At 43.7% G+C, this 69,967-nt stretch overlaps 7 protein-coding genes across 7 annotated transcripts in view; 6 read left to right on the top strand and 1 right to left on the bottom strand.

The window, feature by feature from the left end:
* slc2a15b (solute carrier family 2 member 15b) overlaps window positions 1-5,596 on the top strand; it is a 9,428-nt gene extending 3,832 nt beyond the window's left edge. The window contains exons 5-12 of the mRNA XM_068750963.1: window positions 278-423; window positions 819-951; window positions 1,144-1,331; window positions 2,297-2,407; window positions 2,697-2,798; window positions 2,978-3,053; window positions 4,258-4,385; window positions 5,369-5,596. Of these exons, the coding sequence (XP_068607064.1) occupies window positions 278-423; window positions 819-951; window positions 1,144-1,331; window positions 2,297-2,407; window positions 2,697-2,798; window positions 2,978-3,053; window positions 4,258-4,385; window positions 5,369-5,596 (1,112 nt within the window). The remainder of the gene's footprint in view (window positions 1-277; window positions 424-818; window positions 952-1,143; window positions 1,332-2,296; window positions 2,408-2,696; window positions 2,799-2,977; window positions 3,054-4,257; window positions 4,386-5,368) is intronic.
* A 19,392-nt stretch (window positions 5,597-24,988) lies between these two features.
* On the top strand, window positions 24,989-28,159 carry fgf8b (fibroblast growth factor 8b). Its single transcript, XM_068750728.1, has 5 exons — window positions 24,989-25,047; window positions 25,135-25,171; window positions 25,727-25,907; window positions 27,486-27,592; window positions 27,866-28,159. The coding sequence occupies exons 1-5, from the start codon at window positions 24,989-24,991 to the stop codon at window positions 28,157-28,159; spliced, it is 678 nt and encodes a 225-aa protein (XP_068606829.1).
* Window positions 28,160-30,349: 2,190 nt separating this feature from the next.
* On the bottom strand, window positions 30,350-32,332 carry dpcd (deleted in primary ciliary dyskinesia homolog (mouse)). The gene is made up of 6 exons (XM_068751251.1): window positions 32,254-32,332; window positions 31,792-31,872; window positions 31,563-31,687; window positions 31,264-31,397; window positions 31,030-31,132; window positions 30,350-30,555 (listed from the first exon to the last, which is right to left on the bottom strand). Exons 1-6 carry the CDS (start codon window positions 32,315-32,317, stop codon window positions 30,451-30,453), a joined length of 612 nt encoding a protein of 203 aa, XP_068607352.1. The 5' UTR covers window positions 32,318-32,332; the 3' UTR covers window positions 30,350-30,450.
* An 828-nt stretch (window positions 32,333-33,160) lies between these two features.
* Window positions 33,161-37,357, top strand: poll (polymerase (DNA directed), lambda). The gene is made up of 8 exons (XM_068751205.1): window positions 33,161-33,278; window positions 33,423-33,720; window positions 33,931-34,048; window positions 34,140-34,478; window positions 34,575-34,748; window positions 35,444-35,572; window positions 36,188-36,356; window positions 36,442-37,357. The coding sequence occupies exons 1-8, from the start codon at window positions 33,161-33,163 to the stop codon at window positions 36,801-36,803; spliced, it is 1,707 nt and encodes a 568-aa protein (XP_068607306.1). The 3' UTR covers window positions 36,804-37,357.
* Window positions 37,358-37,932: 575 nt separating this feature from the next.
* On the top strand, window positions 37,933-44,694 carry wbp1lb (WW domain binding protein 1-like b). Its single transcript, XM_068751404.1, has 4 exons — window positions 37,933-37,992; window positions 40,770-40,872; window positions 42,856-43,017; window positions 43,892-44,694. The coding sequence occupies exons 1-4, from the start codon at window positions 37,933-37,935 to the stop codon at window positions 44,692-44,694; spliced, it is 1,128 nt and encodes a 375-aa protein (XP_068607505.1).
* A 2,310-nt stretch (window positions 44,695-47,004) lies between these two features.
* On the top strand, window positions 47,005-51,629 carry as3mt (arsenite methyltransferase). The gene is made up of 11 exons (XM_068751081.1): window positions 47,005-47,072; window positions 47,240-47,276; window positions 47,837-47,964; window positions 48,060-48,210; window positions 48,660-48,796; window positions 48,882-48,951; window positions 49,083-49,164; window positions 49,242-49,373; window positions 49,961-50,100; window positions 50,174-50,296; window positions 51,038-51,629. The coding sequence occupies exons 1-11, from the start codon at window positions 47,056-47,058 to the stop codon at window positions 51,137-51,139; spliced, it is 1,119 nt and encodes a 372-aa protein (XP_068607182.1). The 5' UTR covers window positions 47,005-47,055; the 3' UTR covers window positions 51,140-51,629.
* Window positions 51,630-52,340: 711 nt separating this feature from the next.
* Window positions 52,341-69,967, top strand: part of cnnm2b (cyclin and CBS domain divalent metal cation transport mediator 2b) — a 21,040-nt gene continuing 3,413 nt past the window's right edge. Inside the window, exons 1-3 of the mRNA XM_068750708.1 lie at window positions 52,341-53,838; window positions 68,529-68,672; window positions 69,887-69,967. The exon at window positions 69,887-69,967 is cut by the window's right edge and continues 57 nt beyond it. Of these exons, the coding sequence (XP_068606809.1) occupies window positions 52,347-53,838; window positions 68,529-68,672; window positions 69,887-69,967 (1,717 nt within the window). The 5' untranslated portion in view covers window positions 52,341-52,346. The remainder of the gene's footprint in view (window positions 53,839-68,528; window positions 68,673-69,886) is intronic.

Raw genomic sequence — 69,967 nt, 5'->3', positions numbered from 1 at the left:
AACTTTCAGTGGGTAAGAAGTTTGGCTCCGAGTGGGATGTGGCCCGAACAATAAATATGAAAATCAGACCGTGTTCCATGACATCATCAGAGCAGGATTCTTAATCATTGAAGATCACATATTATACTCTTTTTATCGCAGACCAAAAATCACCATAATAGTGTAGAAACATGGGAAAAGTGAGTTTTCCATCATATGGGACCTTTAAGAATGGACCGATTGTTTCTGAAAGGTTTAAGCTCTGTTAAATCCATGATCCCAATCTTACTATTCACAGGGATATGTCTAAGTGTGGTGCCGATGTACCTCGGTGAGATCGCCCCCAAGAACCTGCGTGGCTTCCTGGGTCTCGTTCCTAGCGTTCACATTTGTTTGGGAGTCTTCATCGCTCAGGTTCTGGGACTTTCTGAAATGCTGGGAAAGGTACTGGTAATTTGATCAAATCAAATCAAATCAAATTTAGAAAAACATTTAAGTCATTGAGGTAAAACTTTTAAATTGTCTTTTTGCCATCAAGGGTCAAAATGTGTTCTTGGAATGATGGCTTGCGATTTGATTACAATCATTTATACTGTAAAACCTCCTTCTTCATTTCATCTTCCTGTTTCCTGCAGAACTTTCCATCACCCGGTTTGATATACTAGAGGAGGGTTCTTGATGTATGAAACAGCAGCACAGAAAAATGAAGCTAAAAAAAAGGCAGATTTTAAAATACCTCTCTCCATCTCCGAAGTTCTTCCATCCCATTTCTCACACAGGGCATATTTATTCGATGATGAGCTGATTAGTCAAAGCTGATGGATTTTTTCCCCCCACAGGAAGAACACTGGCCTTTGCTCCTTTCCCTCGTGGTGTTTCCTGCCTTGATCCAGCTGATACTGTTGCCATGGTTTCCAGAGAGTCCACGATACCTTTTGATCGAGAAGGGAAATGTTCACGCCACCATTGCAGGTTAGAAAGTGAACATTTCCTTATCTTCCTTCCTATCATGATCATATGAAGCAAACCTGCATCGATCTTTAGGATCATCAGATCATTGTTGGTCCTCATCAGATCGGATGTTAACCGTGTCTCCTGTTCCCTGATAAATTTGAAGTTGATATTTCTGGCTGGCTATTCCAATCTTTCCTTCCTCCCCTTTAGCCCTGAAGTGGTACCGAACTAACGGAAACATCCAGGCTGAGATTATGGAGATGGAGGAGGAACAGCGCTCGCTGTCCTCCATCATCAGCATCTCTGTTTGCAGGCTGCTGAAAGACCCCTGTGTCCGCTGGCAGGTCATCACCATCGCAGTCATCAACATCGGCACGCAGCTCTCTGGTATTGATGCAGTAAGTGCAAAAAACATATTGGGCCTTTGTAGGCAGTTCTTCTCATGTTACAAAACTGTGCATTGAGACCTGATACCATCTGCACTCCCTCCTGTCTGTGCACCACAGCCTCACAGGCAGCCTCTAAGTGCCTAAGCAGGGGGCTACAGGACCATGCCTCATTATCTCCTGGTCCTACCTCACTTGAGAAGGCCCAGCCATCCACACCCAAAGTCAAATACGTCTTTATTCTCCATTTGCTGCATGTGGATGGAAGCTCTACGCATGCTGACTCACATGCTAATAACATTTTGTAACAGGGACGCTCCCTACGGAGTCCTTCTGCTGCTTCAGCGGGGGGAAACGGCAAGGCTGCAAATCATCTGGACAAATGTGTCCAAATTCTTAGATGGTATACCGTACCGATAAAACGCCAGGAACTCTGTTCGTGCACGGAATCTCAATCATCTGTGGCTAAATGGATTTCAGTTCAGAATTGTAGAGTTATTTTGTGTGTGTGTGTGTGTCCAGAACAATATAAGTCATCCTCTGTGTTTAACTTTGTTATTGTTCACGTGTTTCTGATTGGCGGCTACGTGTATGAACGCTTCAGAAGCAGCGATGGCGATGCAAGAGCAAAATGCATATTTACTAAATCAACAAGACAACATTTAACTGCCTCAACGGCGATCCCGTCCGCCCCTCATCAATGATGGATGTTCCATCGGCAAGTGTGATTAATGAGATTACGCAAATTAGTTTCAAAGGGAGCGCTTGTCACACAGCTATACCGATGAAGCGCTGTGTCTCAAATGCGTGAGTGATGATAATGATCGCTTTGATGTTTCATGTGGAAACATCAAAAATAAAAAAAATAAAAAAGCACAGGGGCCTTCAGACAAACTTTGAGTTTCAAAACCATCTGTCTGGGTGTGATCAGTCCATTGATCAGAATGATTAAGATTTCCTGTCACTGTCAATTTCAGATCTGGTTCTACACAAATGACATATTTAAGGCTGCAGGAATCCTAGATCCTTATATTCAGTACACCACAGTCGGGACCGGCGCCGTTGAGGTCATCGCCGGGTTGGTGGGGGTGAGGATGCATTATTAGGATGACACTTTTTCACATGGTGCTTAAACAGCCAACTGATAAGCCGATCCAAGGCAAAGAGTTTTAATCTGTTTTCCATTTTGATGCTAAACATCTTAACAAAAAAGCTATGAAACCAGATCAAGACTGTGATTGTTAGAACATTGACTGAAGAGCATTTTTAGGCGTGGATCTGCATGTAGTCCTGAATGATCCGATACCAATCAGCAAGGACGTTACTGTGCATGCTCTATGTCGCATCTATGCTGTGGCTTCTTTGTCCATCCTGCAGTGTTTCACCATTGAGCGCGTGGGCAGAAGACCTCTGCTGATTGGCGGCTTCATCTTCATGGGGCTTTGCTGCATTGGGATCACGGTGTCTGCCCTCTTCCAGGTACAGCGTCCTCTCACACCTAAACCAAGAAGCTGAACACACTCAGTTGTGGACTGCAACTTTACAAAACCGCATATGACACAAATCAGCACCATGATCAGAATGATTTGAAATTGACAATAAAAAGTTGTGAAGAAGCTGCGAAGTGTTCCGGACTGACGGTGTTGGATTAATCTCAGGTGCAGCTGTTCTTCATGCGCTACATCAGTGTGGGCTGCGTTGTTGGGATAATCGCAGGCTTCTGCATCGGTCCAGGTGAGCATCGTCCTCTCTGCATGCTGCATGGAACCTCCCTTTATTAACTTCCAATAAGACTTTCCAGGCCACATGTGTGTGTGTGTGTGTGTCCTGTCTGTAAGATAACACTGCTCCCTGCTGGAGGGTCGCACCGCAGCAGGCACGGAATCCAAAACGCCGGGAACTCTCCCTCCCCTCCTCTTCCTCTGACTGTGAAGAGATATTGTATTTCATTAGTCTTGTAAATTGGGAAATCATAACTGCCACACTACATCCATTCCCACAGCCGTTTGTACTCTGGATGAGTTGAGTGAAGTGAATTAAGAGGCAATATTTTACAACTTTGGGAGCCACATTGAGTGGACCTGTGAGGATGATGAATTAGAACGAGTCTCGTTTACGCAGCATCATTCGTCAAGCCAGCAAAAATCTGTGCCTCGGCGCACGGACAAGGATTTCTGTTGCTGCAATTACACTTTTAATGGTTCATTGTTCATAAGCTATCCGCGATGAATACGGTTTCCTTCAGACGAAACCTTGCATGCCCCCCCCCCCCCCACCTACCCATACATACCACAGATGTTGACAAATGATGGCATAGTTATTGGTTCGACAATATTAAACCTTCCTCTCTGCAATTATCATGCACAGATAATGAGGGCATCGTTTGGGAAGCTCATCATTAGAGCATATTAATGCATAGCTCTCCTTCATAGCTTTCACGTCTAACAATGAAGAATTATCTGCCTTAAAGCCAAGACAACATCTCATATATCCTGCACATCCAACTAATGAATTCACCTTTCTTAAACTATATTGTCTTTCTTTGGTTTTAAGTTGGACTATTGCCAAAATGACAATCATCCTCCTCGGCTGTCAATCTATGATCACCGACTAATAAAGGGGAATTAGAAACATAATCTAATCAAAGCGGGGCTGTAGGAACATTCAGCATTCATTATATCATATTCTGTTCACTTTGAATAGTCCAGGGTGGGAGTATTGATAAACTAATTGATGAATTAATACGCTGATTTTCACAATGCCCAATAGATCCATAAGGCTGTAGCGAGTGGTTAAATATGATTTGTATCGTGGCAGGTTGATACGAGGCCTGGTCAGATCGGACCAGCTGCATGTGGACTGAGCCACGATGGGACGGGAAGGTTGCTGATGTCTAATTCTGTCCCTTAGAACTCATCTTGTCATGTGTTTTGTGCAGCTGGAGTTCCTTTCTTGATCACTGCAGAGCTGTTTAAGCAGTCTCACCGACCGGCTGCTTACTGCGTGGCTGGCTGCCTTACCTGGCTGTCCAACTTCACCATCGGCTTTGTCTTTCCCTTCTTACAGGTCAGAGCAAAATCAAACTCCTCCTCCTTCTGACTACGGCCGAATCGATTGATTCCAAAAATCTATGTAAAGACACATCTTATAGAAATGGCTTTTGTCATTTTTGCAATCAGAATCGCAGCTTCAGGCCTGTCTTTGTCCTCTTGTATTGAACTCAATTGGAAGCGCTGCCTTAGGAATAGTCAATTCTATTGTTACTGTGATGGTGGGCGAAAAAAGGCTGTATAAAGTCATGGATATATTCTTTTCTGGTGTTTTATTTTGTTAATCCAACTTTTTAAAGTTCCCTCTAGGATTCTATATGTCCTCTTCGAAGCTGCGCTAATCAATATTGTCTTTTTTAACAATGGCTTGCATGTGATTTGAACCAACAGCAGGAACCGGTTTATTAGCAAACACTGCAGGATGGAGCTAAACAACTGATGGTGAACGTAGCCGAGCATTTAGCCTCTTATGAGACAGATAAACGGAGGAAGAATCCAATAGAGCTAAAAGGAGAGTCGAGATCTGACCGGACACGACTCCTAATCCCGACGTTTCTCTGGATACGCTGGATATGTGCATACACAGCAATCCTTGATATCCTCTTTACCGCCTGTTTAATGATCCTACCTTTTAATCAAATCTCATGACTCCTCGCTTTATTCTTGTTTGGATTTAGAAATTGATGGACAACAACTGTTTGGCTCCAAATTATTCTCCGTCTGTTTTCCTTGGGCAATAATAACTGCATTTGTTTTCTTTGATCAAGTGTATTGAAAGTGCTCTGATCAGGATTTAATAATGGCCGTTGCAGGGCCCTTTCTGAAACCTGCTGATTCCAGCGATCCTGGATCAAAATGTTTATTTTTTCCCCCCATTTTATTATCATCTACATTTGGTACTCACTAGAGGACCAAACAGCATGTCTAGTTTGAGTCCAATGAAAAGGCTTCAGGGTGTAGAAGTTGCTTGCTGATTAATCAGACTTAATCCCACCACAGACGGCGATGGGCCCCTTCTGTTACCTGATCTTCTGTGCGATCTGCTGGTTGGTGGCCATCTACACAATCTTCATCATTCCTGAGACGAAGAACAAAACCTTCATGGAGATCAGCCAGATATTCGCCGCCCAAAATAACATCGACAAAGAGGAGCTGACGTCCGATGATCATCTCAAAATGGCTCTGATGAACGGTTACGGCACCCTTAGCAACCACGATGGAAACTAAGGAGAGAGGAGGTCGGCCTGCACAACCAGCGTTTTGTCTTCTCGCTGCACCTCCTAGCTGTAGAAGACACGTGAGGTGGAGCTTCCGTGGACTCAAGGAGATCCGCTTCTTCATGTGAAAACTGCACAAGAAGAGAAACGGGCTTGTTTAGTCCGGCAGACCTTCGGCACACAGTAGTCCCTGTTAAATCCCCGGTCTGAGTGGAACTTCGCGGGCCAAGAGTGACACGGGTATGCATTTCAAATCAACCGCCAGTGGCATTTTAATCCATTTCTCTGCATCGTAGACCATTTTTACTGGGGCTCAGCTGATTCCTTACAGCGCTGTCACAAGATCCGATCTTATTAGCAACACTTTAAAAAAAAAATATCCCATGATGACTAGTGTTGAGGGACTAGATGAGCTACCTATAGTAGCAGCTCTGCGGCGGCGCCTCTGCGGCTGCACTGAAGGCATGTTACTGTTGATGTTCGTTTACAGTGCTCTGATCAATGTGAATAGCTGTTTGTCCTTCTTTCCGTGTTTCATTCAGTTTCATTTCTCGTTTCATATAAGGGAGCAGAATATTGCGATTAGTGCAGATGTCGTTTCGAAGATAAATAGACTTGCATGTAACTTGGTAAGATCACGACAGCATATCGCACACTTTGTTCAGCCATTTTTTTTCCACTGTTGTATATTTTGCCAGTGGCAATGCGAACAATTGAAGACAAAACTTGACACTATTATTATATTCATAATAATATATATTTCATTATAGATGAAAAAGATGTTAAAACCTGCATGTATTCTTCCTGGATCCACTCCAAGATACAGTTTTCTGTCCCACAGACCAAACCTCCCACCAAGTGTCACAAGAATCCAGCCAGGAAATCTTCTTGTAATCAACGATAATTAAAAAGGAGTAAAAAAAAATATTATTCTGCACATTTCCTCTCTAATGATATCGTTTTAAGAAAATGTATAAAGGAAAGCTTTAATCTGTTGATTTGCACCACAATTTGATGAGTGGCTGCTGTTTCAGTGCCCCTCTCCTCTAAATGCTTCATCTCAGGTGTGCATGAGGGAGTCAGAGGGGAAGTAATGCTGATGCCGACTCACTGTTTCCATCTCAGTAAAAAAAAAAATGTATAAAGATGTATTCCAAATGTTTTATTTACTGAGGTTCCTAAATCAAGCTGGGGCCGGACCAAAAACGGAAAAAAATAAGAGTATTGGACTTACACGGCTCGTTGTTTCTTCATGGGTGCATAAATGTCGGATAAGATTATTGGAAGATCTGATCTGAGGCTGATAAATCAGGACCAAAAAACACAACACAACGTTTCATGAGGTCTGAAACGAGCAACAACCAAACCGACACTCAAACGCCTCTTCAGTAAATCGATATGTGATACTTTCATCGTGAACTTGTTTTGCCTTTCTGGCCCCTGCGCTAAAAAAAAAATCTGTTACTGAACACTTGGATTCTGTTCTCAGCGTGTGCCCGAGACATTTTTGGAGTCAAAGCAAAGATAATCGTTGCCGGAAATGCGTGTCTTCTTTGAGGAATCACAGAAGCAGTGTTTTCAGTGTGTAAAATAACCCTGACTCCAACCGTCTGGGAAAGCTGTAGTTTTCCATACCATGTGTGATGCTCTGCCAATTTGAGAGTCATATAGTACGTTGAAGGATGAGAAGCGGCACGCTTCCCTCTTATCTCTTCCCACTGCCTTCGGGGTGTCTGGTCCATCTGTCAGCCTGCACAAGGCCCCTGCAAACCCCCAGCTGAGGTGGGATGGATAAGTGTCGCCGCATCCCTGCTTGTCCCCGACAACACAGAGGAGAGAAAGAAGAGGGTTGACCAGAAACACGAGCAAATCTGTATTGTTCATTACTGCCGCATGGAAAAGCAGAGTGATTGAGAGTCAGCCTTTGGAGCTTTTCTGCTGAATTACAAATGGACGGCAGAGTTTCAGTCTTTTGCGAGGACAAACCGGGGCAGAGACGCGGTTCATATGGAACCACTCCCAAACAAAGGGCTCCTTGTCACCCAGACTACAGTATATTTCTGTGGATAATACCACAGCGTTGTGCACATGCGATAACACCAACACTTACACGCACGCAGGCTCACTCCGCCTCGGGCAGGCAGAGGCTATAAATCAAACAAATAGCATCACAGCCTGGCGAAGGAAGCATTCCAACAGATAAAACGCTCTCCCACACAACAAAGCCACGCTCACTGCGTAATTAATTGCAACAAATTACCTCTTCCTCTCCCTGTCGGCCCCCACCTCGCCTCCTTTACGGCACTGACAAGCGCGCTATACGCGCTCCTGCATGCGCGCGTGTTGGCGGGTGCGCAAGCGCACACTCCAGCGCGCATCGTGGCACCAGCGTATACACACACACACACACGCGCGCGCGCGCACACACACGCGGCCTGCACCCTTCATGAGTGCTTTAATGTGGCTTATTGCAATGTGCGCTCCCCTTAGCCCTGGAAATATTCGCTTGACGGATGTGCTTTGTCGCCGGCACTCCCCGGCGGAGGGCGGCTGTCAGGGAGGAGATGATAACATTAACAGGGAGGCAAGGCGATGACAAATGCCTGTTATCAGCGAACGAGGCCGGTGACAAATCGAACGGCAGAGCCCAGGCAGCCCCGGCGCGGCGTAATAAAAAAGAAGATGGATGGCAAACCCAGGCAGGGCTCGCGTTAATGCGATTTCCACTGCTCTCCCTGACTCCCAATTAAGGCTGGGGGGGGGGGGGGGGGGGCAGGAGTGAGGAGATGGAGACTGTGTGTCTTGAGGATGAGAGTGTGAGCCAAGGATGGCGCAAGTGATAAGGGAGGAAGGGGCAGGAAGGAGAGATGAGGAAGGCCTAAAGATGCAGTGGCACATGAAGAAGATAGACGTCACTGAGGATGAGGTGGGTGACAAGAACAAAGTGAAGGAACCGCAACCCTTTCATCCAGAGGCAGTAATTAGTCGCTCTATACGGATGGTGGTCCTCGATCGGCACCATCAGGTGAGTCACCCAGAGTTGCCCGCGTGCTCGCGTGACTCTCTGCCGGCCACGGATTCAAGGGCCGCTCCCTAAATCAGCTCTTATAAAATCACATAGCTGACAGACATCCCATAGATTATAGACACACAGAGCTAGATGAGCTACGACTCTGACCAGGAAGACTACAATTCCTGTCCAAGGACCCAGATGTTATCTCTTTGCTAAAAGGACCAGCCTGGGATATTGAGAAATTGCCTCAGGAAGGGGGGTTATCTGTGCCCGAACACCCAAGGGCTGCTGTTTTGTCACTCTGACAGTATTTTATAAAAGGCTGAGGAAGCGCAGAAGGCTGCAGAAGTGCGGAGCCATATATCTTCCACTATTACATCCAGGCTAGGAAGAGAGGGTTGAAATGACAATGAAATATCACCCCGGCTCAAAGAGAGAAAAAGAACAGGGTCTAAAGAGGGACAGCTGCTTCCCCTCGGGAGCCTGCAGGGGCTGTGCTCCAAATTGTAGACAGATGCACAGCAGCCCTGAACGCTAACCCTGTGCTATACTGCGAGGTGAAGAGGAGAAGATATGTGGTTATAGAAAGTGAAGTCCTTAAAGAGAACAGCATCTATGTGCCTTTGCTGATATTAGTCTGAAAGAACAAGGAGAAAGTAGAGCCCTGCGGGAGGAAGGGAGCGAGGGGGGCAAACTCAGCAAGGACCCCTGCATCATTAAGTTGTCAAGTGGACGGGAGGCCCCGAAATATGACTTGGAGTTATTGCAGGGGCTGGGGCTGATGATATAAGAATTACAGTACATGGATCATAGCCCGATCGATAGGCAGACAAAGTCATTATGGAGGGGCTAGAGTTCAATGCCTCCCCGAGGCTTCATGTGAGGGACCGAGGGCTTTTATTTATCACTGTGGCAATGTGTAACACACACAACACACAGGTGGGTAGCAGTGTCGTTATATTTTGCTTGTTGCTCTTATTTCTAAAGCTATCTGTTCCAGCTGGATCGATCTTTCATGTCATCTGGGGGTGCAGAAATGGACCCGCGTGTGTGTCTTGACTGGGCATTTATTTGTCTCCACATTTGCACAGCGTGATGGATGTCTGTATGTGCGGGTTCACAAGTATAAGCTAAATATCTTGGCGCATGCACATCACTCAGCAGTGAACATTTGTCCTTCTTTACACTGTCTGTCTCTGCAGCAGAGAGAAGCAGAGGGATTGGGAGCATTAGCAGGGCGGCATCGATCCTCGCCGTGCCAAGAGAAATTAGGCATGAAATTAAAGTTCCCATCAAAGGCCAGGGCCGGAACTGTCACCTGATCCAGCACTATTTATACTCCCTAGAGATGATGATGATGTCTCCATCACACTGATGATAACAGGACGGCGAGAAGAGAGAGATGGAGGCGGAGAGAGTCTCTCTCCTCAATCCACGCTGCCACTGACCTGCCATTATTTATACTGCCAGGGCCCAAGTGCAAGGTTAGCGCCAGCCAGAGCCCCCATAAATCATGGCTCTGCTGGATGGAGAGAGGCCGGGGGTCGACGCCCCTTGCAGCCAAGTTCTGCTGATGAGAGAGTATTTATAGATCAGGAAGGAGAGAGGAAGGAAAGAAGACGAAGAGGAAGAAGCAGCCTGTCAGTCTAAATAGTTTATACATAACTGCATGTGCAGCAAAAAACATGAATTCATTAAGATCCACTTTCCTGATTGTTGTCATTTCAGTTTTGGGCATTCTGTATCAGCGTGAAAAAAAATCGTGCAAATGTGCCCATCTTGCGTGGAGCTCAGGAGTCAGTAGGGGGAGCCAATCACCCATGCAGAAAACCCTGCAGCTTCCTTCGCCCTGGCATCAGAACTGGAGATCTGCTCCTCGTCTTCCCTCCAACACACAGCCAGGAAGGTGGAAACTTTGCATCACCTCAGTGATGCAAAATAACTATCAGAGGCTCAACACATAAAACCAAAATGTCCTGCATATAATCTGTAGCAACATTCTAGTGCATGCAGCCCCCTCTGTTTCCACAAACACTGGCAGGCCCGGATCAATAGGGGTAACTTAGAGGTCAAAAAACAGGCTTCTGATGGGTTCATACCCAAAAGAGGCCCCGAGGGTGGGTGTTAGCGTTTCATGTCCTAAATACTGAAATAGTATATTTTACTTCACATTCTGAAATCGTTTTATCATTAGACTCAAGTTTTTACTGTGCATCACGTTTATTTTTAAAGGACATTAAAATTTTTACTTTTCAGTGCAACAAACAGGATTATTGGTTGATTTTTTTTAAATTAAACATCCATTGATCTATTTTGTTTAGATAAAAGTGTACATTTATTTACATTCATGTTGCACATATTTTTTTTAAACAATGATTTGATTAATTGATGTCTGTTGATTGTCTGAAAACTAATTTGTAATAATTTTGAAAATTATGTTTTAACTTCTCAAATATAAACAGTATTTGTTGTTTTCCTCTTAACTTTGCCAAAGTGATTTGACATGAATAAGATTTCTAAGTTTAGAGATCTTAGATTTTAGAGCATCTTAGAGTCTAAACTCTGTTTCATTATTTGATATCAGCTAAAAATTAAAATAATTATTATTTTCTGAGAGACTTAACACAACTTTGGATTCGTAATGCATCCGGTTTTCATTAAGGAAACATGCATTACATTGTTTCATATCACTTCTTTTTATACTTATTTAAAATTGTTAGTTTTAGTCAATTAATGAACGACACACCCACAACTATATTTATGCCCATTTTTTGTATACCATATGCCCTTATTTTGTAATTTATTTATTTTCACAATCACAAGACACCCCTCCCCACACAGTCACGTCCACCCGCCGTCTCCCATTACAGTCTCCCCTTTCCGACAGCCCTCCTCGGGACATGAAGGTCAGAGTAGCAGATAGGAGGGGTGTTTGATCGATAAGCGCCGCCCTCCTCTCGGCCCACTGACAGCTTCTGTCAAGTATCCAGCAGGGCTTGTATCAAATGGATCAACCGTGTACCCCGCCACCACTTCCCACCCCCCACTTTAAAGGAGCACTGCCATTAACTGCCACTGTCACATACCCATCAGGTGCTTTCAACACGTCGATATCATGCCAAGGAATTTCACCGGGACCGTTATCCCGACTGTAAGTGGGAGAATGTGTGTGTTGGGAGCAGAGCTGTCGAAAGTTGGCCCGTATTACTTGTGGGTGTGCGTGAATCAGCGTGACCTCCCAGCCCCGATTTTACGCTTATCACTTCAAATCAAGATACAAAAATATAGGATTTCACGTAATGATTGATTTTACAGTGTTTTGCATGTTTTCCATGAACAACAGTTGAGACTCTGGGACCAAATCTGCAAGAAATCATCATACGTGGAAAGAAAAGTAACTGGTTGAGATGAGTTATGAGCCTGGAAACCTACACTTGCAGTTTTTCTTTCCCTTACTGGGACTCCTTGTTAAAAGAGACCTGCTTTCTCTGCATTTCACCAGAGGAGAGGAGCTCCTCAGTGACCCACATCACAGATGTTCGAGGTGGAGGAGTACTTTGTGTGAAGTCTGAGAAAACTATAGGTTTGTGTGTCCTACGCCCGCCATAAGGCCCGCATTCTTAGGCACTTAACGCATGGACAACTGTGTCCTGAAGCAGAGACGCGAAGCGGGCTGCAGGCTCGCTGTTGGTGTATTTCGGTGTTTGTGTGTCTTAAAGAGAGGGGGTTAAAAGGGGCGACAAGGAGATAGTGCCGTTGATTGACACGTGAAGAGGGACTAAAAAAATGCTCCCCTTTGGAATGCGACAATCTCCCAGTGTCCCGTGTTGCTCTGCGTCCGACTGTGAATTGTTAAAAGCATTCCTGGTCGTCGTGGTGAGGGTGAAAAGAGGGTGAAAGGAGACGTTCCGGTGCTAAAAGAGGAGTTTGTTTACCCCTAAAGGTGAACCGTATCCGCGCAGGCCTGCAACATAATAACACATGAAAGGTGAAAATGGAGAGCAAAGAAGGGATTGCAGTTTTTTCAGCTCCCAAAAAAAGAAATCAGGTAAGCGCCACATTCAAGCTTTTACTGAGGACATGGGTTCAGAAAAGGCTTGGTGGTCCCTGAGCTCCTATGGTCACATACCCCCCCCCCCACCACCATCTTAAACCCACCCACTGTGGCAGGCGGGACGATGGTGGTCACATTTAAAGTCGAGGTCCTCTTGGAGCAGCAGGTAAAATCGACCACACGACAGTGGCAAAAGGCCCCCGCTTAGAGCTCTAATTGGTTCCACAGGTTGCAGGACTACAGAGGAAAGGGGGGGGGGGGTGAGAGGGGGTTAAAGGGGAGAGAGTAACAGCAGGGAGCAAGAGGGAGGAAAAAAATGGAAGGGCATAAAGGAGAGTGTAGAAAGGAGAGATCAGGCCGAGGCGGAGAGAGGCGTTCTCGCTGGAGAGAAAAAAGATGGCAAAAGAGTGAGAAGCGGGATGAGGTATAGGAGGAAAAGATGGAGAGGTGAAAGAGGACGACAGGGAACGGCGTGGAGGGATCCAGTTTCTACAAAGCAGCCATTGGGTTTTACAGTGACTTTTACTAGACTACTGAGAGAGAGAGGGAGAGAGAGAGAGATGACGGTGGCAGCTCTCAATCCCAGGTGCTTTTCCAAAAGACGAATCACTTCACAGTATCACAGATGGATGTTTGGAACCTGACAAGTGGTGACACATTCAATTGGAAATGCACAGAGAGAGCGCAGACCTCCGCCAAGCAGCTCATTCCCTTCGGGTTTACACCATACACATTATTATATCTAATAATAATTATTTTATCTAATCAGGGAAGTTAATTGAGAATTAATTCTTATTTACAATAGCGACTGATGTTGCATGTTTTTGGTGGTGGTGGGAGGAAGACACGGTGAGAACATGCACAGTCCTCATAGAACAGCACCAAGTCAGATTTTAAACTGTGACCTTCTTGCTGTGCGGCAACAGCACAACCCACTGCACCACCGTGCTGCCCTGGTGATCCGGATAACCATAAAGATGTTATCAATGGTTCTTGGTATCTTTATACCCCAACCATGAAAAGTAACAGTGAATCGGAGTTGATGGTGTTTTTAACTGATTTTTTAATCCATAAATGGAGTTTTCAATGTTAAAACTGAATATATTTTCCTGACCTCATTCTGGATCAGATCCAGAAGACATTCTCCATCACAGTTCATATCGGACCACCTTATGACTGTGATGTTTGGTGAGTGAATTGAACGCATATTCTTTGAAAATAATAAGAAGATAAGAAGATTTTTTTTATCCCGACGGGTATCTGGATCGCTCTCAAAATTTAATGGGATCGAAGTTAGACCCATCTTCAGATTGTATGTCTGCTATCAGACATACAAACAAACAAACAAACATGAGCTCCTTGGCAGAGGTAAATATTCCTGCCTTCCTGAACAAAACCAATGACACAATGACTTCTGATGTTGTTCTGCAAGATCGAGGGTCTACAAGCCATTGATCCACGTTTTGCTCACTGTCAACTTTAAATTGTAAAATGAGCATGGTAACATTTCCAGAATAAAATTGCAGGCTGGCTCATCTTTGCATATAGGTTGGCATGCTAACATTTGCTAATGAGCTAAATAAATAAAAAAGGGAGGAGGTTGTTGTGAGTTTTATAAGAATTTAACCTGATGATGGGTACAAATAAAAAATGTCTCTGGGGTCACACAACTTGTTAGTGCATTGACAGTTTTTACAAAAGTTCATGCAAATAAATGTAGTAAAATAAGTAACCCAACAGGGCAGCTTCTAGTGGTAATGGAAATACAGAAGTTTTGGAGCTTTAACAAACAAAAGGGTGTAAAATGTGGAAGAGATATTTGTTTGTGAATTTAAATTTGAAACCTAATTTTAATAAAGTAAAGTACCAGAAGAGATATTTTAAAAATGATTACATTTGTCTCCAGTAATAAAAAAGAAACAAATTCTATCACACGTCTGTATTTTTCCCTACAACACATGTGGTATGGCGATTACAACGTCAAGAACGGACTGTAACCTGATGCATTAGACATGCATACGACGATTTATTCTGAATCCAATAAATTCATTTGGCTTTAATCCACGAAAGAACAAAGGTGAAGTGTGTGTGTATTCTGTTCTTTTTTCGTTTTGAAAGAAAGTCAGATCAATGGTGAGAAACAGCGCAGCCCAAAGCCTAAAAGCTGCGGTGCCATAAAGAAGTCAAGTCTGGAATGATTCAGCCGCTGAAGGAGAGACTTTGTGAGTCCTCTGAGTATTTATTGCTTTTTATGCCCAATAAGCTTAAGTCAGTATTATTTGTAGTTGTGGAGCAGAAAATAGTATTCCAAAAAAATAAATAAAGGGATGCTGCCACGCTGCAGGAAGTCTTACAAGTCATTAACTCTTGTTAGGGCTGTTAAAATATAACTTTTCTAAGAAATCTGCTATTAGGGTAAAGTAATTTACCATATTACCATTGATAATAGATGCATAAAATACTTAATTATTTCAGAAAATATTCTAAAATAAATACTTTTATGATATTACGGAACAATCATCCTAATTTTCCAGTATATAGCTACTGTCCTTTATTTTATTTTAGTTAAATTGAGATGTGTTACTGAGCTGGGATCAAGCAGAACTACCTGACTTTACTTTTCACATGCTTTAAGAAGAAGATGATTTCCTTATGATTGTGCAAACACCTTCATCATCTTAAATAAGCAGGTACGCTTTTACTGCTCCAGAACATCTGTCCAAGACGGAGACCATGGGAATAACATGTATAAACTGAGTGGCATTCCCATGTGATGTAATGCAATCTGTTCTGTACCTGCCAAGACCGACTGAATAAGATCAGCTTTTCTGTTGTGCAATTGATCTAAATTCAGTGATTAAATTTCTTGTACTTTTGTTGGATTTTGTGACGCTGCACCTGTAAAAATTGAGCAAAAAAGTAATTGTACCATTTAAAGTCGTCATTTCATTATCTCTAAAGATGTGAGAACAAATGCCATGAATAAAGTACCAGAGTCCAGATGCACCAAGAAGCATGTCTGGCAGCTGTGCCGTGAAGCTGTCAGCTATCCAGTAAATGTCTTTTAAATTAAAAAGAACTTGCAATAATGTAAAGTCTGGTCTCTCAACGATGACGCAGGTTATTGGACTCTATCGCCACATTATATTTCATAAACCCGTCTAGTAATTTAACAGCGTACTGAGATCAACACCACAGATAAGATGGCTAGTAACACCGTTCAGGGATACTTATAAAAAAAATTACAGAAACAAAATCTGGCACAGTTTTCAACATTCAGACATTAGATTTGTCTAATTTAACTCACTAATCCAAAAAGTGTTAATTTACTTATGGTGAATTGTTGCCAGCTAGTTAGCTTGTACAAACACAGCATGTCAGTTTAACACATCAGGGTGGGTATGAAAATGAAAATAAAATATAGTGTTTTATATAGTATAATTAGTGGAACCTCCTGCATAAGTATTTGTTCAAAGTTTGGGAACTGTCAGGCGAGCTTCTTCACCCTGTGAGCTTTTACTTCATATTCACTGAAACCAGGTGAGAGTTTTAGCATCAATTCATCTATTCACCCTGTTCCCCTGAATATCTCTGTATCTCCGTGCACGAGTGGTTCACGTCTACATAATGACATCATTACGGACCTGTTTCCAGGGCAATTGTTTTGCACTCTTATCTGAAAAAGATGAACTATTGTACATGGTAATGTCCACAAACAGAAATTTTTACTTCAGTTTAACACTTTTCCCTCTGAATTTTATACGTCAATATGAATTCAACAAATACAACAGATATTTTCATTTTCCTATACTTGTGTTAAACAATGTCAATAAATGTTAATCTAATCAAAATACTAATTAATAACACTAAAAACTAAAATCTTAACTATAAAAAGTAACAAAACCTGTACAAAACCTTATTGAAAAAGGAATCATTTCCTCCCACCCGCCTCTTTGATTTCTTCCTTTCTGTATTATTCTATTTTTGTTTTCCACGTCATGGAGTTTTTGTGTGAACTATTTATTTGTTTGTAAATGCATGTATGTTCTCAATAAATAAAACCGGATCCATCCGTGTGAAGATACTTTTCCTTTGGATATTATATGTGTGCATGTTTGGCAATAGAAGACAGTTTATCACCCAAAAGTGGATGTCAGCGATAAATAAATACATAAATACTAAAGCAAGAATAAAAGTAAATCTTGCTGTCGGAGCTGATCTCATGTCTCATATTCTTACTCTTTTGAATTAAATGCTTAATGAATGCAGCTTTTCAAGGGTTAAGATCTCAGCTGGACAGAGGAGATAGGGGCTGACAGCGAATCCTGCAGTCTGCAGACACAGCATGGTAAAATAATTAAGCTCGCCTTTGAAGGGGACTAAACAAACACAACAGCACTCAACACCAGCCCGGTCCACTCCACACTCATCCCCTCCACTTTCAAGTGGACTTTCCTTCTCTGCTTTCTCACTCTGTTACTCACCACACTTAGCCCCTTGTGTTAACCAGTTGCCCTCCAACCCATATTTCTCATTCCTTCATCCTTTCTCTGTGCTGATTCTCTTGGGGAGAGAGACTGGGGAGGGAGGGAGGGAGGGAGAAAGTCCAGGTGATTCACAGGTCAGTTTTTCACATCTTCTAAAGTTGGCTTTAAACGCAAGGGGAACACAGAGCTGCTGGAGTACTTAACTAGTAATCCATAAGTGTTATGATGCTATAAAAACCTCCTCTGTTAAGTGGCCTTTAAAACACATTTCAATACAGGAATGGAAAACGTGCGATCAGACTCTTTATGGCACAAGTCCAGTGGATGTTTTCACACAACAGAGTGGGGTGGACTTCCCCGTTCCCTGCTGGGACGGTTGCATGAAGGCGCTGAATTTTGCTTATGTATATTAATTCATCTTTTTTTTTTTTTCTAAAATGTTGTTGCCCTAAAATCAACTGCTGGCTTATTTGCATTTAAAGTCAGATTGAAAATGAAGAATGCACAGAAAGTAATAATGCACATTACATTACATCACTACCCTACATACGCAGGAGGCCTGAAATTTAAAATAGCCGTAAGTGCACACTTATAGCAATCTAACACAATCATGAAATCATGTCACTGCACTGATACTTTCCAGCAAGCAAAACACTGTCCAACACAAACACACCAACCAGTGTGCATAGAACGGCATCAAGAGGCGCAAAATGAAGCGGTTATGAAATAGAGAAGTTATTGAGCAGCGTCCACGGGGATGATATGGATAGGGATTGTCACCAATTGCTCTTTATTTAAAAAAAAAAAAAGTTCTATCCCACCTCTGTGTGGAATCTTAAAACCGGGATGGTGATCTCACCACAGAGTGGACCGAGCGTGATCATCCACGAGGGACATTACGTTCGGCTCCAAACCTCCAGATCCTCTTTCTTACTTCTTTAGAAGCTGAAACTACATTTTTAGATTCTACAGTCTACTCAAACTCAGGAGGATTTGTCAGCGGTGCAACAGTAGAAAATGAAATTACAAAGGCAATATTAACCGGCCTGACTCCTGCATCAATGATGTTTTTATTTGATGCTATGCTAAATGATAATCTAACCTCATGCTGTTGGGCTAAGGCAAAGATAAATGTTGCTATCACTCACATCGATATCTACAGGAGGTCCTTGCAGCGTGAAGCTGTGAGTTCTCATTCTGCGACATGAAGAGATGACGGTGGACGAATGGAAGGAACAACACCGGATCGTCAACATCTCATCGCTGTACCTCGGCACATTCAAATTATTGATTGGCCAACGCAGCCACACTTGACTTTTTGTCAGATCACTTTAAAATCAGGGAGGGAGAGCCCTCCCTCCTTGAGTTTTGCCCAGCGGGCCTCCATCAGTCTATCATCTACATTCACAGATGCCCAGGAGCTCACTTTTCATGCAGTTTGAAACTATAACAGCAAGAAAACTTTATGGAGAGAAGAACATGGAAAAATTGGAAAGTCTTTTAGAGATAATGTGCAACGAGAATGACTAAGAAAAAGTGAGACTGATAAAGGCAGAGAGAACGAGGGAAGGAGGCATGGGGAGGAACAGTTCCCGGAGGACCATTGAATTTGGGGCCTTTTTTCTCTGCATATTTCATGGTCCTCTCAATCCCAGGTCTACACAGCTGTTTCAGGCCCGGGGGCTTCTTTCTCTAGAGGCCAGATGAAAGAGCTGCCCTAAGCAGCCCTGCAGGTAGGTCTGTTAAAGCCATTTCTCTGGCTGTCCACTGTGCAGCGCACGAAAAAAAAAAAAAAATTGAGCGGGAGCAAGAGAAGGGAGGACAGAAGGGGGTGAGGAGGGGGAAAGATGATATGAAAACAGGGGTAGAGAAAAACTCAGCCGAGAAAGAGAAGGACCAGAAGAGGCAGATATGACAGACAAGGAGAAAATATGGAGATGGAGGAGCAAGGGAGAAAATCGGAGGGGTAGGGGAGGATACCTGCCCTCAGCCACCCCAGACCTCCCTCTCCTCCTACCCCCCTCTCACCACCTCCTGATACCAGGAATGATGTCTGCTTTTATTGACTTTGTTAAACCGTTTTCAATGCTACTTCCTATGTGTTTACAAGACAGTAAATCAGACTCCATTCAAAGAGGGGGGGGGGGGTTACGAGTTGGAACACTGGGGAAACATCCAGGGAACACTGCGACAGCGCCAACGACAACTTTGCAGCCTTCTGCCTCCTTCTCCACACGCCTTTCCGAGCAGGAAACAGATGTCAATGCCGTAGTTTGTCTTCATTACTTTCATTTTCATCTGATCTGGTGAGACCAAATGAGCAATCTAAGACTCACTCGATGGTTGAATCGTGGGTTCGATGCCTAAAAAACAAGCATCCCAAGTGGAACGGCCAGAAAGAACTGTTATACAGTTCTATATATATATAGCAGTTGTTAAAGGCTTCAGCAGAAAGTCTGAGGATCACCACTCAAGAGTCGTCACGCAAACACTTTTCAGGTCCCCTAATCACTTCTACACACCGGGGTCCTTACCAGACGGTCGTTTTGTCCAGTCAAAGTTATTCGTGCTCCCAGTCCGCTCAAACACCAGTAAGTACCTCAGACGTCATTCAGCGGTGGGAACGCTGACTTGATTTTCCAAATTTTCTCACAGTAACGGTTTTCTCAGGCGCTGGCATCGTGGCTCCATCACATACACACTCACGCACGCAAGCAATGCATTTCCCAAATCATCACTGTGTGATTTAAATGTAGACACAACTGCCCATTTTAATGGCAATTTAATTGCAATTCATGTCTGGTTAGTAAAAATGCAAAATATTAGGATATTGATTTTGTTCCACCCTGATCTGTGGAGATTTGTTATATCTGTCTTCTGTCGAAATCTAAATTAAGAGCTTAATTGGTCCGTACACAATAAACAGTAAATTATTTAAGCTGATTATAAAAGTAAATTTAAAGTATTAATACAGCATGGGAATTCTGGTTTGACTTGACATGTTTTTGGGCAGGTGGAAAGTGACTAAAGTCCTTAATAAATGGTAATAAACACCAAGTCAGCAGTTATTAATGATAATTACTCTTTAATATAGTGAAGAGCCTCTATTGTTCTTATTAACCTGCAGCAAAAGGGAGTGTGTAATCTATAATTGTAAATGGCAATGGGGTTTAAATTAAACTTCAATGCAGTCACACAAGTCTGCAAATGAGATGAGTCAAGAAATTGAATCCAAATCTAAAGTCCATTTCCAGAAGGTTCTATTTATTTTATCGTTTTGAATTGATCACTGCATCACTATCATTCCAATATTTATCTGAATTTAGATACGTCATTAAAGGATTTAAGCGCTGCTGCCCATTACCAGCATTCACACCTGTCCCGTTCTGCAGATCGCGACGACCAGCATTCAGTGATGGTGAATTTGTGAACCAGTTTGAGGTACGCTGCTGGTTTTTTGTGGCGACTGGGAGTGGGAGAGACTCACGACTACCAGATGACACTGACAATCATAACATCCCACATATTCTTTCCATCCAAACACACTCACTCTCCGTCTGTCTTCCTCTCCGGCTCTGCTTTTTCTCTTCCACCATGGTGTATACCTTTCCATTGGCTCCGACTTGTGCGAGATTTTTACGTCTCACATTAGCTCGGAGGAATAATACATCTTGCTGAATAGTAGTCTGCTCAAGGGCTTTTTCAGACATTCAGTCACTGCTTTTCTAAGAATAACCTACGTGCAGATTTGCCAAAAAAGCTCCTCTCTGTGATTTATTTTTCAAAGCGTTTTAGTGATTGCTGTTTTTGTACCTTACTCGCTGATACCAGAACCTTGCTGTAGCTAGCAAACTGTGATCCAAATGAGAAAAGCAGCGTTTGGGAGAAGAAGAGGAAAAGGCAAGAAAAGAATTGGGGTCCGGGGCAAAAACTTGGAACCATGTCAACTCTTCTCAAACTCATTAAGAGGCCAAAAAAAAAAGCAGGTCATGAGAGAATCTCAGGAGTGAGGAAGCAGACAGTGAGGTATGTAAAAAATTAGAATAAAAAATGATCGCTTTTGATCATGTTTCGGAGAAAGCTTTCATGTACAGTCTGGAGAGTTTTAGCCAAAACTGCCTGACAGGTTACTTTAACCAACTGCCATTCACATTTGCAGAGACAGAGTTGCTTCTAAATTGTAAGTGGCTGCTGCAGGCGGAGATGAAATCAAAGAGATGAATGGACTGTACCATTACTGGACCAAATGTTCTCAGTCATGTTTTTTGAGGTAGGAAAGACTGCATAGCAGATACTGTATTCAAGAATCATGCACGCAAGAAGATTTGATGAAAGGATTATAGCTCAGCATTTTTTTGGAAGTGCACTATTTGCCATTCTCCTTGCTCCATCCACCAACCAGTTAGCTCACCTTCGCATGAAGTCTGGAGACCTGAAGTGATGAGTGTGTGGACATTCCTAAAGGTTGAGCTCATCCTCTCCAACTGGGCCATCTTGAGCTTTCGTTCATGACGTTGAAACTAAAGCGACAAAATAGTTTATGTATTTAATAATTAAAATTGTTGTGTTCTCTCAATCAATTTTCTACGACAAGCGTTGTTGACGCGTTGCGGGAGACTTGGAGCTGACGTTTCAGCCGACAGTGGGCAAGACGGACATCTTTTCCAATCTGAACAAGTTCACCACACAAAGCCAACAGAAGCGTTCGTGCTCACGTTTACACCCGCAGGCAGGCAGACTAGCACATTCGCCTGTACGGCATGTGGGAGGAAGCACCCGGAGCAGGGAGACCATTCAGACTCCGACTTTGTGGACTAATTCATGGATGGATTCAGAAAATTCCTCATCAAGTGTCAAACTCAATGCAATAAGGCAAAATAAGTATATTTCACACAGCATCCTGTCTCTTCTTTTAACAACACAGTTCTAGATCCTGCAAAACTCAGTAAAAGTACCATGAACTCAAGATTCCGCTGCATCAGTACAAATGCCACTTCGTCGCTCTAATTCACTCAGTAGTGCAGAAAAATCCAGATAATATCCGCAATCCAGATCCGATCCATGCAGTTACAATTCAGTGGTAAGATGGAGATCCCCATTTTACACGATTGTGTCAAATTCTAGAAACATCAAGAATCAACAAAGATATTGAGGAACACATTTTAAAGCTCAATTGACCGCAATGTTAGTGAAAATTTTAAAGCAATCCTGCAGACTCCAAGATCTCTTTTGGATCATTGCCTAAATTTAAAGATCTGTTCCTGGTAACATTCCCAGCATTTCCTGAACATTTCATAAAGCTCCGTCTGTAACTTTTAGCGTTTTGTTGCTAACAGACAAACAAACCAATGCCGGCGAAAACATAACCTCCTGGGCGGAGGTAATAATAGGCTTATTGCAAAAATGAAATAGTGTCGTAACACTCAGCGGCCTGTTTGATGAAGGAATTGACTGATATCCCAGACCAGTCAGTGAAATACATTCATCCAAGTTGAATGCATGCTATAGAACTGAACTGGAATGACTCTAGAACATTGTGACTTCTGCTACACACATGAAGCTTAGAGTGGGGTTTAAACGCATGGAGGTTTCCTCTTCCTAATCACATTTTCTTTAAATGACTCGTGACAGAATGAATCTGTGGCTTCAGACAGTCGAGACTCTAATCATTGCCTGTGTGGCCTTCATAAAACTCAATCTCTTTACTTATCATGCATGCGGATTTGATATCTGGATGTGTGATCAGTCCTTCGTTGGGGTGAAATGTGAAAGAACAAAGCAGAATTGTTCCAGGTGGCAAAATCACTTGTTGCACGATCCCGCTGGAACTAATAAGGCGGGTCCATTTTCGCCCTCTAAATCCCTGAATTGGCTGAAAATGACTGATTTACAACTTGAACAAACTGACCAAGCTCTCATAATTATACATCATGCTTTTGTACAGCTGTCCTGTGTGACGAGAACAAAAGTTTCCCATAATGTTTAAGGAGAGGGATCACGGGCCCCCATTTAGAAAGTGTTTTGACTCATTAGGTTTTATAATATGGCTTTTGGGGCTTGACATCAGCGGTTCTTCTGATTTATAATCCACCTGTTTTTTTGCAGCTTTTGCAGAAACAGTATTTATTTATTTTTTTAATCAAAACTACTTTTGTTGTTCATTTTATCTGTACGCACAAGAACAATTGGGAATATATGAAGGTTATTGGCGTCATTGCAGTTAAGATAGCAGTTCTTTCATCTCAAAGTCATGATAGAAATGTAAAACATTTCAACAAAATGTGACATCGCTGGGATAAATTCTTATTTCAAAATCTTTTTAGACAGGAGAGTGTGTGGCTTTCGACACAAAACAGTGCCCTCAAATCTCTCTTCACAGTCATTTTCATCTTTGTCGGACAAAGAAAGGAGGCGACGCAATTGATCAAGTTTAAAGTTGGTTCATGACAGGCAGAGTTCAAAGTGCCCCATGTTCATTCCTTCCCTTCCCTATCAGACGACTGCGTAACAGCCACGTCCCCTTGAATGAAACCCTGCGGCGTTGCTGTCACAAAGACGAATTATGATATAATTACATGATGTAGTGTATGAAATCCTGCTGTGAAGGTAGCAGGCAGGGCTGCAGAAAATCAAACCTGGGGTTGTGAATAGTTATGGAAGAATGATTGCAAGCGAGAGAGCATTTGTATCCAAGGCAAAGACTTTAGATGTTTTGTGAAAACCAGTTTGTGTCATGTGTTCACATGGAACACGTATTACTTACATATGTAGGATGAAAAAGTACATTAAGGTCTGTCCTGAGGGACCACCAAACAACCTTTAACCCACAGTCAGGGACTAAGTTAATGTAACTGTAGATTTTCTCAAGTACATGCCAGGGAATTTTTTCCATGCGGACATTCTGCTTATAGAAAATCAAGTATGCCGCAGTTTACAGGGATAAAGATTCATAATATGACAAGTGTGTTAATGAGATCAATGTGTGTGTGAGATCCCGAATAAATACCTGGTTAAAAACATTAAAAAAGACACGCTGATATCAGATATTTTGCATGTTCTTAGAGAGCACATGCCCTAGACCGGTTTTCACTTATCTCCTTACGGTTTGATTGAATTCATCAACTTCTTGTAAGCAAAGAGGAGCAGGCAAAAATGTTTTGATAAGTATTCAGTTTCAAATTGGCTTCAGCCCGAACGCCCCGCCTGCTCCGGTCGAGCGCACTGACCTTCGCGCAAGTTAAAGCATTTAAATGTCGAGGAAGGCAGATGCTGTTCACAAGGCGGACTGGAGGAGAACGCAAGACATGCACGTGTGGGAGGAAGGTTGACGTCGGACTTTGTGCGCATCTTGGGGAGGGAAAGCTGTAGCATCGTTACGCACACAAGTAAATAAGTGTTTCTGCTGGAGGGTTTCATTCAGCTTTTTTATTTTATTTATTTTGTTACATTAGCTAAAACGGGCATCTGGTCGCGTGTGCGTAAAGATCCGTGCGTAAAACGAAAGAGTAACCTCCACTAACCTGTCACAGAAGGTCAAAGATTTTTTTTTTTACCGACTGGAAAGTTTAATCTCGTTCCTCATTGAGGGATTGAGTGCCACTAAAAGGGCGCGATGGGGGTTGATAGGTGACAGCGACGCGTTCTCTGGACTTTGGATCAGAACCGCATCGCCTTTAAAACGTTTTTTTTTTTTTTTTTTTTGCATCATTGGATTCTGTGACTGGACCCTGGCCGTTTTGGATCTCTTAATTGTCACGGCCATCGTCTCATGTGTGCAAACCGGAGCCAATCCCCATCGGGAGGAACTTTATTTCCGAGAGCTTCCAGCGGCGAATCAGTGGAGTATTCATGAAGCAATATTTGAACTATTGTAAGATGAGGCTGAGAACATCGAGGTTAGGTTATCTGTAAGTAAAGATGATATATTTTCCTCCCATTGTAATATTTCAATTCGAGTAGCAATCCATTTGTATTTTTTTTCTCTTTTCCCGCAGGTTAATTCAGTTCACGGCGCTTTGCTTTTACGCACAGGTAACTATAACATTTACGCTTCAATAAAAACATTCATGTTGCTTATGGTTCTGCAAAATTAAGTAAAGAAAACTTAACAAGTATGCAGGTGGCTTAGAGTTCAGTGTCTTTACGTCTGCAATGAGCTGCAATAACAATGAAAACATTTTATTATGAGTGCTATGGCAATTGGCAACAATTCAAACATCTTGAAAAGCGGTAAGACCCGGCCTTAAAAGTAATTGTTAAAGCATATGTGGATGGAGACCGGCTGAAATGAGGAAAAAATGAAGTCAAGGCGAGTTGAAAGATCATCGGTGGTATAAGCAAGAGAGAAATGTAATTCCCGAAGGTCCATGAAAGCATCTCGAAACACACACGCACACACGCGCGCGCACACACGCACACAAATAGGAGCAGAAGAGCAAGGTGATAAAGGTGATGGCAGAATAAACTGTAAACACTGAAAGCCAAAAGTCCTACTTAACATTTGTGATGCTGCAAAGTGAAACCTTCTGAGAAAATTCAAAGAGAGAATTTCATATTTCATGACATGTGTTTCTTATTGTTCGACAGAACACTGTGCAGTCTCCTCCTAATTTTAAGCACCATGTCACCGAGCAGAGCCGCCTGTCGGACCGGATGAGCCGCCGGTTGACCCGAACCTACCAGCTGTACAGCCGCACCAGCGGGAAACACGTCCAGGTCCTGGCCAACAAGAGGGTCAACGCCAACGGCGACGATGGCGCGGTCCACGGTAAGAAACACGGCTGGCAGGGAGGGACGTCATCAATGCGCTGGAACACCACTGCAACACTTAGAAGGCCCAACCGTCTACTTTAGTTCAGACAAGCACAAACTCTACCTCATATCTCATCAACTATAATTTAAGGATACACATTTTAATCTAGTGTACAAATATTTTATATAAATGCACAGAAATATGGCACCCAGTCATCGATACCAACACCCAACATACAACCTTTTAGCCTGATCCATTCTAATGTCTGTCAGCTTAGTGTAAGCTATTTCATTTCAGTTTTTTTTTTTTGCCAAATAGCCGACCCAAACCCTGACCTGGGGAGGCCTGTGCAACCAGAGTCCCACTATGGACCACCCGTAATAGTCTGCCAACGTAGGTCATGGTATTGCTATAGTAGGGTCCCTACATCGCTCTGATAAAAATCAAATCACCTGTTTTCCTCTCCAGAGTCAACCTTTCTGTAAAAGCTCACTGATACGTTTTCAATTATTCTGCTTCCAAACAGAAAGGCAACGAAACAGCACCGGTCCAATCACCGCTGTATTTAAAAAACAACAACACATGGAACAAATGTCCATAAATACAGGTGAAATTAGTCACTGAAATTAAGCAGGTCTATTACCTCTGTGTTATGACTGAATGAAGCGAGACCGCTGACAGATACTGACCATCATTTCTTACATTTCTGACTTTTAAACATAAGGAAAGCAACATCATAGGAAACGCTTGCACTGCCAGTAGGTTTGGTGAAAGCCAGAGCCACACTGGGAACTGTTGAAAAGCAGCAATGTTTCAGTTCTGTTATTTTTGGCGGCGTGCAGGAAAATGTTTTTGCCTGCATGGAGGAGCAGAAGATGGAATGATAACATCATTAGTGGCATCAGTCTTGCCATCTTTTATGGCCTTGAGGATTTATTTCTCTGGTCATCTGGAAATTCCCTGACACCTGTTACGACTGACTTGAGGGAGATTCCTGCCACTAGCGGGTCTTGGCGTTTTGAGCCATCTTTCCACCGCTGCAAGTGCAACCCTCAATGCCTGCTCTCTGCATTTCAGAGACTCATTTTATGAGGAATTTTCATTGCATTACAACTCGATGTATGACTCAATTTATAAGGAGCGGTGAAGTCAGCATCTTTGCTTTATACCTTTTCCTTTCCTTGCCTCTCCTGTGTGCTCTTTTGTCTTTCAAATTTCTCGGCCTACACCCACATTTGCACGCAGAGGGAGAGAGGGAGTCATTCATGCACACACTAGCTGCACATCCTAAGTGGGTGTCAGTCTTGTAACCAGCCCAAGTCTGACCACTGCTCTGTGCTTGTGGCACATTGTCGCTCTCTGGTAGCTGTAGTTTGAACGGCGCAGGATTTACAGACAGCAATCACTCGCTGAAAAAAATCACTGTCATTCAGTGCAATTCTGGAATGCTGGCATGACATTGTTAAGAATAGCTGCTGGATCACAAAGAACGCAAACGCCTGTCTTCTGATGATGCTGGTTCCCCGACGGTGACATCACAACCTTCATGCACCCATGTCATGTCATGATCTGTGATCTGTTTTCTCTGTGCAGCTAAACTGGAGGTGGAGACGGACTCTTTTGGAAGTCGCATTCGTATTAAAGGGGTGAAGACAGGATACTACATATGTATGAACAAGAGGGGGAAACTAATCGGCAAGGTATTCTGCATGTCATTCCAAGATTTGTGGTTGCATGTGACTAAATCAGCATCTTGGAATTTGTGTTTTTCTTGGAGAAGATATTCCAGATTTTCAGTTTGACGGTAACACATAGCTGTGTTAATGCCAGAGCAACATGTCATTTTCAGATTTGTCTGAGCAGCCCACATAAGATTTAAAGAGTATTTTCTTTGCCTAGAAAGAAGATCCGCTTTCTGCTTCCTGGAAGTCGTTCAAAGTATCTGAACTCCCCCCCCTCTTTTTCGTTCCCAGCGGAAAGGACGAGGCAAAGACTGCATCTTCACCGAGATTGTTCTGGAAAACAACTACACGGCACTCCAGAACGCCAAGTATGAGGGCTGGTACATGGCTTTCACACGCAGGGGCCATCCGAGGAAGGCCTCCAAGACCAAGCAACACCAGAGGGAGGCCCACTTCATGAAGCGTCTTCCCAACGGCCACTTGCTGAGCGAGAGGAGATCATTTGATGCGCTGCCTCTCGCCGCCCCAGCGCACTCGAGCAAGCGGACTAAATCTTCCCATCACCAGCGCTCACGTGGCCGTTAAGGGCCGAATTACCCCCCCCCCCCACACACACACACACTGCAAGGGAAAACAAGTGCTCCCAGAGATAAACGTCTGCAGTCAAGTGCCCACACACTTCTTGCCTAATTATGTGGACTGATATAATTCTCTGTACTGGATTATACGTAAACATTGACCGTCTAATCTGCTTGTTATTCCCAATTCAAACAGAGTTCAGGACATTTTACGTAATAAATTAGGGGGGTGGGGGCTATTAAAGACGAGAAGACCTCAATTTTGTCATGAGTGCAACATTTTGGTTAGAAGTTTAGAAACAGAGAAATAGATGAGAGCGATGAAGCAAGATGCGGCAGCTATCTGTGGATGATGTTTCAGCATCTACGTCTCAGTTGACAGACTGTTTTGCCTTTAGGAGGCAATTTCTGAGAAATTTTAACCTTTTTTTTCTACATATATGAATATATTTCTACTGTAAAAATGTAAATGATGTCAAATGATGGGAATATTTATTGTAGAGTGTATATTAAAACCACTAAAGAATCATTTCACAAGCTGGTTGTATTTTCAATAGTGTGGTTGTTTTAGGTTGTAAAGCCAGCTTACATTGTTAGTTGCCCCCCTAAAAAGGTTTTCTTTTTTTCTTCTTCTTCTTCAAGCTGGAGACCCAGATAACTGAGGGGCAATATCTGAGACAGCCTACTGAATTCAATGTGCTCAGCAAGTGAGACTTGGACGTGAATGGGCCGAGCGATGTATTAAAAGCGATGAGGTCAACCCACCATTTTGGCCTAAACAAAGGTTACCACCATGTAGTTGCATTTCTCACGATCGCACACCGTGGCCCTCTGATCAAATGGGCCCTTTGTGAAACCTCATATAAAGGGGCATGTTATACAATAGTGAGTTCGAATAATAACACGAGGAGGGGTCAGTTATCAAAAAGGAGCCAGTCACACAGGGAGGGGTAAGGGGAGAGGGGCTGCAGGGGGGGGGGGGAGCATCAGGGTCTGTGTGGCCAAATGTGGCATTGGCTGAAAGAGGGGGGGGAATGGCTGGGAAGAGGCATCCGGCAATGAAAGGGAGGCAGAAAAGAAACTTTCTTCCCAGAATCAGTTGAGCATGACCGGTAGAGGCCAAACGACAGGGGAGGAAGACGATCCTGAACAGGGGGGCTCGGCCGCTCTCACACTGCATGAGCTGGATGTTCAATTTGTAAGCTGGTGAAGCTGAGGCTCTGCAGATTGTAATGCATTCAAGAAAATAATGAAGCTTCAGACCTCAGGCAAAAACGAACAAATCAAGTACAGTATGTATAAATGGATTTTGATTCAAATTTAAGAAAAACAAAACAATTTCTTTACAACAAACTGGGAAACAGCAGGGATGAGTGGGATTAAAATGTTTTCTTGCATTTCTATTCTTTCCATCTGGAAATAAGAAAGAGTTGTGGTTTTGTCTGTGCTTTTTGCACTTTCTCTCTGGGTTTGGACAAAAAGGGAATAGCATTTAAATCTCTTCCAAACAACCCCTGTCCTCATGTAACCACTGTCTAATATCCATGAGTGGACAGTTTTGACTTGGCTGAGCTTGATGAAGGAAAAGTAGACAAATATTCTAATTCTTTGTCTTCGGTAAATGCAATAAATATTGATGTCAATACTACCAAAGCTTGAAAAAAACAATCTTCATATTTGCTCCTGTTCCATTTGGCAACCCCACGCCTGCAACATTTGAGCACATTTCTCACTTGTGTCGGTCGAGTTTCAGTGGAGGACAAAAGGTCAGAAGAAGCCTGTGTTGTAAAGCACAATCGACAACACTGGATCGCTCCGTGACCAGCGTGTTAGAAATGGCTTCCAGGGTGGCCCAGTGCACGCAAGGAACACGATTGTGCTCAGCGCTCGTAACAGTGACACCGGAACGAACAGGCAGACGAGGCATTGTGTGTTTTGAGTGTTTTACAAGGACATCGGCGCAAGGTTATGTGACCCCAATCAAAATTGCTTCCCATTAGGATTGCAAAAAAATAGATGCCGCTGTGGTACATTCGACAAAGATTTTTCTGTATTGTTCAAGTATTGGTTTATGAAAGAAGAAAATAACTCATGCTACATTTGCAAAGATAAAAATCTGATTGTGAGGCAGTGAAATGTACAATAAAATCACAAAGCATATTTTAACTATTTAAAATCTTTATTCATTGAACCTAATTATTGAAAAGGCACTGACCCAGACATCCTCTAAAAATGAAGACATAAAGATAAGCTCACAAAAGTCTGCTTTAAATGCATGTTTCCTCCAATCGTGAGAATTCACTGAGTTTTGCAGTCGACGTCTCCGTCACTGGTTCCCTTCAGTTCCTTCAGCTCCTTCAGCAGCTCTTGTTCACGAGTCAAGATCTCGGCGGGTTTATTGTACTGGATAAGAGAGAAAATTATTTAGTTTAACCGCATCCTCCTCGTGTGGATCCTTCAGTGTGAAGATGCACATATCAAGAAGCAAAATGTATCAAGACTGAAGAAGTTTATTCACATCTTATAAAACGCAACCTGAGCAATAATAATCTTCCTTACGACCACATAAACAATTTACTCTGGTATAAAGATAGTATACTGTATAATTAGCATTGCACCAAACTGAGTAAACAACAAAAGTAATAAACCTCCCACTGAATAAATATTAATGTTGTGCGAGTTTTTGATTTTCAAAAGAAAAAAAAAGATGATTGAAATGATGTTTTCTGAGCCCTTGCATTAAACACTTTAGGTAAACCCACATATCTGTGAGTCAAACATGAGATTAGTTCAAATTAGAAATTAGATTTAAAGTGTTAGCAACATAAACATCAGATGTATAGAATATATTATCTTTCTGTGACGTGCAGGACTTACGTTGATCATTAAAGTGTTGTTGGCGTGAGTGAAGCTGAGCGCTGAGCGGTCCAGTGGCAGCTGAATACGCTCCAAATCAACAATAGTGAACTTCTTGTAATACCTACAAAGACATTAACAGGATTCCATTGGTTACTCATACAATGTATTGCAGACAGTGCCATCTATAGGGAAGGCACAATGATTACACGCAACATATGTATGAAAAGCACCAGGGTTCTGGAGCACATTTACTTCTTGTTGGAGGTTTTTATAATGATGCATCCCTCAGACGTCTCCACGGAGACACTGTAGACATCTTTGGGATAGGGAAGGTTACGGATTCTCCACTGAAAGCTGTTCTTCGTGTCTTTACGAACAAACACAGGCTGTGGAAACAGAAGTCATTCCAGATGTTAGAAAGGTATTAGATTTACAAATATATTCTCTAAAAGAAAGCAAAATTAAAGAAATAATTTGTACAAGTACGCATTGGAAAATGTTTTGGTGTAATTCTAAAGTCAAAGCCAAGGAGAGCAGTGAAGAAAGCACACATTAGAGACGTTCTCCGTGATCACATCCTTCTCCGCAGACGTGGACGGGACCACAAGCAGCCCCCCAACCTCCACCTGCCATTGACCCTGGCCTCCCAGCGGGCTTTTTGGTCGACACCTTCGGACTGGGAAAAAAAGGTTTTTGTTTTTTTTAGATAAATAATCATAAACAATTGAGAGAGAAAAAAAAAAAAACTATAGCTCCATGCTGGCAGAGTTCAACACTTACCAAGAAGTTCATCTGTTTTCAAGTCATACTCTTCGACCATTTCAAAGCCATCAGTCAAGAGATAGTGGATCTTCCTTTTTCCTGTTGGTGGAATTACAAGACAAAGATTAATCATTCAAACCAGACAAAACAAAAATATTCAATAACAGCTGCGAGCTTTTGTAAGCAGAATCCAGCATGAATGAAACACAAAAATCATGGCATCGTTCCAAGCACATCCAGAGCTAAATTATTGTTCTTATTTGGGACCTTGCCTTTTCAGAAATTGTGTTACGTACATCATCTTTTAATGAATGTGTTTTCTGTTCGTGGCATGTCGCATCTGATCAGTAGAGCCATCTGTTTGTTGTCTACGAGCATTGACGTTAGCTGAAATGCTAGTTAGCTCGCGTCAGAAAACCCGCATTAAATCGGATAAATTCAAACGTTACTATTAGTTTTTCGTATTTGTACGTTTCTCACCATCTTGTATCAACGCAGTTTTCTTTGATGATTTTAGTCTGTCGATCCAGCTTTGTTCAGCCATATTTACAGATTTCAAGCTTTTAAGTCGCGTGCACCATTCACTTCCTTATTAGGAGCCGGTAACCGTAGCAACCGAGGACGATTACGGAAAAAAATCTTTAAAATGAATTTCATATTTGTCCAAATTATCACTGTTCAGTGTATTAAAATCAACATGATTTAATTTAATTAGATTATAATTTATATATAGCATTAACCAAAAATAAGGCAACTCTTTGACCCGGAAGTGTAAATTTGTTGTTGCACCTCGTGATTTCTGTACGAATGGTCGCCTCTGATCCGGGTAAGAGCTAACATTAGCTTTTAAAGAGTTTTATATTCTGAAGGCACAACAATTATTTTTTGGATTGTTTTTATTTATTGTGTTTATTTTATTTTTAAGACGAGATTAAACTATCGATTGAAAATTATTTTTGAATGGATGGATGTTTGCTGTTTCTAACGTTAGCACAAGCTAAATCCGAATAGATGTTATTGTGATAATAAACTAAAGCATCATTTAATGGCTTCTGTGTGAGATAGCTTCATTATGTTGGGCTGTGTTAAGTATCTTTTTTTGCAACAACATTGCCTGCATGTTGATTTAAAAAATATATTGTTTTGTATTCAAGTTTACAATATAGTTAGTGTGAAAATATTATTTTGTTTCAAATTATTGCAGTGTTTAATACTATAAAATTGACAGAGTAATCACTGTTCACATAAAACAGTTTGTGAACATCAGGATTTGTATTTTAAGTTTAATTGTTAATCTGTAGTACACAATTTGCTTTCCAGGTTTGTAGATGGATTTCACTCTGTGCTCCATATCACAAGCTGTTGACAATCCGTTTTCAGGAACAAGATGGAGCCTCGTCATCATGGGATAATGAAAGCCTTTCCAAAAGTTAAAAGAACCAAAGCATTACATGTCAAGAATGAACCCCCTTCAAAGAAGAAACCTGTTGAAAGTGATGTCACAGGTTGTAACTGTGTGTGTGTGTGTGAGAGAGAATGTGACTGTGGAGAAGAATTGTGAAAATAAAAATACAGCTGTGCAAAAGATGTAGATTAAGAGAAAGACTAAAGATGTGCTCATTGTAACGTGTTCTTCCCTTCTGTCCTAGGAAACATGTTTAATGGTTTCACACTGTACATCCTGCCTGCTGGAATTGGGAGTGCCAGATATCAAATTTTCCAAAGACATATTCAGCAGAATGGGGGACAGGCGGCTGCTTCCCTGTCTCCCAGTGTGACTCATGTGGTTGTGGACGACAACATGGCCCTGGACAGGGCTTTGCGGTTACTGAAGGTGGATCGTCTGCCCTCCGGAGTCCAACTGGTGAAATGCACTTGGTTGAGCATGTGCATCAGCGAGACACGACTGCTGGATGCTGCCGGACACAGCCTTCTTTTACCCGAGAGGTTAATGACCTAAAACCACTTTATTACATTACTTATATCTGGAAACTGTCGTCGTCTGGCCTTGAATGTCATGGATTTTCCATTTGATCACATTTAAATACTTAATACTAATACTACTAATTAATTATAATACTTACCGGTAATACTCAAAGGTGTGTTTACATCTCACATATCAAATTAAGTTTCAACAAAACTGGCCTGTCTACTTAGGGGATCCGACAGAGACGATAAAAATGTTTTGGAAGAGTTTCCAAGTATCACGTTTGATCCTGGAAATATTGTGGAGCCAGTGCCTCATCAAACTAAGCAAGCGGAGGCCCTTGACATGGTAGGTTTCCCAACCAGACCTCAAATACAAAACAAATCTGTGTGACTTTTGGATTTTTACTATACTTAATAACACTTGATATTTACTTCAGGTGGTCCCAGACACAAAAGAAGACGTGCATGGAGAAGAAGATGGGGTCTCTCAGAAAGACCTGGAAGCTCTCATCACCGGCCAGCACCCTGAAGAGGAGGCTGCAGGCTCAGGCCTCAACCCTGGTCTGGACTCTTCAGCTCAGGAGGTGGTCTCAGGAAAGTGGGTCTGTGCCCAGTCGTCTCAGTCCAAAACAAATAACTTCAACAAGCACATTACAGACAAGCTAGAAGCACTGGGCAAAGCCTACACCCACCAGGGGGACAGATGGAGGGCACTGAGCTACTCCAAGGCTGTCAATGCACTGAAGAGTTACAACAAGCCTGTCACATCATATCAGGTAACACAAGGCTGATCGATCAATCTGTCAGTCCGTCCGTGCGTCCACTAATATATTGAAATTGTCATTTTGAGTGAGAAGCTGTTTCTGTTTTAGGAGGCTTGTCTGATCCCAGGAATTGGAAAACGAATGGCGGATAAAATAGATGAGATCATGGAGAGTGGTCACCTGAGGAAGTTAGATCACATCGGCGAGGCTGTGCCAGTATTGGAACTGTTTACTAACATCTGGGGGGCAGGAGCTAAAACAGCACAGCTGTGGTACCAACAGGTAGGGTATACACACACACACACACATGCAGACTGAACGTATTATAAGTATCCTTGAAGGCCCAGTGGTTAGCGCTGTTGCCTCACAGCAAGAAGGTCACAGGTTCGAATCTGAATTGCGGCCTTTCTGTGAGGAGTTTGCATGTTCTCCCCGTGTCTGCGTGGGTTCTCTCCGGGTTCTCCTGCTTCCTTCCACCATCAAAAACATGCAAATTATGTGAATTGGTGACACTAAATTGCCCAATGATTGTCTGTCTGTGTTTGGCCCTGTGATGAACTGGCGGCTTGTCCAGGGTGTAACCCCGCCTCTCGCCCGTTGGCTGCTGGGATAGGCTCCAGCACGACCCGCGACACGGTAACGGACAAAGCGGATCGTAAAATGAATGAATGAACAAATTATCCTTGAATTTAATCTGAAACCTTGAAGATAAAAGACACAGAACTTGAACTCTTTTGTACAATTGTGAACAATTTTAATTGGAATTCTCAAGTTAGAGTAATTAAGGAAAATAAAATGTAAAAAAAAAAGAATAATAGTTGTAACTTTTAGTTACTCAAATTGCTTTACATCAGCATGGTTATCGAAAAGAGAAAATAATAACAGAAAATAAATGCAACACCAATTAATAACACTGAGGGGGGGGGAACGTGAGGCAAATTTCTAAATGTAAAAATGTTCTTTTTTTTGTCTATTAGGGATTTCGCACACTGGAGGACATCAGAACCAAAGCCCACCTCAGCAACACCCAGAAAATAGGACTGAAGCACTATGATGACTTTCTAGATCGAATGCCCAGAGAAGAAGCAGCAGCCATAGAGACAGTGGTACCGTAGCTTCATTGATCAAAATGCATCAATCTATGGTGACATCTGAAACACATTTGCATTTTCACTGTAACTGGTTTAGTCAAGTTATCGCTGGAGTGACAAATCTTAGTAAAAGATTCCACATCTAACCCGCAGAAATATGGAAGAAGGACTTGGAAATAGGAAAATATTTTTGTCCACTTTCCTTTGCTATTCGATAATGGGAATACCAGAGTGAGTTCTCACAGAGTGGAGTGTCTCAAAGGGGAAAACTTGCTCTTTCTTGAAAGTTTCTATATATTAAGTTAGCCAGATACCCATTCAATCCAAAGCAGAGTACAATGCTAGTTGTTTTCATATTGTATTACTTAGAATTTCCCCCCAAATGTGCCAGATAGAAAGCGGACTTGAGACAGATGACTAAAGCATGTGTACTCCCTCAGGCTTGTTAAAATGATATGCAGTACTTTCATGAGTCTACCTCCAAGTATTTAGCTGGAAACAGATGAATGGATACTTGTTTCAAAAAAACATACAATATAAAGCTACGTTTTACAATTTTTTGGGAGGTCATAGATTAAAAAAGAAAATAAATACTTGATCACTCTAAGATCAAGCCTTTGTTTTGTGCAGGTGAGAGATGCTGTCAAAGCCATAGACCCACACCTGCTGGCAATGGCATGTGGGTCCTTCCGCCGGGGAAAGCCCACGTGTGGAGATGTGGACGTACTTATATCTCATCCTGACAGGAAATCCCACAAGGGAGTTTTCAGCAAAGTGCTACAGAGCCTCCGCGACAGTGGTAAGCTGCGTCTGTTTGACTGTTGAGGGTTTCTTCATTGGTTTGCTGTCTGTCAGGAAAAATGACATAACTCTTTATGTCTAAGGGTTTCTGACAGATGACCTGGTGAGTCACGAGGAGAATGGACAGCAGAAGAAATACATGGGCGTGTGCCGTTTACCAGGACCTGACCGCCGCCATCGCAGGCTGGACATCATAGTGGTTCCCTACAATGAGTTTGCCTGCGCACTGATGTATTTTACTGGCTCGGCACACTTCAACCGCTCAATGAGAGCACTTGCAAAGACAAAAAATATGAGTTTGTCTGAGCACTCACTGAATGAACATGTGGTGCGTCAGGGAAACGTAAAGTTGTATAGTGGGAATGCACTGGCTACACCGACAGAGAAGGATGTTTTTAAACTTATAGGCATACCATACAGAGATCCTCACGAAAGGGACTGGTGATGATTTACCAATTACAGTGCCTTCTTGGTTTTATAGAAAAATGTTAATCCAGATGATAACTGGGATCTGCAATTGTGCTGAGACATATATTTAAAGATGTTTTACTGCTCCGCAAATCATGGAAGAACGCTATTTTACTCGGATGCTAACTTTGTTCTATATATCCAAATGTTGAGCTCAAATGTTTTAAATGGCATCTGCTGCTAGCTTATGAGATGTTAGCATTTGAAACATCTGCCTGCCAAACAAATACAATATACTTTGAGAATGTTTTTAGGGATTTTATTTCTTTAGTGGATGATGTTTGAGTTAAGCTGAGTAATATTTATTAAAGATATGTATCTGTTTAATGTCTTAACAGTCAGTGTAGCATTCCTTTTTGCAAAGCCATCAACAAGTATCATCTCTCAAATATCTGAATGCAGACTGTAAGGGTAAAATGTATATGATTTTGCAAGTTAGATGAACAAGTTTAAGGATTTTAATACGGTGTATGAGTGGAATGTATTATTTTAAATAAGCAGTATATAAGCAACATGATTAAAACAATGCTAAAGGGAAATAACAACTCTCTCCTCTGTCTTTGTTGTTTTGCTTTGTCAGTAACCTGACTTGTATAACATTAACAAATATCATTTAATTGACATTTGGTACAAAAAACAATGTCATATCTTTGTACCACGTGTCCTCCTGAACGACGACAAACAGGAAAGCGACGAGGGGACCCACTGGAGACGCACCGACCACTGATTGGCTACCAATTTCCCAGTTTACCCTCGCTGGCCAATCACAGCTCGGTCCGCAAAACTGCGACCGCCTATCACGTTTCGCGCATCGTTGCGAACACGCCACGCCCAGCCGCGTCGGTGTCGCTGGAGCGCTTCGTGATCGTATCACAGCTGTATCACCGGCAGCAACCGGTTGCGTTAGGAATGCTGCTGTACTCCCGTGGAGGAGGCGACGCGCGCAGTGGGCTCTCATCATCATCATCATCATCATCATCATCATCATCATCATCATCATCAGGGGTGAAATAAGGATACGCGCACGCTAAACTTCGGTGTTCACATGCGCGTTTTAGCAGGAGCGACCTTTCCAAGGAATTAGCGGCTCATGCTCGGCTCTATAAATGGGACTGTTCCTGCACGCCGTGGACTCGGTCTCCCCCGCCGACCCCGCAGCCGAGAGGGTAAGGTTGAGCAGTCAAAGGCAAGGCTTTCTCTCGCACGGGCCGTTAGCTCGCTAGCTAAGCGCGCAGCAGGCTATCAAACTACACACGAATGCGTTTATGAAAGGGTGAATGTCGCGTCCCTTAAACGAGCACTGTTCTGCCAGGATGGTGTTAGCATGCTTGCTAAGTGTTGCTAGTTGCCGTTGCTAACGTTTCTAGCTTTGTTGACTTAAAGGGGTGGGGGGGGGGGGCTGCTCTTGAATCAGGGCCTTTGGGATTGACATGCTGTCATGAAATGAGTTGGACAACGAAAGCAGGCGTGAGTGCACGTTAGCAGACATAAAACTGATAAAAGATGACACTTTCACACACATTTTGTTATCAACTGTGATAGAAGAGTAGAGAGAAAGTCCTATCTAATGAGCATAATGGCTGCTATTGTATAATAGCTTTAAATGGATGCTTAAAGACAAATCAGATGATATTAGTTCACAGGTAGTGACATTTGGTATTCATAAGTTATATTAATTTGTAGATTATAATACAATTATTAAATCTGAACTGACTGTGCTGAAGTTAAACTACAAACCCGTTTACATTCAAATTAGTTTGGTGACTGTTCTTCTTTAAAAATCTCTGCATGCTTCTTTTGCTTTGTTTACACAGCAGGATCTGTAAGAAATAAAAGACCATAAAAGCAAACCTGTTGCGTTTTGTGTAATAATTTGACCAAGAGCTTGTGAAGCTGAGATAAATACGACACTTGTATGATATCGTGGGGTAAAATAAAGCTAGTCTGTTAGCCAGGGGTCACTGTGACCCTGCATGTTCTCACATGCACGCACACACACACACACACATTGTAGATGCATACATCCTGTGTTTTTGGTTTCTCTCTCTCTCGGGGAAATGATTATCATCACGTCTTAACATCAGGTCTCAGAATTCTGTACAGCTCTTTCTTTCAATGCACATTGGCGCTTATAAACAGTTTAAAAAGCCTAATTTAATCATGGATACCGTCTTAAAGGTGGACAACATTAAAGTTTGCTGAAGTGTGTAGATGAATATAATACCTTTTTGATAAAACTGGTAATTGATGTTTGTTGAACTGACCTTCCTCAGCTGTTAAAGTTAAGGAGACGTTAACTGGAATCGGTATTGTTTTGACCTCGATAACCTTGACGACCTTGGAGGAGCACATTTCTTTGTTGCTGGGTGGAGTAATAAATAAGGGGTTGGAGCCGGCTTGATGTGGATCAGCTAACCTGCCAAGTCACAGACTTGTGTTAAGTGGAACAATTCACTGCAGTCAAGAATAAACTAATAACTAGCCACTCGTCTCTGCCGGGGGGGGGGGGGGGTTTATCTCAATGCATCTGATTGTCTGATCATTTCAACAGCTTCTTATTATTAAGGTCAGTTATTATTATTTTTAATTCGGCATCAGCTCCTGGGCCTGAAACCAAATCTGCCTTTTAATCTTGTGGAATGACATGAGGGAGGTGGATCGTTTCGTTGTTCACCGCTCAGACGAGGAGCAGAGGAATCTAATCTGTCCACAGGATTAACATTTACTCAGGGAAGAGCTTTTTTTTTTTTTTTCTTTACATAATTAGTTTTCCTGTCATGCAGGTCATAAATACAAAGATTAAATAAGGGTTTATAGATTTGCTGCTGTACGTGAGAGGCTATGGTGTCGAACCTGCGGTGAAGAATTCACTTCATTTTCTGACGTTTCACACATCCCTGGCGTGAATCTCACCTCCTTCAGTTTGCTTATTTTAACATTTGCAGGCTGATCTTTGGTTGCTCATGGTCACCCACAATGGCGATTGTGTTCTATCTAGAGTACATCAGCGAAAACTAGGTATCCAGTCACATCTGTGTCCTTGGTCACCAGCTTTCTACTTCTTTCTGAAGGCATGTCTGTGAAATGCGAGCCTCTTTCAGTACTTGGCTGTATTTATGCAGTACAGGTTGGGCGAGATGGTTATCTGTCTCAAGTTGCACCAAGTCCTCTGCCTTAAAACGGCATGGCGGGGCCTTTGATGGAACATCATTTCCAAAGCATGGAAAGCGGCCTTAGTTATCAGATAAGAGAGTCGGAACAGAACAACACGTTTTGGTTGCACAGACAATTAAATCTCCATGTTTTTGTTTTATTTTAGCCCATGTTAAAATCATGAAACCAGGCAAACCATCACTCCGTCATGTTTGAGACCACATTTTAATGTCAGCTGTTTGTTTTTGCTGATATGTGTGTTGTTCAGAATCATTCCTGCGTTCCTGTTCTATCAGGTTTTGTTTTGACACACACACACACACGCACACACTTATTTCTCACAGATCTGCATTCCTTAATGTCGTGTAAAGGTATAGATGGGAGTTATCGCAATGTTGATGCTTGAATATTTCCATAAAGTAATCCTTGTCTTGTGTGTTTGTGTGTGTGTGAGCGCGCGCATGTGGGAGACCATTTTCTACTGCGTTATAAATTCTCCGCCGAGGCGGGGGTTATTTGTCCGTCTGTTGGGAAGACAACTCAAAATGTTCTGGACGTAGCTTAAATAAATATTGTGACTGTTCCATTTTGCCATTGTTTGGTTTTCAACGTCGGTCTAACTCATGAGGACCGGTCGCTGGAACGACGAGGACTGGTTCCGATCCCTTTTGCCCGTTGAGGTTTCCCGGTTAGGATGTTGTTTGTGCTTGATAGTTGAGACGCTCAAACACATTCCTGTGCACACTGTACATGTTTAACTGTTAAAGCGCCTCCTCCTCCTCTCTTGCAGATCCTCCTGCGCTGTGAAGGCATTAAAAACCGAAGCTACATCTGTGAGTCCGGACACTGCTGCGGGGAGTCTCAGTGCTGCAGCTACTACTATGAGCTCTGGTGTAAGCATTTGTCCTCCTTTATTCCCTGACCCTAACCACCCCCACATTTTTGTTCATCTTTTCAAAAGTAAAAGCTGATGAGGATAACCTGTAAAAGAGGCTTCAGACAACAAGCAGTATCATATAGTCCCCCCCCCCCCCCCCCCAGCGTCTCAGAGCTTCTTACATAATTTGAAGTCATCAGTTCCTTTTAGATGCCAGCAGAAACTACAGATGTGACCCATGCAGACGTTGAACTATTGCCTTTTTACCCAGTCAGCCAATCACAGCAGAGGAGGGGCGGGACACATGCTGCAAACATGGGAGCGGTACTCTGTGGTACTCGCTGTGACGCTTCCTCTCTCATATGATTTGAGGAAACCACGGAAACCTGCATGTTTTATTTTGTGACGGTCGAAATGCTACTCCGAAGCACGGATTTCACTGCCGACAGAAATGTTTTTTCAATTTAGCCGCGACGGCGCATCGTCTAGATCAGGCGTGTGGAAGGAGAGTACGCATCACTATGATGATGACAAAAATGGACTCCCACAGAACTAAGAACACAGGCCAGTCATTTTCAACAATGAACACTGTGTGCACGGTCTCACAATCCAACTCTCAGTTCAAGAAGAAGTTATAGTAGCATTCTTTCCTTACTAAGCAACATCCATGCATGTTGCTTAGAGGGTTTTCTGGCATTCCTTGCTCTTAATCCTTTTTAAATCTGGTTTGTATTGATGATGATGATGAATATATTTATTAGATAGAATGTTAGAGTACAAGTACAGTCACACAGTAGCATGTATTACAGTACAAATAAAGTCAAACATCCTGTCTAAGAGGAGCATTTCAAAAAAGCCCTTGCGGGCTTGTTTCCGTTGAAAGTCCTTCGTACATAAATCATCCACAAATAACAATACAAATAAAAATAAAACCAATATTAAATTACGCAATTGATGCAACGTAACATTAGAAAAACAAAAATAAAATGTTATTACACCGCCAGTGCAAACTAACAATTAATCTAAAATAAATTACACCACTATTCAGTTGCTGCCACTCGAAGCAATTCCTTCACGTGTGTGTCAGTCAGAACCGATCGATGGTTTGATTTCATGCGTTTCAGGGTAGAAACGCCGATCCAAACATTCACCGTATCTTAAGCACAGCCGGTTTGACATTCGGGTACTTTTCCAGAATTGAATGGTCCCTTCTCTCAATGCAAGTTGAAGTTGGTCCTCTTCATAAAGATCAATCAACTTCAGCTCCGGTTTTCAAACAGCCTGTCTCCAGATTAAACGGGTCGACAAGGAACCCAAATCTGTGGCCTCTCCAGTTGAAGATCCCGGATGTCTGATGGCATGCCCTTTTAGTTTGTAGTTTTCAGGAGGAAAAAATGTAAACAATGTCACTGAGGCATGATGTGACAAACTCCCCGTGTAAGTTGATGCGAAGCAAGCGTTGCGGACTCTGAATGCTCCGTGAATGTTTGGAGCAACTGCGTTTGCTTTTCGGCCTGACCTTTCAAAGTGACCAACTTGTGCTTGCAAAGTTCAGTCCCCTTTTTAAATTCCTGGTCGACGTTGGCGTGGAGTGAATTGAAGTGAAGCCTTGAACTCAACAAGGACGTATCGTATTATATGGTGTTATTGTTGGCGCCGCTGTTATTGTGGCAGAGACGGTCGGATGGCTTTCCGTTCGCCTCAGAGCAGACTCGACCGGCAACGCCGGAGCAACAGCGGGACTCTTCATACTTTTGAGAAGGATCTGAATAATGTGCTGTTTACATTCTTAGACCGCCTCGTCCTTGAAGTGAAGGTCGGGCATCTTCAAAAACTTCCCGTGCTTGAAGACGTTTTTCTTCCACGCTCCGGTTTAGACTGCATTCTAGGTGATAAAGTTCCGCAAATAATTCCTCTCTGGAAAATCGGAGGACCCGAAGTTTAGCATCGCTCACCATCTCGGCGCCTCACGCGTGTGTCGCCCTTCATCTCACTGCAGGGTTTTGGTTGGTCTGGGGCATCATCTTCATCCTGAGCTGCTGCTGTGTATGTCACCACCGCCGCACCAAACACCGGCTCCAGCACCAGCAGCGGCAGCACGAGATCAACCTCATCGCTTACCGCGAAGCACACAGCTACACCTCTGTGCCCTTCTACTTCAGTAAGACCTCCCGCTCCGTCAGAAAACGCCGTGACGACACTGTCGCTGCCGTTTGTGGGCTCCCAAGCCCCGGACATGACCGGTGCATTCAGTCCGGCTGTTCAGCCACATCGGTATTACCTTTTTAAATAACGAAATGCATTGTTTCCGGCACGTGTCTACTTCTACTTTGCAATGACGGAAGAGAGTACATATTTTTACTCTGCAAAGTAACTCCCAGCCGCCTCCCTGTCAAACACCAGAAGCTGGAATAGCGATGATGATTATTCCTGCGTCGAGTCGGCTTTTACATCATGATGAAGAATCTCAAACTGACAAGTGGAACGGTGGCGATGGAGTCGGAGCCGTTGCTTCGGGCGCAGGTTGAATGTTTGCACTGTCAAGTATCCCTGGTTCCGCACGCCGTCGGGGCCCTTCCTGTTTGCATGCCCCAGTTTGCACCAGAGAGCCAACGTTGCTCTCCTGTGCACCTTGCCCATTGCAGCTCGGCCCCAGTGCTGAATTGACACTATACTTTAGTCACATTTCTACATCTGTTGCTCTTAGAATACTTAAATGTCGGTTTGGCATCTTCCCTAAAGGCACTAAAATGTTCAGGGGTCAGAAAAGTTCGCCTAAAGCCCGATCCCAGTTCCTCTTTCTAACCCTGCCCCTCTTGCTTTTTAACTTGCCCCTCACAGCGGGGTTACAAATGTTTATCGCTCGCCACGTCATCGGTAGATCAGGTTTGTTATCCCGTACATTTTTACAACCGCCAGGTCTCCCTCTCTCCCGCAGCAGTTTGCCAGCAGATTTGGATGCTTTTGATTTGTGCCTTTTCTTCACTAAACGTACATGTTGGTCGTTTCTCCTACTCACAATTGTTTCTCATCAGGGTTTCTGCCAAACTACCTCCTGCCTGACTATGAGGAGGTGGTTAACCGGCCGCCAACTCCCCCTCCTCCCTACAGTGCCTTACACACGGGCCCAACCTCCGTGGTTTCGAGTCCACTGACTCCCGAGCAACAGGAGGGACGCTGTCCGACCAGTCAGCCCACTCCAGAGCCCCCAGTGTCTGACAGTCCCGAAGAAGCACTGCCCCCCACTTTAAACATTATGCCAAATATCGATAGCAAGCTCACACAGACGGTGCCAGATTCCAGCGAGATACGGCTGCCGGATGGGCTCGACAGGGAGGGGCTTACCAGCCAGGAGAAAAAAGGTGGACGCCGGGATGACTTCTGCAAGGATCCGCTGCCAAAGGACCTTTCGGAGGGTGGCGCGTACGACAGAGATCAACTCCCCGACGGAAGGAGGAGGCGATTCACAGGGGACTCTGGGATTGAGGTGTGTGTGTGCGGGAGCAGCGGCTTTAGTGGCGCTGGAGGGAAAAGTGAGGAAGGCAGGGATTATAGGGAGCTGGAGAGGCTGCTGCGGCACGAGGGCCATGATGGCGACGAGGAGGTGGGGGACGTCTGCGATGGCTGCGGTCAGCGAGCCTCCCCCGGCGTTGAGGAGGAGCATGCGCCGGCTCCGGGGGGGCTGGATAGGCGAGCCATACACGGGCTGTCGGGGCCTCCTCAGCCAGCTCACCAGAAAGCCAACGGCTCGCTCGACCCTCCGGCGTGCCTCCTCCTGCACACCATAGACGAGCACGAGGGCCCTCACCACAGCGCCAGCACGGAGCCTCAGGGCTGAAACGCGCCTAGCGTAGCCTCACGCCGCACAAGATCTCACCAAAAGAAAAGGAAAGCTGGAACAGTGGCCCTTACCTGTGTATTTTGGGATACGTTTGGGCGTAGACGCCCTTTTAACAGCCCGTTGCAATTTAGACTCCACTCACAAACACGCATGTGTAGTGTGTGTATGTATATATATATATATATATATATATATGTATATACACATATACGCACACAGACATAGTCCTCTCAGTTGTCCAATGGAAGCTACTGATGCACAGTCAAATACTTGATAGCTGATGCTGGGACAGGACATTCCCTGCCCAGGATGAATCCGGATATTCCCTCCAGGTGCTTGCGATAATTCTGCTGACATGAAACCACAACTAAATAAAAAAGACAGACACGGAGCAGGAACATTTAGTACGAGTACAACGTGGAATCACCACAGTGTGTGCTCATGCAGGCGTACACTTTATGGGGGACACGAGAAGACACGGCGGGACGTCCCATTACAGCCAAGCTTCTTTACCGCTTGCAGCGATTGTAAACCGCTTTGCCTTTATTCTGTTTTATTGCTGCTCTTTATCTACCTGCTTGTGATAGGAGAGTTGAAGTGCATTGAAAAAAAAAGGTCTTGTGAGAAGTTGCAATTTTGCACAGAATATATCTTTTATAAATCAAGCTTTTAAAGTCAAACCCGACTCATTTAGTCTTAAATTGCAGTTTGTGATTAGATCTCTAGAAGTTATTGTGACGTCACCTTTTATACAACGGGTTTTTGTTTTAAAGTGAATATAATGTTTAATGTATGTGCGTTCCAGAAATGAACGGCCAGCTTCAGAGAAAGCAGGAGACTGTATGTAACAAAGCAGCTAACAAAATAATAATAAAAATAATAATAATAAATACTCAAAGTCGCAAAACCAGAGGAAAGAAAGTAATGCTGCAAGACTCCAACTGAGACAGGAAGTGTCAGAGCTCCGTTGCGCCGTTGATCATCTCCTTCACCAGCTTTACAGTCGTTTTCTGTTGGACTGTCATATTGGTGCAGTTTCTGCATCTCTGTCATGGAGTTAATTAACTAAACACAAAAGTTTCTTGAATAAGGTTTTCTATAAAAACATCGTCTTCGCTGAGTTTTCTTTTTATATCCTGATAACCTTCTGAATTTAGAATAATTCAGTATTTGAGAAAATTATCCTTTTATGGGAAAACTTTATTTTTTTGGTCTTTGTGCAGAATTTGTCCCTTATCCATATATGGAAATTAAAAATAACAGGCAAAGACAAGAGAGCAGATAAGATAATGAAATGGCTGAGAGACGAAGAAGTAGTTTAGCTTTTGTGGGAGCTGCATGTCGATGAGTCATGGATGAGAAGTAACACTGATTAGCTTTACAAACCGGGTTAATGAAGGTTTTATGTTTGTCCTCCCTCTGTTCTTGCAGATTTTTATTCACCTCCTAAAACAATCTAAACAGAAGATGTCTCCAAAAGTGTATTGCTTGAGCTTTTTATATTAATACAATGATTGATTTTTAAATATTAGTACCTGCACAAATTCTGAAGAGCTTTATACTGTATGTTCATTATTTTTGTGAGTTTAAAAGGTAATATTGTGTAGTTGCGGTACGCATAGTACCAATATATTTTTGCAGAATCCTTAAGAGAAATTATCAAGTCTCAAAATCACTTGGTATTTAAAAAAAAATATATCAAATCTTTTTGAACCAAATAGTTTCCTTCATATTGTTTATGCAATTATTGGCTTTATTGTTTTCCTCTGTTTAGAAAAGCAGTAACTTCTTATGAGACCCCGACGGTTAAGTGAGGTGTGCTTGAATAATTATACAATAGATAAATTGTTATTAAGATAAGGGGCCTCTTTATTTCTTCCGGGTGTGTCGGGTGGATTTCCACACATTCTTCGTTTATGGCCATTCAATTAAATAACCAAGATGGATTTGTATTCAATAAATATGCCCTGTAAAATTCAAGATGACTCTTCTGTTGTAAACGAGTGGCAAGAATTTATTATAAAAGACATCGACTGGACTGGCCTACGCTGAGATTTAATGTTTGTCTGGAATGACTGTAACAATATCAAATAAAATGTTTTTTTTTATAATTCCAGAAATCCGATTGTATCTGTATCCATACCTAAATGTAATCGGATTGTTTCTAAAACTAAAACTTGACGCAGCTCACTGACTCCTCCGGTTGTGAAGTACCCAGACCCCGCTAGGGGGCGGTGGTGAACCGGATGTCCACTCAATGTCACTGCGACGTTGTTTACCTTTCGTCCTGCGCCTGCGCCACTGTCTTCGTCTTCTTCTGCTCTCCCAGCGCGCACGCTGTTAGCGGACGAGCTGAATATGGCTGAGGACAAGAGGTAAGAAGATGTCCCGTTACTTGTCTCGTCTTCACCCCGCATCGACCAAAAGGGGCGTGCGTCATGATCAAACATTAGAATATAACCCGAAGTAGACGGTAACAGTTGTTGAGTCATGCTGTCTGCGTAATTATATGCGTAATTTAATGCGTAATGTCCTTTTTAAGCAGGTTCGCTGGCAGCGACATTCACCGAGACGTCAAGGTAATCAAGCTCTTGCAAATGTCTCCAGATCGATCGCTTTAATTAAAGGCATTGACATTGTTCTGATTGCACATGTCAAAGTTCACCCAGTGCCATGGCGTTAATAATTACTCGTATATCGGTGATCTATTTGTGTGATGATGATGATGATGAATATATTTATTAGATAGAATGTTAGAGTACAAGTACAGTCACACAGTAGCATGTATTACAGTACAAATAAAGTCAAACATCCTGTCTAAGAGGAGCATTTCAAAAAAGCCCTTGCGGTCTTGTTTCCGTTGAAAGTCCTTCGTACATAAATCATCCACAATTAACAATACAAATAAAAATAAAACCAATATTAAATTAAATTACTCAATTGATTCAACGTAACATTAGAAAAGCAAAAATAAAAGGATTTTACACCACCAGTGCAAACTAACAAATAATCTAAAATAAATTACACCACTGATGCAAAATGACAATGAATGCCAATAAATAACTTACATAAATTACAATAAATTAGTAAAGCAATTAATATCTGCAACGTAGGTCTTGTTTTTCCTGCTGATCGACAGGATTACTATGGCAACGTCCTGAAGACCGCCTCAGACCTGAAGACGAATGTCTGCGTGGCTCCGAAGAGGCCCACCCCTGCGTTCGTCCTGCAGGCCCTGAAGAAAGTTCACCCTGAAGTGACCGAGAGGTCTCTGGGCTGCCGTTAATCTCTGTCCCCCCCCCCCCCCCCAGAATAACGCTAATCCAGAGGCTGTTTACACTGTGGCTGTCCTCCCACTTCAGGTTCTATGGCTGTGGGATGGTCGTGCCTGAGGGCTTGGAGGGCTGCAGGATGCTGGACCTGGGCAGTGGAAGCGGGAGAGACTGCTACATCCTGAGCCAGCTGGTGGGAGAGCAAGGCCACATCACGGGGATCGACATGACGGCGGACCAGGTGCTGGGGAACATCCGTGCCTCGCCCCGGCTGGGCAGCTTCATATCTCTGTCGATGGAGTTAGAACCTTTCACCCCAATTACTATTCATTATTAACTAATGCAAAGGCCAAAGGGAACACGGTTTGGAACCTAGACCATCTTGCTGTGATGCAACAGCGCTAACCAGTGTGCCACCATCTTGCCTACGAGTTAAAAAGCAATTCAAGAGCCCATGCATTGATAAGTTTTATTCGACACGAGCGAGACGAAGCTGATAAGTGCGGCTCTAAACGTGGGTATGCGTTTGTGTATTTCGTGACGTGCTGCTCAGCCCGCATCGCTCCCCTCTTTGCAAGTTCGGCGCATGTAACCATGGTAACGCAGTGATATTTTATGCCTTTAACTGGGGTCACCTTGGCTGCTGGCCCAGACTTACAGATCATCGCGTCGTTTTTTTTCCTCCCGCAGGTTGAAGTGGCCAAGAAACACGTGGACTACCACATGAAAGAGTTCGGCTACAAGAAGCCCAACGTCACGTTTGTCCAGGGCTTCATTGAGGCGCTGACGGACGTGGGCCTGGAAAGAAACTCTTTTGATATTATGGTGTAAGAATTCCCCTTTGTCCTGTCCTGTTGTTGTCGTTTGTATGTGAATGTAACGCCGTGCTGAAACGTGGCTTCTCCGCCGTAGCTCCAACTGTGTGGTGAATCTCTCTCCGGACAAGAAGCAGGCATTGGCCGAGGCCCACAGCTTGCTCAAGGTGCGTCGCTTTTCACTTTCTGATTGCAAATCACGACCAGAATGTTTGGATCGAGGGTGAAACATTTAAAGTCATGAGTTATTAGTCACGTCTGTGTTTACCGGACTCTCGCTTTGACTCTTGATCTTCAGGATGGCGGCGAGATTTATTTCAGTGACGTCTACAGCAGCGGAAGGCTCCCGGAGGAAGTTAAAAAGAACAAAATCCTCTGGAGTGAGTCGGACTGATTTCCTATTCTGATAAATGCTCATAAACTCATGCAGGATTGTGACTGTTTTTGTTTTTTGCAGGCGAGTGTCTCGGCGGATCGCTCTGGTGGAAGGATCTCGTGCAGCTGGCTGAGGAAGTGGGCTTCAGCCCGCCACGGCTGGTCATAGCCAGTACCATCACTGTCGGAAACAAAGAACTGCAGAACATCCTGGGTTGGATTTTGTGTTTTTTTGTTGTTGCTTATTTCTTTGTGGATTTCTGTGAAAGTATAATTCTATGTTGAAGCAATGCACATAAAAGGAAGCCACTTGTTTCTGCAGGCTTATAATAATGTCACTGGGCGTTGATTGAGGGCAGAACGCCGCTCCGGTTTGCTCTGTGTGCAGCTTTGACAGGTGCAATAAAGCGAGTAAGGGAAAAGTCAATCGAGCACAGTTTACACCCGTCTGCACGGAGGTCGAATTCAGAATCAAACTCCCAACCTGTCTTTTATTTTTTGGCTGTCAAACGTTTTGAAAGAAATGATGATTGTCATGGCTTACGTAGATTTGTATTTTCATCGTTTTGGTTTTCAAAGCTTGGGTCGGATCTCGTTTGCGCCTCGTGACCCTGGTTAATGTTTGACACACACCTGCGCTGGGCATACCGGCTTACTGTGTTTGTACAGCTCAACGGCCAGTTTAGTTCAGTGCTCAATGAAAGCATTGCATAAGAAACACACTCCCACGTACGAGGTTGACGCTGATGTATTTATAAATTCTCTTCTTTCTTTTTTCCCCCCCCTTCTCTGGCAATTCAGGCGACTTCAAGTTTGTCTCTGCCACCTACCGCCTGTTCAAGGTCCCCAAAGGCAACACCAAGCCCTGTCAGGTCATGTATAAAGGGGGTATTTCAGGAGCGGAGGACAGCTTCCAGTTTGACTGTCGGTACACGTTCAAGGTTCGTAGATGCAGCAGGTCAGCGTCTCCTGTTCAAGACTTGTGTGATGACCAGCTGTGGGCGTGTTCTCCAGGCCAGCGAAGCCGTGGAGGTTGATGGAGCTGTGGCCTCCATCCTGACCCACTCCAGATTTGCAAAGTTCTTCACTTTCCAGCCACCAGGGGGGCCCGGTGAGCCCTGCTGCGTGCAAAATAAGGTCGGTGTCACAACTTCTTCGTCTTCGCCTGATTTGCGCTTGACTAGATTTGACTAGAGGTCAGCATCTTTGTGCTGCGAGTGTCTGGAGTGTGTGACACGCCCTGAAAGCGCTGCGCTCGTAGTCGCGCACGCGCACGAACGCGCGTTCTGTACGTACGCCGACACCAATGCTGCGAGTTCTTCCGTAGCCACTCAAACATACATACTCGTGCGCAACGCACAAGGTCAAGCAGCTGTCTTAGAGTCATAACCAGACTGGAGTCCTGCAGGGGAACCTTGAACAGGAAGGAATGTTCTCTCTTCAGCTAAGGGAATAACGTCCTCTCAGCTCTCGCGGCCACACGGACACGTTTTTCATGCAAACTTAAACTTGCTCATTTTAGGGTTTTATTTTTCCATTTAAATTTTTAACCACCAAATAAATGTAAAAAACTCTTAAGGATTTCTCAGTATGTGTGTCTTGGTTTACCCTTTGGACGGCCCTCCAGAGGCGACATCATCAACACTGCTCATTGATGGGGGCGGTAATAAAAAGCCTTTGGTCTTGTTCGTGAAAAAACAGCTGCCGATTTCGTGAAAAATAACCGCTGCAAAAAAAAAAAAAAAATGGGAGAAAGTGAAAGCTAATTTTCAAACCATCATTATTTTTATGAAATGGAACACAATTATTATACAACACTTACACGGAACTGGATGTCAGCAATGAGCTCCGAATGATTTCTACCCTTTTGAACTGCAGGTCGGTGCTGTGGATCCTTTCGAGCTGGCCGTCCAGCTGGAGAAACAAGATTCGGCCACACCGGGGCGCTGCTGCACTCAGTCTGACGCCTGTTGCAAGTAATGCTGGGAAGACCGCTGAGAAATCGAGGCCCAGCGTCATAGCGTGGCTGAAATGAGCTTTCTTGCTGCACCTTCTTGCCTTAATAACATTTAAAATGTGTATCCACAATCTGAATTCATTGTTAATGATGCATTAACAGACGCCATGTTGATTCTGCTCACACACATTTATAATCTCTCTCCTAAACTTGGATAAACAGAAAAGACTGACTTTAAGCGTTTTCCAGAAATTGCATCTCTGATTTTGTGTAACTGCATAATACATGTACCTAATGTTAAAGTATCAATAGCAAAGTACGCCTTAATACTTAATTGTAACTTTCACACCTTCAGCAGGACTTTTCCGACTGGTGCTTCAGAAATTACACTAGTTTAATTGTAATTGCTCTAATGTTGTATTCTTATTAGATTTTGTGTTAGCTTCACAATGCAATTGTTTCTTGTGTAATTTGCAACGCAATGTTTCTGCTACTGGGTAATAAATCTTGGCTATAGCAGTCACGTGTTCTATTTTCATTCCTTCACATATTTCATTTTGGGTTCTTTGAAACAGAAGGTGACACACCACGGGTGTCCAAAGGTGATAGTAAGGACTCCTAGTTGTATTTTTTTTAAAAGCTCTTTAAAGTCTCTGTCAAGCTTTGTCTTAACCTGTACTTGAAGATCACATGACAATTTGTATTTCTTATTTATTAACATTTTAAAAGATCATCTGAACACCACTACTGGCAGACCCTGCCTCAAAAGATGGAGAGCGATTTCTCATGAGGTACTTCAAAACTTTATACCTAAGCTTCAATATATCGATAAGATAAGTATTTATTTAATTTGTATATCCTTTTTCCAGATGAAGTTTACATATTTTTGTAGTTGGATATGGTCTCTCTCCCTCAGAGCATGAGGCTCCACTTCTTTTGGAATTTCATTTGCTAATGAGGCTACGGACGCCCCGCCCTTCTTCAAACGACTCCTCCTGATTGGTCAATGCCGTCGCCCGTCTCAGGAAAGTCTGGGGGGGGGGGGGGGGGGCACGAGCTGGCCCGTCAGCCTGCGCTCTCAAGTCATCAGTGTCGGACGCGCAGTGGGAACGAGCGGCTCCTGACGCGCGAGTCTCGGCGGCCGTCGGCGGAGATGAAGGCGGACTCCGACTGCCTCTGATTGGCTTTGATCTTTCAAAGCGCTTTTCATTCAGCAGGTTGGATGTCAACATGGCAGAGCCGCTCCATCAAGCGCAAACCGCTGCAAAAATGGCGTCAGGCAACCGGGTCCGAGCTCTGGCCGTGATTCTCCTGACGGTGTCTTGCTGTTGCGTCGCCCCGACAAGCGGCAGGGACGCGCCGGAGGAGCCCGTCATCATCGGGCTGCGGCTGGAGGACACGGACGACATCTCCTTCATGGACCGGGGCTCCCTGCGGGTGAGTGAGCGCTCCCGGGTCAAGCTGCGGGTCTACGGGCAGAACATCAACAACGACACCTGGTCCAAGATCGCGTTCACTGAGCACGACCGGAGCCGGACGGCGGCGGGGGGAGGCTTTGACAGCGCGTCGGGGGACAACCAGAGCCAGGAGGACGCGTCCGGCGCGCACCCCTGCGGCATCAGGACTTCGGATATTATCATATTGCCCGACATCGTCCTGAGTCGGAAGACGTCGGGAGTCGTCGAGATCGAGGTGAAACCTCTGCGGAAGACCGAGAGGAGCAAAGCGTATTACCTGTGCGTCGCCACCGCCGCGCCGGCCGCGGCCGGGGCGCACGACCCGTGGACGGAGAACACCTGGATCTACCACGACGGGGAGGACACCAAGGTGATCGTGGTGGAGGAGAAGAAGTTCCTGCTGCCCTTCTGGCTGCAGGTGATCTTCATCGCCATGCTGCTGTGTCTGTCCGGCATGTTCAGCGGCCTGAACCTGGGGCTCATGGCTCTGGACCCCATGGAGCTCCAGATCGTCCAGAACTGCGGCACGGAGAAGGAAAAGAATTACGCTAAAAGAATCGAGCCGGTCCGGAGCCAGGGGAACTACCTGCTGTGCTCGCTGCTGCTGGGCAACGTGCTGGTGAACACCACGCTCACCATCCTGCTGGACGACATCGCCGGCTCGGGCTTCCTCGCCGTGGTCATCTCCACCATCGGGATAGTGATCTTTGGAGAGATTGTGCCCCAGGCCATCTGCTCCAGGCACGGCCTCGCCGTGGGCGCCAACACCATCCTGCTCACCAAGTTCTTCATGCTGCTCACCTTCCCGGCGTCCTACCCGGTCAGCAAGCTGCTGGACTACCTCCTGGGCCAGGAGATCGGAACCGTGTACAACCGGGAGAAGCTCCTGGAGATGCTGCGCGTCACGGATCCCTACAACGACCTGGTGAAGGAGGAGCTGAACATCATCCAGGGCGCGCTGGAGCTCAGGACTAAGACGGTGGAGGACGTGATGACGCCGCTGAGGGACTGCTTCATGATCCCGGAGGACGCCACCCTGGACTTCAGCACCATGTCCGAGATCATGAAGAGCGGCTACACGCGCATCCCGGTCTACCAGGGCGAGAGGTCCAACATCGTGGACCTGCTCTTCGTCAAGGACCTGGCCTTCGTGGACCCGGATGATTGCACCCCTCTGAAGACCATCACCAAGTTCTACAGCCACCCGCTGCACTTCGTGTTCAACGACACCAAGCTGGACGCCATGCTGGAGGAGTTCAAGAAAGGTGAGTCGTGAGTCGGAGGCATCCGGCGCTGGAGGAGGAGGAGGAGAAGCCGTCCTTACCGCCCCCCCGCCCCCATCGCTTCCATTCACTGTTAATGTTCACACCGTTTCCTGCCTCTCTGTCTCACTCTCCTCCTCTCACCTTGCCCCCCCCCCCCCACGCCCCTCCACGTTGAATGCACCGGGGCATGTGGGAATGGTGCACCGGCCGTGCTGAGGTTATCAGGCGGGGGCATCTTGTTGGAGAACCTGCTTAAGTCGCTCTCGCCTCTGAATGATGGTGGCGATAACTCCTTTTGTCCAGCCCTGGAATGCAGTCATGGGGATAATGAATAACAGCCTCCTTAACACCCCCAATCTCCCCGTGTGTGTGTGTGTGTGCATGGCATTTGAGAAAGATGTTTACCTGATGTTTCACATAGCCCCCCCCCCCCCCCCCCCCTCCCTGTTGTTGCCTCTGACTAATTCATTCCTATTCCTGCTTGTGTATTTGGTATCAGCGTGTTTTGCCCAAATCCACCGCAGTGACCCAGTGAAGCTCATACCAGTGCCTCAAACGGGAGAAAAGTGATCACTGATCGATCGCTTCCTTTACCAGTATAGATCTGCTTCCTTTTCAGAGGATAGATTTGGAGGAAAACCGGAACAAATCATTCAGATCCATGACCAGGAATCCAACGCAGCCACCTGTGCCAAACGGTTTAGATTAGTGGAACATCAGTTTGTTATTTATGATCAAAAATCACGCTCTGGCAACAGCCTTCCGCTATTTATGGATCTGTAACAGTCAGATATTCAATCGGACACCGGTTCATCTTTAAACCAGCTGAGGCCTCAGAAATCTAATCTGCTGCTTCTCTTGTGGGTTCAGGTTTAATCTGTTTACTCAAACATGTGTTGTTGTTGTTGTTGTTTTTCTTTGTATCCGCCCACTTGATGCAAAACAACATGGGTCCATCATACGCGTCCCGTTTCTGTGTCTGGCCTTGTACCAGAGGGACAATGACAATGGTGGAAATATATATATATTTAAAAAAAACTCGTTTATATATCATTTGCTGTCTCAAGAAAGATGAAAGAATGTTTTTTTTTTTTTTTTTTTACAGAGCTTAAATGTTTTATTTCCTTCCTTATTTTCTTGCCATTAAAACTCCTAATCCCAACCAATGCAGGCTCATAAGGTCGGGGGTCAAGGTCAGATTCATGCTCAAGCTTTTTAATTCCAGTGGACAACACTCTGGAAACTCCTGACCCTTTCATTAATTGCTCCCCGTCTGCGATTGCAACAATTACCGTCATCCGGGCGGGGGCGGGGGGGGGGGGGGGGCTTCCTGTCAAGCTGCAGGTTTAGCGGCTAATGAGTGGGTCAGTGTGTTCCATTTGGGACCAAACCAAGCCGATGAGTCAGGAGTAGGAATGTCGTTTGGGTTACTCACCTGCTCACCTGCAGCGTCACCGGCCGCTACGCTAGAGGAACTCATTTCAGGTTATGCACAGGTGTTCCTCTGCACCGTGCCGTTCTTCCTGCCTGGGGGGGGGGGGGGGGGAGGGGGCGGCAGGACACTGGCCTAACTTGAATATGGGAGTCTTGAGGTCTCCCTGAGCGTACCCCCCCCCCCCCCCCACACACACACACACCTGGCACGTCTTGCACTAGTTTTCTGACTGCTGCAATATAGGCCAATCTATGCTTAATTCAGATTCAGCAGCCTTCACGGCCTCTTTGCTCCATACTTTGTCTAAAAGCGAAACCCTTTCTTTCCTCCCTCTCTCTGGTTGAAATGCTGACAGGTGTTTTATGGTTTGCTTCAGATGCTTTTCTCCTTTCCGGGTGTCTGAGCGCACCGTATCGTAGTAACCCTCGGTGTTAATGCTGCGAAAAAGTGTTGGGATTAAATGGCATCATGTTGGTAAGAACACTTCATGTTCCCTTTGATCTCAGCAAGACTTTTCCTGCCAGTCGCTCACTTTACCAGAACTAATTAATTTGAATCAAAGGGTTATCTGCATTTCTGGACACGTTGTTTAGTCGTGGACTTTTCCCTGAAATTAAATGCAAGTTTGATACAAGCGGCGCTTGCATGCAAATGTTCCAGGCAATGAATGCTTTACATGGATTTGCGGGCGATTGTCTTAGTCAAGTCAAATCTGGGCTAACTTTTTTGCAGAAGTGTAATGTAACTGTAGCGGAACCCGCTGAAAGCAACATATTGTCGCCCTGTGAAGTTCCTATGTGCACATCCAAGCCCCTAAAGCGTCATTTGGATCCATTTGGAGTCACGTTTAAGCAGCTGGTGAATGTTTAGATCAGATCTATGCAGGGATTATCTGTTCCTCTACACCTGCTAGTCATTAACTTTCTTTAGGTGAAGCTTTATTTGTTTATTTTAATGTAAATTTAATTTACAACAAAAACAACGGGGAATGGCTCCACTTAATAATGATTTAACTGATCATTTATACGCCGATACTCAAAGCTTTACGGATGTCCTTCGGTTTTCTGGACTTCAAACTTCATTTGAAAATAAACAACCGAGCGACGCGGCTTGTCTTCTGACTGCGGTTTCAGCTCCCTGCAGGAGCGTCATTAAAAAAAAAAAAAGACTAAATAATATGGGATGCGTGTGGAGATTCTCGGCCTTCCAGGTCATGGTAGATCTCATCGTCTCGTATCTTCAGCAGCCACGCTGTGTAGTCTATTTTTAGTTTCTGCGGTTAAACCCGTTCATGTGTATTTAAGGGAATGAGTTTGCGATTGACTTTTGGTGATTTTAAGTTGTTTGTCTGGACTCTAAAGTTTGTTGCCTTCAAAGACTGGCTTTTGAATTGGCCTACATTCTTCAGATTCTGGTACAACATGGGGTGCAGGCTTTTAAGACCGGATTAGTACAACAGTTGTGCGTGATTCTCGGCACAGTGCATTCCCAAAGCCTGTCTGATCGGACATTATGGTTATAACGTTAACATTTATTTTCACTCCGCACTGTCTTCAACACGACAGCTCCAGAGACGTGTCCCGTCAGATGAGGTTCCCCGAATCCGCCCGGCGCGATAGAAAATCTATCGTTCTGCTCTGAGACCTCACTTTGTGTGCGTTTCTTTCACAGTTGACTTGTGATCCAAACCTCTGTGATCTAACCACCCCGCCTCTGATTCATGAAATGAATCAAAAGACTATTTATAGCAATCGTACAATGAGCTTTTATTTTTGCCTAAGAGAGAGCCTGTTGGGAATAAGTCCCATCTGCATAACGGGTGCTCTCTGTTAGTGTTTGGATGATCATTTCTTTCATGGAGCTCTTAACAGGGAAATGAAAATACGTAAATAGTCATCCGAGTGCAAAGTTCAGAGGCAGAAACTTCATGAGCGTTCTGTTTCTGGCTTTAGTTAAGGAGCTGAGCCTGCTTCCAGCGCATGTCGCCAGAGGCCTGTAAACATCCACTACTGAAGACAACGTGTTATTACGCAATCCAGCCTGCAGCCTCCCCCACGTTCATTTTAATACGCTGTTTGTTGTTGCTGTTTATTTGAAAGGTCAAGGTGTTAGATTATTTAGAGCTTTCTACATAAAAGCAGGCGACCGCTGAAAAACACTTTATGTGACATTAATTAATATCTAATTTCTCCTTCTTCACTTGGAAGGGAAACTTCCACGTGTTCCGTTGTGATCCAAAGTGACTCAAAGAGCATTCGGCCGACACCGAGGTGTCCTCTTCGTCGGTGACGTCATCAAGAATCGGTCGTTTATTTCTTCTGAGCGGAGAGGAGAGCGTCGGACGTGTTTGTCTCAGCTGCACCTCTCTTTTAAAGATGCTCTCATTTTAAGGTGTTGTGCGTGATATCATCCTGATGGAATGAAGGGAACATGCTGCCATTCGTGTCGCTGTGCGTGATCGTTTGGAGGAGGAGGAGAGGAGCGATGATGATGATCATCATCATCATGTTATCTCCCGCCTGTATACCTGCTTCCTGTGGTGACCTTCGGCCTCGCTGCGCTCACGGTAGCCATGTGGCTTCCACTGGCTTCTTTTTGACACCGACAGCGGAACTCTTAAGTTGCTGCCAGGCACCTTTGCATCAGGTGGAAGCTTGCTGGGACCCTCGCGCTGTTGCACGGCTTTGTGCACGGCTTTGTGCACCGTATTTGTGCACCCCTCAGCTAGCTGCCTCTGCATTGCTGCATCTGTGCCCGTGTTAGTTTTACACAATGTCTCTAACTTTTAACCTGAGAAGGACCTAAAAATGAGGCCCCTTCAGGCTGTGGCTCGGGAAGGTACTGCTCAGCCCGGTACCCAGGTCCTTTGCAGAACCACTTGCCTGTGCAGCAAGTCCCACCCCCACCTCCTTCCACATTCCCTCGCTCCCTCTTCTCTCCATATTGTCCTCTTGCCCGTTTCCCCTCAGTGTTGTAAATTACAAACGGCACAAACCTCCAGGCCTAATGCGCTGCCATGGACGCCTTCCAAGCTGCGCATTTAGGGGAGCCAAGAGGCTGGCTTCATTGATAACACCGGGCACACTGTCCGACTCTCTGTTTGCTGGCAGGAGGAAAAGCCCTCGACGGGCCCTTCGCAGGCCCGAAAAGACGCCGGCACTTTTCACAATCAGCTGACGGAGCCTGTTTCCCTGAGACTTCCACAGTGTTCTGTAAAACACATCAGTAACACAGGAAACACTGAGACTTCACAGTCAGTCTGACATTGTGCCCTCCGATGTCATTGTGGATTTTAGATGCCTGATGGAAAATAACGGCAAACTTTCAACTATTTTCTGCAACTTTTGAATTGTTCTAATGCCACCGCTTTGGCTAACCTCAGCCATACTAAAAAAAAAGAAAGAAGCTAATGAGCTATAAAGTGTGAGTCTCAAAAGTGCATGTGATTATTTCATGCATCATACTGCCAGAGTGAATAAAAAAAAAGAGGGAACCTGCCTTTAGCAAGGCCCCGTCGACCACTTTAACCTCTTGGTAGTCAGTTTGAACACTTTAGGTCATCCCTAAATTGTGGCTGTCAAAATGTGTGCAAAAATAATTCAGATTTTTTTCTTTCATGTGATGAGAGATATATAAATGTGTTGTCAGTGTAGAAAGTAGGCAGCTGTTGTCCTGCTTTAGTTTGCATTAAAGACATCCGACGGAAAGCAGGTGCTGCGTTACAGGAACTTCCTGACTTGCAGATCTTGTCTTAATTGTTTGGTTACCATGGTAATTAGATTTAGGACCAGGGGCCTCATTCCTAAAACAGACCGGCTCCGAGTCTCCTCTAGCGCCATTGTGATCTCATCTTCACTTTCGGTCCATTTGTGACTAAACCTCTGAGTGAAATGTCGATTGACACTCCGTTAGAACTGATCATTAGCGGGCCCCCTGGTGCTGATTAGTCTGTGCCGGTTGGACATTTTACAAGGACAAAGCATGAAATTAATTATTGATCCCTGGCATTATTAATGTATCAGACTGGAAATGCTGCGGCTGAAAAGATGCTGTCTCAGAGTCGCTGATGTTCCACTGGTGCGTTGAAAGCTTGATTCTGAGTGAATCTGTCTGAACGTTTACTTCTCCACTGGAAGGTTTTTGTCTCATCCAGTGCTGCCGTGCGTTTACAAAGTCTGGAAAATTGGTGCAGGAGTATTATCCCAACCGGAGCATTTTACGGTTGTTCATTTCTCTTGGTGGGGCTGCATCTTTTGCCCCTCTGGTGTCCAGACGGGGCAAGGAAGGGCAATCCCCTATAGCCGATCCTCTATCCTGAATATGATCCCGTTTGCATCCAGCATTTGCAGGTTTCATGTTTTCCTCAGCAGTCCACATTCCCACAGCTTTATGGGGTACTTGGCTCATTCTAGCTTTAGGGATTTTGTCCCGGCTAATTATTTATATTGAGGTGTTAATTATGAGTTTTAAAGCTTCAAGTACTCCGTGCCAAAATTGTGTGTTTTCAAGTGTTTGATTAGTTTGTGAAAAGTTCCTGGGATGATTTGTGCAGTGGTTTAATATTTATTGTGTTATTGCTACTGATTGTGTAGGTATTCGTGCCTGCAGTATCTGAGGTAGCAGGCCCGCCCTCCACTGCTGGAACGTTTGTAATATTTTATGATTCACATTTCTGAAGTGGCCAGCCAGCGATAAATGACTGATTCTAAATGTAATCATCCAGAGGACAGCGGGATGGCGCCGGTGTCGAGATATGTTTAGCCTGCCAAAGCACAAAGCTTTTTATGCTGACAGATGAACTGATTGTGCCGTTTTATTACGTGATCACTGTCCGGTGATTCCACGTAGCTTCTTCAGCGAGAACAAGTTTTGGTACCAACTCCGTCTACCTCATTGTTGATGCTCCAGGCTTTGATAAGCCGATACAGTAATACCTTGACATACGAGTAGAATTCGCTCCTGGACCGAGCTTGTAACTCAATTTGCTCGTATGTCAAATCAATTTATAAAATAACTGGTGGGGGGGGGGGGGACTGTTCCAGTCATCTAAAAACACCCAAATCAATGCGAATAACAATGGAAGTTTTTTTTATTGCTATATAGATACACATACAAAATGATGAAATAAAAGATCTATAGTATTACTGTAATATAAAATGTGGTTTTATGAGTTTTACCTTGGAGACAGACAATTGCGCTAACAGCGGATTGCAGTACGCTGGAGGAGGGAAGGAGGGAGAGTTGGACGGTACCTAACACTTTATACAGTAATTGTACCTTATACACATACACTTACATAAACTTAGACATAATAGTTCTGCCTTCGGAAGGCTTCGTTTTCTGTTTGTTCATCGAGATCTATGTACTCCGCTCGTACTGGCGTGTCCAATCACTTACGGACACCACGGTCACGTTGATCGATAATTTCATGCTTCATCTCCATCGTCATCATCGTCTTTTCTTCTCACTGCCATCCTCACCACTTGGACCCACCACTTATAAGGAAAACTCACAGATACAGACAGAATCACTTATATAATGCAAACATGGGAGACGAGTACCGAAGGCGCCGGCGTCTGGAAGCGAGCTCGTATCTTAAATATATGCTCGCATCTCAATGCAAAATATAACTTGCAGGCTGGCTCATATTCCGTGACGCTCGTATGTCGAGGTATTACTGTATGTATTTAGTTCCAGCAGCTGTCGGATATAAATGAGAAGATTCAACTTTTTAATGTTCAACTACAATCATTTTAAAACTCCAGTCATATGGGATAAAAAAAAATTACTATTACTATTAATAACTATAACAGAAAACCAAATATATATATATATATAAAAAAAATAAGCATGCTAATGCTTGCTAATTTGTAAAGACCGTTCCATGTGAGGAAGAGTCAAAACTGTGTTCCCATTACGATATGAAGTGAAACACTCGTTTCACTTCATATCTGCTTTGCACAACTCAATCCTCAAAGTTCGGCTTCCATGTGTTTCACTCGTTTTAAAACGCCCTCTCTTTTTGTCATCATTGTGCGATGTGCTCATCGCTCAGCAGTTGCAACGTTCCCGTAACGGAGCAGCACCTGACCACGAGTCCATTCATTTATCCCATTGAAGCCTCTCCTTATGACTGAGGCCCAAAGGAATCTCCAACCCAGGGGACCTTGCAACAACAAACGCAGCCAGCTACGACAGCAAGCTGCTTCTCTGAATGAACAAATATGTCATTCCAGCAGTGTGTCCGTGTGGCTGGATAGACTGTGTGTGTGTGTGTGTGTATCACCCCTGGCTAGTAGCAGCAGAGTACTCTTGTGACCGGGACCCTTTATTAATGGCTTGGAGCTGTGACCAGACTTAATTTCTCGGCTCTTTTATAAAAAAGAATGCACTCATTCTATAAAAGCAAACCCATTTGTGCTATTAATAACTGCAGCTGACTTGAAACCCTTTCATGTTGTTCTCGCTTGTTAATGTTGGTACACTTTTTAATTATGGGATTATATGCTGCATTTAATTTCATTATTATTTGGGGTGGGAGTACTAAATTAAGTTGGTTAAAATGATGCCATTGCTAATTATTTTCTGAGTAGTCGGTGTGTTCCAGAGCAGAGCTGTGACTCGGACTAACGGAGGCTGATATTGATCTCTGTCCTTTGAGAAGTGCTTCTCAGTTATTTTCTGTTAATCCCATCCCTTAAATTCAAGACAATTAATTCCTTCTATAAACTCTAAATATTTTCAACCAACTAATTGAGCCATTCGATCGATACTGTTAAATAAACTTAAACTTAAATAAATAAATAAAAGATATTACTAAAACTATTACCTGTGCACGCTCTAATAATTACACAGCTACATGTAGTAATTACACAGCTACATGTAGTAACTACATGTAGTAACTACATGTAGTTGTGAAAGGGCCACTGCCACTTACTGTAGCGGATGTGCGGATTGCATTTTATTCTAGTACGGCGTTGAAAAAGCAAACTGGAGTTTCGGCGTACTTGTTCCCTGGGGTTACTCCGACCCCAAAAGTACTGACCAGATTTCCTTTAAACCTGTTCGGAGGATGGATTTGAGGCCAGAATAAATGAAACTTCCAGTCCTATCTGTTTGTTGAGTATTACGACAGGGCTGTGAGTTTGAATTCGAGGCTTAATGGAAACCAGAGATATGCATGTTCAATTGTATGATTGTCTGCTCTGTAAATATATAAATAGATATATGCAGCATTTACCCTCATGCAGCTTGTCGAGGCATGTAGACCGGAATGTGCAGGAACATGTGTGTACCTGTACATGTTGTTTGCTAATGTTATCATGAGTTTGTAAACAAGTACCCCGAGTACTTGTTTATACTGTTCTAGAGTACCGTATAGAACAGTAGATTTACTCCTCCTTATAGATTAATTTCTTCCCATATTTCTTCCAATATAAGGAATGTTTCACGAGCCATTGAATTGATCTGTTTTATGGAACTACAAATACATGCACACAGTTTTTTCACATATGTATTCAGATACATGTTAATGTCAACCAACCTCCAGCTTTTACTGGAGGTTGGTTGAGATGAAAGACAATTCAATGGGTTCCCATCAGCCTAACGTTGCTCTATATTTGTCAGTGCTCAAATATTTCGAAAAGTAGGGGGAGATCAAGACATGGAGGGGGGCCAATGCTGAGTGTCTACAACAGATACTGACCCCTCATACTCCTACCCCAAGTCTCTGAGCCTCACGTCCTATTTTTAGTGGAAAATTACGCTATGGAAAAATATGACAAAGCTGCATGCCATAAATAAGCTGGGAATTGTGGAAAAGAGCATGCGGCTCGGTCTCTGAAGGCCTGAGTGGTTCTCAGTGGATGGATGGATGGATGGGGATACAAATATATATATATATATATATGTGTGTGAACATCCTTATCAGCAGCCTGTGCGAAGCAGTACAGCAAAGGAGGCAAAAACTGCTGCTGGAGGACGCTGCTTCCGCACAAGGGGGCGCATGTTCGGCCAACAACTGTTTTTTCATGACTCGGTGATTCTAAGTTGAATTGCCGCTTCTTTATTAAGCATTTATAGCATCCTCAGTAGAGGTCTAAGAGCATTTCCTGGTCAATAATTGAGTTATCTTTATGGATTCCCGTCTTCTGTTTGGACCAAATTATCTTATTAAACTGCAGTGGAGGTTGGAGAAGTGTTGTGTGGCTTTCAGGGAAGAGGTGAGGCTCTGGGTGGGCAAGACAGGTTTCCAGAAGACTGATTCAACCAGATTCAACAGCTAGGGTGATCAGTGAGACAGGTAGGAGAGGACTGGGTCTGTCTTCTGGGAGGAAAGGTGATAAGGAGACCTGGTGGTGGAACCAGGAAGTGCAGAAGTGTCTGCAGGAAAAGAGGTTAGCTAAGAAGAAGTGGGACACTGAGAGGACAGGAGTACAGAAATATTAGACACAAGGCATAGGTACAGGTGACAAAGGTCAAACAGAGGTCATATGATGACCTGTATGCAGGTTAGATAGTAAGGAGGGAGAGAAGGATCTGTACAGGCTGGATGTTCAGCATGTTAGAGTGATTCAGGATAGAGATGGCAAAGTGTTGATAGAGGCCAGTAGTGTGTAGGAAGATAGAAGAATTACTTTGAGGAATTAATGAATGAGGAAAATGAGAAAGAACAAAGGGTTGTAGAGGCACCTGTTGTGGACCAGGAAGCGACAAAGATTAGCACAACAGTAAAGTTACAAGGAATAAAGAAGGTAGAGGACGTCAAGTACCTCGGGTCAACAGTGCAGCGTGATGGAGAGAATGTGGAAAGGAAGCGAAGAAGGGGAAATCTGTGGCGATCAAATTAACGGTGCTCAGGCCGTGAGGAGTCGAGCTCCCGCTGTGGGTCTTCATATTTGTGCAACCGGTATTTTAATCCCCACAACTGAACAAATGTGTTGCAGCCCCTGATCCATCCATGGTGAAATGAAGCGTTTCCCGGCATCTTAGTCATTTGCTTGTTTATTAAAGGAAACAAAATAATTGTGTGTGTGAGTGTGAGTCTCCGTCACTCGGTTTCCAGCATAAACTGAAACCGTCATTACCACGTCAGATGACTCAACCTTTCTCAGAAATGTTTAAAAAAAATTAAACGCGGGAGCTTATTAGTTACTCGACCCAAGAAAACGGGTGTATAATGGATGAAACTGAAAGCGAGTCGACCTCCTGACCTCCCGACCCTGATGTGTGCCGTGTGCCTTGTGTGCTGGACTACCCAGCATGCATTCAGCCTCAGCCCAGCTAGACGGCTCCAGATGTCAGGCAGCAGTGGTGGCTCCGGGGACCCCAGACGACTGGTCTTAGCAAGGACATGCTTTCCATCTGGCCCTCTTCCAGGTTCCCGGCCCCAGAGGGTTAGCCCACACGTTACCTCTGGATCCCCCTCCCCAACACACACACACACACACATCACTGCCTGAGCATCATCTCAGGAGCTATGAATAAACACTCCGTCATTGGCGTGTAATGTATTTATGGGAGACAGAAGCTGCATTTTTCTGTAACTTGTGAACTTGTGTGGTATTTTCTCTTTGTGGGAAACTAGAAAGTATGCTCTCATCTTGTGGGACAAGACTAAGAGACAGAAATAAACTTTAGATAGACTGCTGGCAACACAAGAAGATGCGTTTACATGCACTTTTAGACCATTACAGAAAATATCCCTGATGTGAACTCGAGTAAAGAGTCTTGTAAATATATTTTTGGAGTGCCGCTTAATGCTACCCAACAGGAAGTCCCTCCTGCTGTTTTAAAAGTATAGTTGTGGTTAGCTGCTCAAATTGAGTTTTGAGAGTTGGACTTTTGACATTTAAACGCACCTTTTTTTTAAGTCTGACCACCAAATTCAGAAGAAATTGATGGGAAAGTTCATTCATTTTAACTCATGTTTGACCTGCTGACGGCATGACGTGTAAGAAATGTCATCAAAACCCTTCCAATCCTACTCGGAACTAAAAGTGTCAGCAGTGGTGTTTGAGGAGAAACCGGAGGGTTCATTCACAAAGATCTGGGTGAAACGATTGAACTAATTTCATCTCAAAATGTTGTCAAGGAGTTTTTCCATCAACCCGTTGGGAGACAGACAAATGTCACCAGTGAAAACAGAGCCTCCTTTGTGGAGGTAAATATACGGAATGCTTTAGGGAGAATGGTGCTGCGAGTTTCCCTTTGCACTCTCTTCCATGGGATTTATGAACTATCTTTCTCCTTAAATTGTGGCCCAAGGACAGACTAGAATAAAGACTATTAAACGTACATAAGCAGGCTTTTGTCCCGCTTTTAACGAGTGACCTTTGTGGTTTCTGTTGAAGTTCTTACCAGAGGTCATCTGCCGTCGTTAACCCCCGACTCAAGATCAGGTGACAGAAAGCATTTTCAATGAGAAAAAAAAAAACGTGCACTGAGATTAGTTTGACCCGCCAAACTTGGAGCTTTTTGCCTTTGTGGGTTTGGTGTGTGCGAGAACATGGCTTTTTGAAGAGCAGGACCAATTATGTATTGATTGCGGCATCTTATCGGTCGGCTGGTATAAAGGTTGGAGGTCGGGCCCAGTATGTGCTGAAGGGTCAGGTAATGTTGACGGCTGGTTGTACCTTTTCCTGACATGAAGCCACCCCTCTCATTCTCACATATAGGCAGTATGGACTCTCGACCAGATTTACAATACAAGCGGTCAAATACTACATCTCCCTAAAAGACACCGCCTCACTTTCAAGTCCCACAATGTCAAATAAGTGTTGATTTTAAATGTTGAGCTTATGTGTTTGGTGTTGTTGAATAAAGTTATTTGATCCATTGTATTTGCATAGCACAATATTTAAACTAAAGTTTACACTCGGAAATACAACATCGAGATTGTACTCTTAATTTTCACAGGCCCAGTTTTCCCCCCACTTGAGCAACAGAGGTGAAGAAACAGCCATTAAACAAAAAGAAACCTCGGAGCAGAGCTCAGATGGAGGTGGGCAGCCCTCTGCCTTTACTGGTTGAGAAAGAGGATCATTGTTAACCTGCAAGATAAGAAAGCATAAAGACTCCAGGGGTAAGAATTTAAGTTAGTTGCATGCAATAATGAGACAGGAATGTGTAGAGGAGGAGAGAGAGAGGCCCGGGTAATGCTCTTTAAGATATTTTAATGCTCAGACTCTGACTGATGTTTGTATTATTATGCAAATGAAAGAAAGGAGTCCTTGAAATGGGAGCTAAAAGTCACATTTGCTATCAAACATAACTGCCGGATTCCTCGTGATGGAGATGGAGGCAAATATGATGTCATCCATAGTGGTTAAATCACTAGATAGTGTGATTCTAATGCGTTTAGCGCCCAGTTTTGTAGCAGAAAGCTGGATACGGTCTTTTCATATCCTTACAACATGCCGGAATTTTAGTTTGCTGAATAATTTTATCTGAATCTATTGATTAATATAAATGTATCGTTAGCATAACAAAGAAAAAATATGCAGCACTTCCTAATAATATTTCATGTACTGGGTGAACCACAGTGGTCCGAGCACAGAACCCTGAGTAACGCAAAGTGTGATCTGATAAATACGAATTAAACCAGCTTTTAATACCAATTAAATATTTGAGTCTTTGTCTTAGTATGTCCTGTCTTAGTATGGATTTGTAACTTTGGTGGCACAGTGGGCAGCGGCGCTGCCTCACAACGACAAGGTTCACATCCACCGGTTCTCCCTGTGTTTGCTTGTGTTCGCTCTGAGTGCTCTGACTACGAAGACAGATTGATCATCGGTAATAGAGAAGGAACTGCTGAATAAATGTTTACCGTCACAGCTCAGCTCAGATGGGATAGGATTTCTTAGATGGAGATTGTGTTTTTCCCAAAATCAGGAACCTTTCAGTTTAAAGGAAAACACAGGTGACTGTAATCTAACAGAATAGCTTAATTCATTAACTGATTTGTGCCAACACCTATTCATTTGGTTTTAAATCATTCATTTAATTTCAGTTCACACTTGTGACTCGAGGATCGATTTCATTTCCCTTGAATCCTAACCGTGTGCAAGGCTGAGTGGCGTGGCTACCATTGAAGAGGAGGAAGTTACCGTTGATCCTTCGTTTCCCTGTGTTGTGGACAATGTTCCTTGTCCGGACATTTAGAATACTGGCTTTAGGCATGATTGGGTTTGTCTGAGTTAACTCCAACCCTCGACCAGGAATATCGTGTACCGTTTGCGTTTCATCATGGATTTCTGACGTTTACATTTTTTATAGTTTTCTCACTTGCCTATTAGATGTAACCTGAGTGTGTTTTCCTGAAAGCCTCTTTGCTCCATCTGCTGCTGGCAACATTCTCACATTAGACTCTGTGGCTGTGAATGCTGCGCATCAGTCTGCTGTTGTTGGGTTATGAGGAAGCAGAACTCTGCAGTGTAATAAAGCACTCCTGGTGATTAGTCTTCGGTCTGTGCTTGCCTGCTCCACAGCAGCGGCTGTTATCTGAGCTCGAACCCAAAGATGCACCGGTTCTCTTGACGTGCTCCCGTTTGAGGTCTGTGCACTCGGACCCCGGTAACACGCAAGCACGCTGACGCCCTCCGTCTTTTACACACAGGTGTATCTGCATGCAAACGGCCCATTTCAAGACAATCTGATCACACAGCAGAGGCTTCGCCCATTCCGTTCCTCAGCACGGTGAGAATATCGCCAGGGCGGAATGGAAACTTCATTTTGCAGGGGCTAATATTAGCCTGGGCCTCTGGTGGAAAATTCCTTTTAAATGATCACAAGCTGAGAAAAGGCAAAGAATTTGTTTAGCATTTTGCTTGACAGTATTCTCTGCATACATGTTGCACAGTTTCTTTTTTTTTTTTTTAGATGGCAGGGCTCACAGGAGGGTCCTGGGAACGCAGAAGTGGGGGGGGTAGGTCTGAGGGGACTCACGATAAAGTTTAGAGTGTTTGACCATCAGTCTGATTGTCTGTCTGGCTGCTTGACTCTCTGCTGGAACGGATACTGTGTTTGTCCTGCAGTTCGGTCATTTATCTGATCTGGGAATCAGTTATTCCTGCTGATCGTTTGGCTTCCACAGCTCTGTGTTCCTTTTGGGATGACAGATATCGGTCATTTCTGATTGATTTCCCTTCCACTGGCCAAAATCACGCGCACAACGTCTCTGAATCATTTGATTTGCTTGTCTGGATTTACAACCTGTGTTTTTTGTGTTTCTGTGTGTGCATGCATGTTTTGCTAGGAAAATCCCACTTGGCCACAGTTCAGCGGGTGAACAACGAGGGCGAGGGAGACCCCTTCTACGAGGTTGTGGGTATTGTCACTCTGGAGGACATCATTGAAGAAATCATCAAGTCGGAGATCCTGGATGAGACGGACTTGTACAGTAGGTTCCCAGCTGAAGCTCGTAGTCCCCATTAACACCTCATGTGCTTTATTTTATGTTACAATGAACAATGAACTGGCAGAGCAGAGGCAGAGTAGGAATCTGAGATTTTGCTGTGAATTCTGACGATAAAATTAGGATTTCTTGTGAAATTGACAGAAATGGTTATTTAAAAAACAACAACTCCTGAACCCACCTCTTTATCGGCATTTACGCAAAACGTAGTGAGTCCTTCAGTCCTGCATGCCCGACCCTTCCACCAAGGTCTGCAGGTTGTGTTAGTGTAATCTCACAAACAAAAACAAACAAACAGGCTGTAAAGTGCCTTGAGATAACTCTCTGTTGTGATCTGGCGCTATATAAATCAAATTTTATTTAATTGAATTGGTGAAGGTAACAAAATGTATTTATCGAACATCTTAAAATCATTAAGACTTGAAAGATGTGCACCGAAACCTACACTAGAATGGTACTTTTTAAAAAAGGAAATGAATGTGTAACCTTTCTGAAAGTTTCTTTTCTACCTCGTTTCATGTAGTAAATACTGTTAAAATCAGGAGCTGCTACCTCTGGGAGCCTTAAAGCGCGGATGAAATGCCAATTTATTTGTTGCCCTTTGTTTTTTATTTGTTTATTTATTTATTTTGTTGTTGCACATATGGCTGAAGTAAACAGTTTTAGTTTGTAAAAGAACGCAGCAGCTAAATTATCGGAAAAAACAATAAGCTGAGTCACCCGGTGACCCGATAGGACCCAGTTAATGTACGATACTGTGCATATATTCATATTCACATCATATATATTGTATCTTGGCACCTAATTAGTTACTTCATTAGGTGTACAATGGCACAAATGAATTCAATTAAATTGAGTTTTATTTATATAGATATAGATCACAACAGAAAGTCATCTCAAGGCACTTTACAGGAGTAAAGGGGAAAGACGGAACCCAACTTGACCCACGAGAGCAAGCACTTCGGCAACGGAGGCAAGGAAAAACTTCCCTTTAACAGGCAGAAACCTTGGACAGAACCTAAGGCTCATGGTGGACGGCCATCTGTCTGGGTTGAGAGAGAGAGAGAGAGAGAGAGAGAGAACCCATTACAATTATCCAGCATGTACGTGTTGCATATTGAGGAATGCCCTTTTCCCGTTGTGTAAAAAGTTTTACGTTTGTTGTCTTACGCTTTGAACTTTTCATTTCCCCTCCTCAGCCGACAACAAGACGAAGAAGAAAATCACCCATCGGGAGAGGAAGCAGGATTTCTCGGCCTTCAGGCCCACCGTCAATGAAA

Source organism: Brachionichthys hirsutus, chromosome 17 (assembly GCF_040956055.1).
Source record: "Brachionichthys hirsutus isolate HB-005 chromosome 17, CSIRO-AGI_Bhir_v1, whole genome shotgun sequence".
In the NCBI taxonomy this organism is placed as follows: Eukaryota; Metazoa; Chordata; class Actinopteri; order Lophiiformes; family Brachionichthyidae; genus Brachionichthys; species Brachionichthys hirsutus.
Note: the sequence above shows the minus strand (reverse complement) of the source record. Positions and strands in the feature narration are given on the sequence as shown.

Coding starts and splice junctions, on each gene's coding strand:
- fgf8b (XM_068750728.1), top strand. CDS start 24,989: ATGAAGCAATATTTGAACTATTGTAAGATGAGGCTGAGAACATCGAGG. Junction 25,048..25,134: donor ACATCGAGGTTAGGTTATCT/GTAAGTAAAGAT, acceptor CTTTTCCCGCAG/GTTAATTCAGTTCACGGCGC. Junction 25,172..25,726: donor CGCTTTGCTTTTACGCACAG/GTAACTATAACA, acceptor ATTGTTCGACAG/AACACTGTGCAGTCTCCTCC.
- as3mt (XM_068751081.1), top strand. Junction 47,277..47,836: donor ACATTCACCGAGACGTCAAG/GTAATCAAGCTC, acceptor GCTGATCGACAG/GATTACTATGGCAACGTCCT. Junction 50,101..50,173: donor ACTGTCGGTACACGTTCAAG/GTTCGTAGATGC, acceptor CGTGTTCTCCAG/GCCAGCGAAGCCGTGGAGGT.
- wbp1lb (XM_068751404.1), top strand. CDS start 37,933: ATGGGACTGTTCCTGCACGCCGTGGACTCGGTCTCCCCCGCCGACCCC. Junction 37,993..40,769: donor CCGACCCCGCAGCCGAGAGG/GTAAGGTTGAGC, acceptor CCTCTCTTGCAG/ATCCTCCTGCGCTGTGAAGG. Junction 40,873..42,855: donor CTACTACTATGAGCTCTGGT/GTAAGCATTTGT, acceptor ATCTCACTGCAG/GGTTTTGGTTGGTCTGGGGC.
- poll (XM_068751205.1), top strand. CDS start 33,161: ATGGAGCCTCGTCATCATGGGATAATGAAAGCCTTTCCAAAAGTTAAA. Junction 33,721..33,930: donor AGCCTTCTTTTACCCGAGAG/GTTAATGACCTA, acceptor CTGTCTACTTAG/GGGATCCGACAGAGACGATA. Junction 36,357..36,441: donor ACAGAGCCTCCGCGACAGTG/GTAAGCTGCGTC, acceptor TTTATGTCTAAG/GGTTTCTGACAGATGACCTG.
- dpcd (XM_068751251.1), bottom strand. CDS start 32,317: ATGGCTGAACAAAGCTGGATCGACAGACTAAAATCATCAAAGAAAACT. Junction 31,873..32,253: donor AACTGCGTTGATACAAGATG/GTGAGAAACGTA, acceptor TTCCACCAACAG/GAAAAAGGAAGATCCACTAT. Junction 31,133..31,263: donor ATAAAAACCTCCAACAAGAA/GTAAATGTGCTC, acceptor ATGTCTTTGTAG/GTATTACAAGAAGTTCACTA.